This window comes from Rhinolophus hipposideros (assembly GCF_964194185.1).
Source record: "Rhinolophus hipposideros genome assembly, chromosome: 18".
NCBI classification, from domain to species: domain Eukaryota; kingdom Metazoa; phylum Chordata; class Mammalia; order Chiroptera; family Rhinolophidae; genus Rhinolophus; species Rhinolophus hipposideros.
Window position 1 is genome coordinate 18,693,277 of NC_138064.1, and position 72,089 is coordinate 18,765,365.

Below are 72,089 nucleotides of genomic sequence, written 5' to 3' on the forward strand. Positions count from 1 at the left end.
TGAGTGTGTTGATTGTGTGTGTGTGTGTGGGTGGACGTGTGCGCGCGTTGAGTTGAAGGGAGCAATATGTCCTCAGCCTATGTATTTGGTTAATATAAAAGACTTGAGGTAGGAAGTTTCTTTTTGCAAAAAGTAGGTCATCAAAAGGAACTCCTTCACCTTCCAATCACCATGTAAAAACTCATCTCTATCTGTTTCAACCTCTTTTTCTCCTACTTTCAGAGACCAGTGAGCCCAGATGTGCTCTGGTTCTCCTTCTTTCCCTGCTCAGAAACCTCACAAACTGTTACTCTCCTAGTCTCATTGTCTCTTGTGCCCACACTGTGCTTTCAATCTCTCCTTTACTAAAGGATTGTTCCCATCAGCACTCAAACATGTTTTCATCTCGGTCAAATTATGAAAACCCACCGTACTCTAAAGCTCTCTCCAGGTACAGCTGGTATTTTTTTTCCTCCCAACATTTTCTAGATAGAGATTTTACTTCTTCACATACCCATTACTTATTCAGCCCCTAACCATGCCACCAAACCACAGTATTGTAAGTACGCTTTTTCCCCCGTTCTGCTCAGTCTACTTTGCAGGCAGTTTTCTCCATGAATGTAGAAAATTCCAAAAATGACTGAGCAAGGTATCTGACATTATTAGAATGTTTAAACTCTGATTTCCTTCTGCAAAATCTAGGCTAACAAATGACCACTGAAAGTGAGAGTGACATATGTAAATGTCACCAAGCAATAAGAAGTTCACAGATACACAATTCCTCCTTGGCAGAGGCCATTCATTTTATAATTCTTTTAAGGATAAGGTGAGATCTTTCTGAAAGTTTCTAATAGACTTTACTGGAATGCAAATTTTATTGTGGGTTAAAAATCAATAAACATTACTACTGATATAAAATAAAGATTGATGCTGAAATAAAAATAATTTATTTCTAGCACATGCTCATTGTATAATGACCAGAATAGACAGATTAAAAAAAATGTCAAGTGATCTGTCTTTCAACCATTCATCAGTAAATATGGTTAACTATGTTTAACATTGAAAACTATGGTTATAAGCTTTCATTATGGGCATACATTGTAAATTTTTAATGCCATCATGTTGCAAATGTTTTACAGCTTGCTTGTTGAGTGGATACCTAATATATCTGAAATACTTTTCCATGTTAATAAACACCCACTTTTATTTTTTACAACTTTTATTTTAAAATGTTTCAAATATGTTTAAACATAGAATCATACAGTCAGTTGAAAAGTACCCATCATCCTGGTTAAATAATTGTTGACATTTTGCTATACTTGCTTCAAATTGGTGTTTTAAGAATGCGATGTTACATATATGGTTTAAGTCACTTTTGACTTTCTCTGATCTTTTTAACCTCCCTTCCTTCTCTTCCTTCTCCATATTTTTATTCTTTATTACCTATGTCCATAACAATGTACACTGTTTTGTGTATATTTGAATGTGCACAATTGATTTTAGGTATATATATATATATAAAATCTTTCTATAAATCTTGCTTTTCCTTGTAGCTTTGTCATTGTTCACTTGTATTTATTTCATAACATTTTTGTGTAAGTCCCTTGCCCATTTTATCTAATGGTGTGTCCGTCTGTTTTCTCACTCATATATTAAGACAATACTTATAATCCAACTCTTCGGCCTTTTAACTATTTACCATGAATAGTTTAGAATTTTATGAAATAAAATTTATCAATTTATTTCTTTATAGTTTCTGCCCTTCATATCGTATTTCAAAAGCTGTTTCTCCACACCTTAAAAACTCCAATTTTTACACAAAGTGTTCATCTCTTACCATAGTATCCATATATAATGATCTTCAATTCAATACACCTGAGGCCAGGGTAACTACACTATTTTCTCAGCTTTATACTTGGTTGGTTAGTACAGATATAAGCCAAATAGAGCTAACTACTGAGGAAGGTAGGCATTGCCTCACAATATTTTCACTTACTAATTATTTGTATAGACTCTGAAAATGTGAACCTGCTATTTAACCTTCTATCAGAGGAGCAACTGTTGAGAGCCAAGGAAACTTCAACTACCAGGAGGCCTTGAACACATTTCTTCTTGACCCCTTTACTCTCATTTTGTATAGTGTTGGGTTGAGAAATTTAAATAATCATCATTTCAATACACAATATTTTGACATAGATAGCTTTCATGTTAGGGAAGCAATTTCATGGCTTTTTTCCCCCCTGTCTTCCTGTGAGAGGGATTTGACATAAAGAAACGTTTCACTTCTCTCTCAGCCCAATTACTGCATCATAATTGTCTACAAATCAGTCTGTGCTTTTACATAAACCTGTCTATTGCTGAGGATTTTCAGGCTGTATAAAAATAAAATAAAATTTTCAGAGGGGATAAGTGCCCTTTTGAACATCAATGGCTTTGCTACTTATTTGGGGAAAAAAATCAGAAAGTGATAAGATTAGGATTAAAGTTAGTTGATCTTAAAAATTTTATCTGAACATACATTTCTTAAAAGAAAACCACTGGAAAACTTTATATGAAGTATTATGCAAAGTGTTTTTTCTTTTTGTTTCTGATATTTCTCTCTATGGTTAAGTACTGCATGAGAAAGAAAATAGAATGTTACCTAAAGCATACACACAAATATCTATACTATGCATTTTGTGGAGGTATATTTTATAACAATATGTAAATAAAAGTTATATTTTCAAACAGCGATAGTGATTGTCCCCTATGCAAAGTTGAAGGCGTAAACAAAGCAAACAAATGGCTTTGGAATATTTGATATTATATATTACGTACGCACATAAATATATTGAAATATGCAATGGTACTCACACTTGCCAATGTATATTTTAAATTTATATTTTGTTAGATATGTCTTATACGTACTATCAGTAATAATTAGGTGTGGTCACAATGCTACAGTTAAGAAACCGGGGCTTGAGGAACAAAAGTCAGAATGTTATCAATACTAAAGGAAGTGAGGGGTCATCTGATCTACTTCTCAGCCTCTGGATGTACAAATCCTTGACTCTTTCAAGAGAGTTAATTTTCTTGTTCTTATAGATGTCTAGAAATAGAAAATGTTATGGGCTCCTTTGGTAGACTAACACACTTCCTCTAACTGTTCCCATATGCTGAAGGGGATTCTGGAAGAGAAACCTTGGAGACATGACAGTTTTCTTCAAATACAGTTCTCTCCCTTTTTAAAGGAATTTGAAATAGCTCTCCTTACTCTCCAAAGGCAACTATCCATAATTAAAAATTAATTAAGAATTGTATAAGTTTAAAACTAGAAGGCTAGTGAATAGTATTTCCCTTATTGCTATATGGAAGCACCACTTTTAGCCAGTAAACATGAATAACCCCTATCCTTTATCAGAATTAGTCTGTTTCTATGATTTTTGAATATGAAATGTCCTCAGGGAAGCATTTCTCACACACACAAAAAATGGGACTTCTTTAGTCAGAAGTGTTGTCGTGTGAATTAGATCTCTTGGGCATTGCTCCAGCAACCAGGCTAGGAGCAATGGAGGAAAGTTATGAGAAGACACATTTTGATATGTGGTGAAAAACTTATTAACAATTAAAGCTGTCCAAAACTTAAATGGGCTATCCAAAAAACTACTGGATTCTCAGTCTCCGGTCCAAGCAAAAATAAAATGATCATGCACTAAAGGTGTTGGGAAAGTACTCATTAGTTAAAAGGTTGGGTGGGACAGCACTCATGGTAGCTGCCACTCTAAGGTTTTACGACAAAAATGCTCAGTTACTTTAATCCTTTCTGATGAGAGCTATCTATCCTATATTTTTTCAATAATCTTGGTTTTCATTTATAAATTTTTCCAGATTATTTGCATCTATGAATTTTTAACCATATACATGCCTCTGATAAGCAACATTTCTCTATCTATATCTGTGCATACAATATATATTTTAAATTCAATTAAGACTTAAAATATTTGACAAAAGAGTCAAGAATACTCAATGTAGAAAAGACAGTCTCTTCAATAAATGGTGCTAGCAAGATATGGAAACAACCAAAATGCCCATCGGTAGATGACTGGATTAAGAAGCTGTGGTACATTTATACAATGGAGTATTACGCAGCCATAAAGAAGAAAGAAATCTTATCATTTGCAGCAACATGGATGGATCTAGAGAACATTATGTTAAGTGAAATAAGTCAGAAAGAGAAAGACAAGTACCATATGATCTCACTTATATATGGAATCTAAAGAAAAGACTATGTGAATGAACTAATCAGAGTCAGTTTTGGGGACGCAGAGAAAAAACCGAGAGTGGTTAGATGGGTGTGTGGGAGGGGGTTGGGGATAAGGGGAAAGGTGAAGGGATTTGGAAGCAGCTGGTAACCACAAGATGGCCTCAGGGTTTTTCTTTTGAAAATTAATTTGGGGAAGGTATTCTATAATGTTGTAAAGATTTTGTTGGGTATCCGATGGACATGCGTCCTATTTGGGAGACCACCTCAGGGATACTGTGGATACCTGATCATGGCATTGTACATCAGAAGCTAAACATTAATGAATGCCAACTATAATTTTATATATATAATGTGATGGTTCAGTGTGAGGTCGGAGGGATAGTGGATGGGGGGAGGGGAGTTCACAGTATGAGGGATATAAATGATGAACGTCTAAGTATTACCTTGTTTTGTACACCTGAAACTAATAAATAAATTAATTAATAAAAAAAAAAATAAAATAAATGGTGCTAGAATAAGTGAATATTCACATGTAAAAGAATAAAACTAGATGCCTGTCTTATACCACTCACAAAAATTAACTCAAAATGGATTAAAAACTCAAAATGGAAACCATAAAACTCCTAGAAGAAAACATAGAAAACAAAAGCTTCTTGGCAATGATTTTTTTGGATATAGCACATGTAACTAAATAAAAAACAAACAAGTAGGACCGCATCAAACTAAAAAGCTTCTGCAAAGCAAAAGAAACAATCAATAAAATGAAAAGACAATCTATGGAATGGGAAAAAATATTTGCAAACTATATATGTCTGATAAGGGGTTAATATCCAAAACCTAAAAAGAAGCCATACAACCCAGTAGTAAAGAAAGCAAATAATATAATTAAAAATTGGAAAAGAACCTGAAAAGATATTTTTCCAAAGAAGATATATGAATAAACAAGTACATGAAAAGGTGATGAACATCACTAACCATTAGGGAAATGCAAATCAAAACCACAATGAGCTATCACCTCACACTTGTTAGAATGGCCATCATCAAAAAGACAAGATAAAAAATGCTGGTGAGGATGTGGAGAAAAGGGAACCCTTGTGCACTTTTGATGGGATTGTGAATTGGTACAGCTACTATGGAAAACAGTGTGAAAGCTCCTCACAAAATTAAAAACAGAACTATGTGATCTAGCAACCCCACTTCCAGTTATTTATCCAATGAACAAGGAAAGCAAAAACAGTCCACCAAAGATATCTGCACTCCAGTGTTCACTGCAGCACTATTTACAATAGCCAAAACATGGGAACAACTTATGTGTCCACCGATAGATAAATGAATAAAGAAAATGTGGTGTGTGCATGTGTGCGTACGCACACACTCATGTGCTTTCATGTATACACAATGGAATGTTATTCAGGCATTAAAAAAAACAACAGGGGGCCAGCTCGGTGGCTCTGGTGGTTGGAGCTCCCTGCTCCTAACGCCGAAGGCTGCCTGTTCGATTCCCACATGGACCAGTGGGCTCTCAAACACAAGGTTACCAGTTCGATTCCTTGACTCCCGCAAGGGACAGTGGCTGTGTCCCCTGCAACTAACAATGGCAACTGGACCTGGAGTTGAGCTGTGCCCTCCACAACTAAGATTTAAAGGACAACAACTTGACTTGGAAAAAGTCCTGGAAGTATACACTGTTCCCAATAAGGTCCTGTTCCCCTTCCCCAATAAAATCTTAAAAAACAAACAAACAAAAATCCTGCCATTTAGATGGATGAAACTTGAGGGCATAATGCTAAGTGAAATAAGTCAGAGAAAGACAAATACTGTATGATCTCACTTTTCTTATATGTGGAATCTAAAAAACGAACAAACCCAAACTCATAGAAAAAGAGAAAAGATTTGTGGTTACCAGAGACAGGGTGAGGTGGGAGGGTCTGGGGTGGGGAAATTGGATAAAATTAGTCAAAGGTACAAACTTCTAGCTACAAGATAAACAAGCACTAGGGATGCAATGTACAGCATGGTGGCTATAGTTAACACTGCTGTCTGATCAATTTGAAAGTTAAGAGAGTAAATCCTAAGATCTCTCATCATAAGGAAAGAACCTTTATTCTTTTCTTTTTCTTTTTGTATCTATATGAGATGATGGAGGTTAAACAAACTTATTGTGATAATCATTTCACAACATATGTAAGTCAAATCATTATGCCATATACCTGAAACTTATACAGTGCTGCATGTCAATCATGTTTCAATAAGATTGAAAAATAAAATAACTGCAGGCCAGTAGTAAAATACATACCATTAACGAATATAATTTGGGTCTGTCCATGAAATACCAAAAATTTGCCTTAAAAGTGAAAAGTCTTAGCCAAACAATTGGTGATTTTCTCTGCATAGGGCTAAATAATGCATTATTGTTTTTCATTATTTTCCAATTTCCCAGGAACCCACCTTATAAATCTTGACATCGCTTTTCTCTTTTCTTCCTATTCCCCATGTTTGTAAAACCTATTGCTGACAGTTCTGCAGTATCTTTTCAGTATGTCTCCTCTTTTCTATTTGCACTGCTGCTTCCCTAATTCCTCCCCTAATTGTGCTCATCCAGACCATGGCAATTGTTCCGTGTGTGTTTTGCCCACAATTTATGCTTTCATTCAACAAATGTGTGATGACTGCGCACTATGTCCCACTTGGGGCTGCGGCACTGAACTGCAGCATGACCCTGTCCTGAGCCCATCCTCGTAGAGAGAAGCTGAACAGACCTCTTCTCTCTCAATCCCTCCTGCACAGCTGAATCTTCTTTCTAAAAACCGTGATGGTAATGATGTCACCATTTAAAAACCTTTGGTGAGTTTGCACTCTGAAGTTTAAGATGCCACACAGACTTGATCTACAATCCCTTTCTAGGCCAATATTCCCTAACCACCTCCATTTTTCCATGTGGTTAAGAAAATTCGGACACATTTCCAGTTCACAAACATCCCTAGGGCTTCCTTTTTTTTTTCAAAAGCTGTTCCACTGTGCAATGCCTGATGGTCCCCAGGGTCGCACCCCAATATACACACCTTGTCTAGTCCCTTCCCCTGGAGTGAGAGCAGAACTGGTCAATATTATAGGCTGTTACTCCTAGGGTTAGGTCAGTAATCTATTGAGTTAATCAAAAGGGTGATTGTGTGGGTGGGGCTGACATACTCAGGTAAGAGCTTAAGAGAATTGGGACCTTCTTAACATCAGAAAGACTAATCCTGCACGTCTTGAGGAAGCAAGCATATGTTGTGGAGGAAGCCACGTGGCAGAGAACAGCAAGTGTCCTCTAGGAGCTGAGAATGACCCCAGTTGACAGCCAGTAAGAGTGGGGACTTAGTCCTACAACTGCAAGGAACAGAATTCTGCCAACAACCTGCATGAGCTTAAATGAGGAACCCAAGTCTCAGATGTGCTCGCAGCCCTGGCTGGCACCTGGATTTCAGCCTAGTGAAATCCTGAGCCAAGGACCAAGCTAACCCAGTTGCTGACCCACAGAAACTGTGAGCTAAGAAAGTGGTGATGCTGTAAGCAGCTAAGTTGATGATAATTTATTAGGCAGCTATAGAAGTCTAATAAAAGCCACTCTCGAATTTCACCCAGAAATATCCTGCACATTCACCGAGATCCAGTTTAAATGTCTACCTCTTTCGTGTTTACCCCATTTCCCCAACCAAAAGTGATCTTTCTCTGAATTTTGATAGGACACGGTTCCCCTCTGATGGCACTCCTTACTTTTATTACAGCCACTTGTGTAGATCTCATTTCTCCTCCTGAACGGGAAGTTCCTGGCGAGCAGAGACGGCCTTACATGTGTACCGATGCATATGTTTTGTAGAATCATTGAACCAAGCATTCACTTCTGCCTTCCAGTAAATCTCTCTTAGGGATCGAAGAGTTATAGCCTCAGTCTTTAGCTTCACACTCATTTTCCCGTGGTTGGGAGCAGCTTCACGTGACTTAGCACAAATACAAAATTTTGAGACCTGACCCTTCCTAACACTGCCGTCCCAAAGGCTACTTCTTTTGTCAAAGAGTAAACAACATACAAGCTCAACATATTTAAAATCTGGGGAGTTGAGGTCATCACAAACGGATTTATGAGTTTGGAAATTTGCAGATAAGCAAGGCAGCGTTCAGAGCCATCCAGGACACTGGGATGCCTGCTGGACAGATGTGAGGTTTGTTGGCAGCCGTTGCCATCCACATGTGTCACTTCCTTTTTCCCAGCGTGACATATTCCCTCACCTGTGTGTGCTCAGGTAGGCTTAAAGAAATTATGAGAAAGCCAAGCTCGGAAAAGAGCTTCCCCGGCAGTGGAAGCATTACGGCCAGAGTTGGTTAATTGAAATCATGCATCGAACTAAGTTGCCACTCTGATGCGATCTGACAAAAATGATCATAGGATAAAATTGCCTCTTGCTGATCCCCAGCTATCTTCCATTTCAACTTGCAGCAAGATTGAAGCAAACTGCTCCAATTTACTGCTCCCGACCTGCTGATAATGGACACTTTGCTGTGCACTCTCCCTTCATTACCGCACAGGTCAGGGCTGTTAACTGGGACTCGTGCCACTTTTGACAGATAGTCACTACCCAGATGAATGGCGGTAGCCACATGACCACTTAGGACCAGGCTTTCCCTCTTCGGCACCTTCAAAATGCCTTTTTAAAAAAAAAATATAAAAAATAAAAGACCACACTTCACTGTTTAACTCTTTATTAACTAGGAGAATCAACAGAAACCAGCCAATTGTAACCTCACGATTCCAGCACTGTAAAGCTGCAACTGTATAAAATAGCATTTTAAAAAGAAAGTTTCCAGTGAAGCTAGCTGCCTTGATACATTCTGTTCTATTGGGAAATGAAAACTGGGCTAGAAATTGGGTTCTTTGGGGAAGGGAGAGAGTGATTAGCCCAAAGTCTCAGCTGTGCTAAATCTTAGGACGAAGTGGCTACTTACTGAGTTAAAATGGGCTTAAGAATGATAAAAATGATTAGAGAAAATAGGTTATTTTTAACATCACATAGATAAACAGAACCTGGGAGGCTGGTCCTCCATCATTTCCGTTATTCAGAAACAACCCTTCACGAAGAACTTAACACCAACATTTCTAAGTCATCCTATTTATATTTAGAAAGCTGAACAAAGAGGGAAATGCATGTATCATTCTGTGCTACTTTCTTTAATAGACACTCCATAGTTTAGATAGTGTTTTAATGAATAAGTTTTAAGAGCTTGCTAAAAGAGATACAGTACATATGTTTTATGTTCCATAAGGCTTCTAACTTAATTCTGTATATACACAAAATACAGTTTGTATAGAATGCTTTAGTTTTTATCTAATTCCTGATGTTCATTTTTGCATTTGACAAACAGTCAAATGAGCTCTCACAACTCACATTAGATTTACATTGCATTGTCTAATTCACTTTGCCTCATGAAATTAGATGAACTATTAAATACCATAATCTGTTATCCACCATTAAAATTAATTGATTTTCATGTCACTTTAGAACTAATGAATTATCCAGGGAATGTCTCATAAACTACAAAGCATGGTGGAAAATCTCTTTTATTCCCCATCATTTCTAGTAAGGTTGAACAGTCCTATCTATGGCTTTGCTAGTTTTTCTCTCAGCAGAAATCTCAAAAACATACCTGTTTTCAACAATTACACTTCATGGACAGGAGCCACATGTATGAAAAAGGTTTTGGAGACGTGGCAAATGCTTAACATTACTCTAGAAGAGGTTAGGTTGTCATATGGCAGGATATTTCCAGACAGAGTATGGTATTGGCATCAGGATAATACAGTTTAATGAATATGCTATTTTAAAAAAAAAAACAAAAAAACTACCAAACAGTAAAGGTCATAAATGTAAATAAATATAAGGGTAGCATTTTATTGTATTGCCTGAAAAAAAAATCTTATTTGATATTTTGGTTCAAAGAGTGCATAGCTATATTATAATAATAATAACTCCTGGTTATGGAAAAATTGATCACAAGCCAGTTACTGTGCCAAGCAATTTCAACACGCATTGTTTCATTTAATCCTCAAATGCTCCTGTCTTGTAGGCTTTATTTTCATCCTCATCTCACAGGTGAGGAAACCGAGGCTTAGAGAGACTAAGAAACTTGTCCAAGTTCAGATAATTAATAACAAAGGAGTTGGGATGTGGACCAAAGCTATCTTACTCCAAAGCCAAGCTCCTAATTGTTATACCCTGCTGCCTCTGACTTCTGTACCATCACCATATAATTTGGCATGGATGGTAGGAGGGGCTATTGTTCACAATTTTTATCCATTTAATATTTATTGAAAAATAATCCTTTCACTTGTAGGTTCAATCAAGGGAAAAAAATTTTCTTGCTTTTTAAAAATTTCTCCATGCAAATTTTAACAAATAAAAAAGCTCCACGTTAATGGTATTTTTTATCCCATTGCAACATTGAAAGTGGACAGGAGGCGGGTGGCTGGATGGCTCAGTGGTTAGAGCTCAGTGCTCATAACACCAAGGCAGCTGGTTTGATTCCCACATGACTCAGTGAGCTGCACCCTCCACAACTAGATTGAAGGCTTGACCTGGAGCTGTTGGGTCCTGGAAAAACACACTGTTCCCCAATATTCCCCAATTTAAAAAAAAAGTGGATAGGAGGCACTCGTATATCGACATGTACTGAAGAAACCTGGAGAGGTGAGTTAAAAGGAGCCAAAGCAACTCTGGCTGAGTGAGGGGACTACGTGTTCCCGTTTGCCTGGGACTGTCCTAGTTTTTGCTAGTGGTCCTGATATAATTATTAACAGCACCCCCATTTTATTCTCAATATTGTCCCAGTTTGGATAACAAATTAGAGGGTTACCTTATGTGTAAGGGAGAAGTTATTCTGCTTATTAGTAAACTCAACCATAAACCACCTCTACCAATCTCATGAAACTGAGCAGGCTGCTACTTGAGTGAGCTTTAAGTATTTAAATATGCATGCGGGAACATCAAGAGGAGTAGATGGACCTGCCACACCTGACTCCTTGCTCACCCTTTTCAATTGTTTCTTCTTTCCAGTTGGTCACCGTGATGGTCTTTTTGATCTGTCAACTTGGCTAGGCTACAGTCCCCAGTTACTCAATCAAATACTAACCTACCATGTTCCCCCGAAAATAAGACCAGGTCCTATATGAAGTTTTGCTCCAAAAGATGCATGAGGGCTTCTTTTCAAGGGATGTCATCCTGAAAAATCATGCTAAGGCTTATTTTCCAGTTAGGTCTTATTTTCTGGGAAACACGGTAGGTGTTGCTGCCAAGGTTTTTGTAGATGTGATTAAAGTCCATAATCAGTTGACTTTAAGGGAGATGATCCTAGAAAAATCTAGGTGGGCATGATTCAACCAGCTGAAATGCCTTAAGAGCAGAACTGAGGCTTCTCTGAAGAAATTCCACCTGTGGAAATTCCGTCTGTGCCCAAGAGTTCCAGCACGACTCTAACTTACAGATTTCAGACTTGCCTCGCCAGCCCCCATAATCATGTAAGCCTGGCAATAAATCTCTGAATATATTTCTCCTATTGGTTCTGCTTCTCTTACCCAACCTGACTGATATAGTCACTAATACCTGTTGAATCTTGCTTCAAATCCTTCCCATGCTCCTCCAGACTCTTTTAACTTTATGCCTCGAAAAAGCCAGTGGCTCTCTGCCTCCTCTCTCTCCTTCTTAGTCTGCCACCAAAACCAGATAAAAGCTTCTAGAGCATTACTCTCATAATTTAGCATCATCTTTATTAAAGACTAATATGCCCCAAATGCTCTGCTAGACACTGAAGATACAAAGATGAACAAAGTACAGTCTGTTTTCTAGGGTATCACCATGTCACTCCTAGCACAAAACTTGCAAAGTCCCTTCCAATTCCTGAAGGACAAGAAAAACTACTCAGCCAGGCAAAGCAGACGCTGCTTATTTTAATCTTCTTCACAAGACTGAGATCCCATAAGTACCTAAGGAATGAGCCTAACTGCTCTCTTCATAGCCTGAAACATGGCAAATTTATGGCTGTATTTCCTGCATTTTTTCATTTTATATGAAGAAATTTATAGGTAGGGAGCAAAAACTGGCTACTGAAAGCACAATGAGATATAGAGAATTAGTTACTTACAAAATTGCTGGGAGGGCTGGAGACAGGGGGCCTCAACTGGTCCCTCAGGAACAACTGTCAGAATCACACCTTCCATGGTCCAGCATGGAAGCTGCCCGCTCCGCCATAATCAGGAAGGTGGAGAACCCCCAGGATGTGTTGACTGAAATTTTTATCTCAAGAGTCAGGAAGCTGTTGCTCTCTGCTACTGCCCCATCTGCGACTCAGCTCCCATGAAGCTAACGGCTGGTCATGGAGAGTCTGCTACTGAAAAACCAACTTCATGAGGACACTTTCCGATAGAAAAGTGGTGAAGCAGCAGGAAGATAGCTTCCGCTTTACGTCAGCCTTCCAAATCTGGCGTGAGTGCATCTCATTGAAATTCAGAACTCCTGCAGCCAGGGATTCTGGAAAACAAGGCATGTAGGTTAGCGTCCCAGCTGCTTGTAATACAGGAGGGCTCAGTAGAAGGAGGTGAAAACGGGTGCTCAGTACCATCCCACATTTCCCATCAGAGCTGTTTTTTATCCAACTTGAAACATTTTTATACTTGTCTTTCACAGATAAGGATGATTTACTTAATGAAAAGTCTTAATGTCTTCAGAACTTAGCATAATTTCTAGCAAATCAAGGTGTTTCACCTATATAGAATGAATGAATGAAACACTATTATTTTATTTATTATAATAGTCACAATTATAAATAATCTCATTGTCCTAAGTAAAACTTTACCAACATACTGCCCACTACAATACTTGCAAGTGGAAGGCACTCAATAAATATTTCTTGAGCAGATAGATGGATGGCTACAGTGTTATCAGGTAATAGGACGCAATATGCATCACTCCAATGAGGGATCAACATTGTTTCTCTAGGACACAGAGTCAGACTAGAAGGTGATATTTAATTTTCCATATTGTAGAAGCCTATGACACAAATATTACCTCTATATTAATATGTTTTGTCTCCTAGGAATTATTTTTATTGGGTGCCTCCTCCTAAAATTGCAGTCTAGTAAGTACAAATTAATTCTGCACAAATGTGATATAATTTTCTAAACAAATAATGCACTTCATTATAAAAGACTAATGGTAAAGAAGATTTATATAATATCATGCTCCTGATCATTTATATTTGCAGTGAGGAGAAAGGCAGATAAAACCAAAGTGAGAGAAGCTGGGATAAAACTTTGTGTAATCGTGGTGCTATGGCTTGAATGTTTGTGTCCCCTGAAAATTAATGTTGAAATCCTAATGTGCAATGTGATGGTCCTAGGAGGTGGGGAATTTGGGAGATGCTTAGGTCACCAGGGTGGAGCCCTCATGAACAGGTTTAGTGTTCTTAGAAAAGAGACCCCACAGAGCTCCCGAATCCCTTCTGTCGTGGAAGGACATACCGAGAAGACTGGAAGAGGTCCCTCACCAATCCATGCTGGCACCCTGATCTTGGACTTCCAGTGAACAGAACTGTGAGAAATAAATATCTGTTGTTTATAAGCCACCTAGTCTGTGGTGTTTTGTTATAGCAGAATGAACAGACTAAGACACATGGCATATATAAAAAGCTTCCCGAAAGAATGGAAAGATGGCCTTCACATAGATAAAGTTCTACAAGAGAAGACTGTTGTTAGAATGCATCTCATCCCTTTGAAATGTGTCCCCACTCATGTGGAGTGCTTGTCAGGTACACTGTGCCTTTCAAGCAACTTTCAATAAACTGAAAGAAGAATGCTGCAGCATTGGATAATTTAACATCTGCACTGTAGGCGTGGTAATAAGTCATGTGATGTGCTGCCCACAGGAGAGCCAGTGTGCTTCATACACACTGCCTATACTTAAAAAAAAAAAAAAATGCCTCGGGTATCTATCTATGGGCTGGTGAGTTGTTCCTGGATAGGCTAGTTTATTGTGTTGTGCTTCATGTTAAATTAGGGCTATCACTATGCTTTTAAGAAGTCTTCCAATTATTTTTTTTTAGAAACCCTCATTAATTAAAATGAATTTTGTAATTTAAAATTATACACTTCTTTTCTTTTAAACCGAAACCGCTATAATATACATTTTCCAAAAGAGGTCTGGGTTGAGAAATTTTCCTTGCAATAAGTCACTGTTAATATTTTCATAACACTAGGCCAGCCTCACTTTGACTGTTGTATCTCAAGGTTTCTCAGCCTTGGCACTAAAAGCGTTCTGGACCAGATACTTCCTTGTTGTGGGGAGCTGTGCTGTGCTTGGAGGGAGCTCAGTAGCATTCCTGACCTGTGGCCCCTAGTTGCCAGTAGCAAATCTCTTCTCCCACCCCACCCCTAATTTGGGATAATCAGAATCATCTCTAGATTTTGCCAAAAGAAGGCAAAACTGCCCCCTAGTTGAGAATCACAGCTCTAATTCCTCAAGGTCAAATTTTGGGGTGATCAAACAGCTGTTGCTGGAAATCAGAACAACCAAGGCTGTATCTTCAAAGGATTAGAGAAAACCATTATTTCTTTTTGTGTGATGTAAGACACAGCATGGTCATTTTAATCAGTTTAAAATGACTCCAAATACATTTTTTTTCGGTTATTTTAGAAAGATAAATCTGAGGTAACTGGCACCCATCTCCATCCCGATTTTCTGCACTAGATTACTATAAAAGGTTACTAAATAACTATGGAGATGTTATGATTATGAGATATTTGGAATTTACGTTTCAATACTTCACCGAAGTTTTATTAAACTTTCTTCACTTTGGCTCAGAACTTTCTTCACTTTAACTCAGTGTAGTGAGGGTCAGTTGGTCTCAGGTTTACATAGGAAGAAACCACCACGAAACTTGCAGGAGACTTGACCTTATTAGATAATGGAAGAGAGATGTATTAAAGTTGTCTTGTCATTGTCATTGCTTCTGTAGCTCCTGAAATATATAAAGACTTTGGGGAGGGGTCTGTCATACCACTTTTACAAGGGTCCAGTGGGCCAGATCGTTTGACTGACTCTTAAAAGAATGGGTTGTTCGAGTGAGGTTTTTCCTATTGGCAAATTCTACATTGTTCACGGTTTCATGACAGTGTTCTTGGTGGTTTCAGCCAACATCTTCCGGCTTGCCATCCCATACCTTTTGCCCAATTCCAATCTCTTTGTAATTTAGGTTTCCTGTCACAGAGAAGACCTCACAAGGTGAATCTCTCTAATCTTCATTTTAAACCATGTGCCTCTCCATGATTTCGAGAATGTCCTTAAGTTTTTAACAATCCAGTCTTCACTGTATGCCACATGAGTACAACGAAATTGTATTTTTTTGAATCCCCCCACCCCAAGCTAACTTGGGGCTCAGTAGCACAAACCTTCCATAATTGCTACCAGAGAGCACAGTCACTGAGGAAGCGAGGACAGGATCAGCCGGAGGTTACTTTGTTTCCTCTGCTTGTGCTAGAAAAGCCTGCGAGCATCCACTGGCCGCCAGGAATACACCTGAATGGCCCAAGCACTTCCTCTGCAGCACTGACACAAGCAAGGTCTTTCCTGTACATGCCCTGAGCTGCGCTGAGGCAGCCCGTGCCTCTCTGGATTCCGCAGGGCTACCAGGCAGCAGTTACTCTTCCAGTAGGTCCCTGATCACTGCAATAGTGTCCACATTCTTCTGGGTGGGGAGTGGCCTATTCCATAACGCTCAGCACAACTGACCATTGCATCCTACTCTGCTCAACATATACCCAAGGAAGAGCCTGAAGGAGTCAGGTACCAGACAGGCCCTAAAGTAGGCTGACGTCAACACGGAAGCACTTCTGCCTCACTCCATCATCAGCAAAGCCATTGTGGTTCCCTTACGGGCCCCATATTGTGAACTGGCTATGTGGAAGAAAGCAAGGGGTCGAGTTTGTCTTTAACTCATCTGGTTACCTAAAGAAACCATGAAGCTAAGCATGGATCCATACAGAAATGAAGCTTAATCAAAGATGAGCAGGGGGGGCCAGATGGCTCAGTGGGTTAGAGCACGAGCTCTGAACAACAGGGTTGCCAATTCGATCCCCACATGGGTCACTGTGAGCTGCGCCGTCCTCAACTAGACTGAAACAACTACTTGACTTAGAGCTGATGGGTCCTGGAAAAACACACTTAAAATAAATGTTTTTTAAAAAATTAACAAAATGAGACCCACACATGCCACCTATTGTTTTGAGCTATCAGAGCCTCTGCTAAAACTGATTCAGAAACTGAGTCCCATGTTAACATACTGCTACATTTATACAATAAAGATCAAGTTGGTATAAAAAGGTCTTTGCACACGTTAGCACTCAAAGCCAAAAAAATCTGTCATGCCTGATTGTCTTTGGTGACAAAACAGTTTTATGTTCAGGTTGGGAATACAATGCATCAGAAACAAGGGCATCATAATCCTTTACAGACGCCCACGCCAAAGGGCTACCAAGTGAGCCTCACAGCAGAGAGGAGTCCTAAGAAATGACTCCCGTGAGGCGGAAAAGTTAAGTGGATTTTTTGTGAGTTTGGGAATCCCCTGTGTTGCTTTTTGGTCGGGTTTGACCTAGAAGCAATACTGGGAAATGAAACACCCCAAACTCCTTTCACCTATATCCTCCACTGATGGGCATTTAACAGGAACCAGGTAGCCATGGAAACACATGGCTTTCTTATACTTGATATTCAGGAGACTCCTCTCCCTGATTCCTTCACAGGAACAAGTTCTTAAGTTAACCTGGTGAGGAATTCCTTCAACAAGTATTTATTGGCACCCACTAAGTTCTACGTGTTAGAAATACATCAGTGAATAAAACAAACCGAATCTACCCTCATGGAGCTTACATTCTCATTAGAGGGTTAATGAGATCCAATGTCTTGAGATCTTACTCTGGGCCAGGTATCGTTTTAAGCACTTTATTTGTATTATCTCAGTCTTTACCACAACCCTGTCATGTAAATATTATTATTAGTCCCATTTTGCAGGTGCTGAAACTGAGGCTCAGCGAATGGATAACTTGCCCAGAGTCAGCCATCTCAACCACTCTTATCTTTCAGATAAGAGGATGGACTTAATAGCAAGAGGAATTATGATGGCAAGACCAGGTTGTTCAATATGAGTTTTAAGACTTGGGTACGAATGTTATAATGCTTAAATGCAGTCCTGTAATGTCGCAGTAAAGATGGACATCTTCTCATGTTGTGCCGGTGTCCATGAGGCTGAGATACAGAACAAGCTCCCGTGTTCTTTCTGGATCCAGGCCAGGTTGTACTCACTCTGCTTATGTAAGTTAGTTCCTGTGAAACTCTTTACCAGGGAATCTAATCTGCTCATCCACTGTTCAGGAAGTCAAGCTTGTGTTCCTGAAGCCCAGTCTCACTGGAGACTCCCTCCACCAGAGAACCTGTTCATCAGGAAGCAGCAGCATGGCAGCACATTAAGTTTTTTGTCATGCAGGTCACAGTGGAAAGAGTCCAGGAGAGAACATTCCTTGCTAAACAATGAAGAGTTGCAGTGACAGGATGATGTGCAAAAATGAAGCCACCCAAACATAGACACACACGCTTACCCATTTCATACCCAGTAACAACAAAAACAACAAAAATGGCCACACACAACCAGATGCATAAGTTTGCAGTGAGAACAAAGGCAGCTATAAATATTCCAAGGAGCCAATAAAAAGAAGATAAAGAAGAAAAAAACGGGAGTGGTTAGCTCTCTAGTGCAATGGGCTCCATGAAACCCTTTATTGTTAAAAGTTACTTTACTAAGAGCTATATGAAGAAAGCTGAATGAATGTGAAAAATTGCATGTGATAACCTGAGCCAAAAGATGATTATCAACCTCTGAGTCCTGTATTTCAGAAGATTGCCATTGTAGTTAAAGAAAAGCTTGTTTTGTACTTTTCTCCCCCTTCTGGGTAAACAGAAAGTCAATATAGGCTTCTCTGTGCTAGTCCATTTATTTGAACAATTATTTTAAAGATATAATCCAACCTTACTGTCTTTCTGAAAGTATAACTCCTGTGAACTTTCCAGTAGAGTTCTGCACACACAACTTGCTAAACCAAGAATTATCTCCAGCACGTATTCCTTCACGCCCCATCTGCACTTCACTCCCATTCTTTAGCCATCTGTTTGTTTTTTTGTTGGCTCTCAACAGGAAAGTGGGTGACATTTAAGGGAGTTGACCCATCTGCACTTCCACCATTCAAAGGCTAGCCAACTAGAATTGTTAAAAATGGAAAACTGGAATTTTTTGAGAGGGACGTTATTCTCTTAGGCTATTAGTGCAGTTTTCCTGTATTCTCAATTTGAAGGACCCTGCGTTGTCCTTTTCTGGGCGGATGGAGGCAGTACAGTCTTCCAAAATGTTAGTGTCAGGGGAAATTTAGAAGCTGATATTGTAGCACAGATAAAGTCCCAGTTACATATGTAGGACATGTAACAACATGGTATAAATTCTTTGGACTATCCAAATAAAATCAGGACTAAACTCATTTGATCAGATATCAGGAATATGACTTGAGTGCCTTTTAAGACCTCTACTAAATGTTTCAAAAATATTTAGATACAGCACGTGGCACCTTTCTTTTCACAGATGATATAATCAGCAAATTAAATTTCAATAAGTGGTGGCTTGACTTCCCTTTGAAGTGGAAACTCTGGTTTTTCCTCCCCACTTAGAACACTCTAGGACTCCCTGCCATTTCCAGAACTCACATGAGCCTGGGCAAGTAAGAGACCCTGAAGCTTAAGGTCAATTAGCTCCATGGGAAGTCCACCTTTGATTTGTTGTCTTGTGTTGCATGAACTAGAATAGAAAAATGCAGAATTTATATACACCTTCCCCATGGTTGAAAGTATATGGGAAGGAGAGGTACTAATAAAGTTTACCCATGCTGTTGATTTCGTTCTTGAAGCAAACACATAAGATATGTGAATGAGTTTGATACAAAGTGAAGCAGATGATAAGTAAACTCTTGTTTACTATAAGTGCCTAGCCAACTAGGAGAGGGGAAAATGGGAGGAGAGCAGCGAGTAATTCTGACAAGATTAGTGAGATCTATTGGGGAACACAGCTCCATTTTGCTTCTTCTTGGATCTAATCCATGCGTCCTGTGGAAGTGCCTAGATAAATATCGGGAGTGTCCTGGATATATTTTGAAGGTAAAACCAATAGCATTTACTCCTGGTTTGACTATGTGAAATGAGAGAAAGAGAGGAGTTAAAGATACTCCTATATTTTTGACCTGAGCAGATAGAAAGATGGAGTTGGTATTTACTGAGAGGGGAAAGCTGGGGGAGAATGACTGGGTTGTGAGAAAGGAGTTCAGTTCTGGACGTGTTTGATTTCCAGGAGGCAGTTGGACACACCACAACTAGCTCTCTGGTGGGGAGAGAGGTCCAATATGTAATGTTTGCCCATTTCTTTGGTGCAGTTACTTGGCCATGGCTAATTTCTAGTTACTACCATGACGTCACTTGTCGCTGAATACAGAGTCGGGAAGAAATGCGATCTTGTAAGGTGAGCTGCCTCACTGGGAATAGAACCATAAATTTGGGAGTTATCAGCATGTATGAAAGCCATAAGACTCAACGATGGCACTTAGGAAATAAGTATAGATAATGAGAAGATATTCAAAACATGAGCTGTAGTTACTCCAATGTTAAGCGTTTATAAGGGGATGAGGAATCAAAAAAGAGGAAACCAAGAAGGAAACTGGAAACGGTTTCAAAAAGGGAGTGGTCATCTGTCAAATGTTACACATGGGCCAGAGGAAGCCTTAAAATAGGCCGCTGGGTTTGGCTCTATAACCCTGATCACAGCAGCTTCAGGGAACAAAAGCCTAAAGAGCCTTACCCTCACCTTCTCAAAGTAGAAGGAGGCAGGGGTGGCTTTGGCAGCTGAACCCTGTATTACAATCTTTAAAATGCACTTTGGGCCCTTGATTTATAATAGATTTCAAAATCGTGTGATGTTAGGACTGGAAAAAAAAAAATCTGGTAGATCTTTTGGCTCAAAAAGCTCTAGGAAGAAAGAGAAGAGGCAACTAGTCTATGTTCCATAATTCAATGAAAAGGTATTTTAAAACCTATACAAACCTCCAGTCATTGTAATTGCCTATTGTTTCATGTGAGTCTATGAATAAAAATCAGGGCCTTTCATCCAGATACATTGACCAACACCTCATTTCTTTAACACTTCAGAGATTGTAAAAAGTTTGGGTGCACTTTTTTTTTTTTCTCAGAGTCCAAGCAGGTGTTTTTAATTCCTGCTTTACTTTCATTGTTTCCTCTGTTTCCTCTGTTAGTTCTTATTCTTCCACACTGTTGAAGGCAACCATGATGCAGAATGTCTGGGATACATAGTATTCACAGGTAAATATTATCAGTGTTTATTTATAGGCAAATCTATTATTTAAGCAATCTTGCTTCAGGGGTAGAACTAATTTTCCTTGGCACAGCTCTTTGCTGTCCCTCACTTTTCATTCATTCATTCACTCACTCAAAACGTGGTAAAGAGGAGTAGTTGTGGGGAGGAGATGGAGATTAAAAGTTTTCCAGAGGGAGATCAGTAGGTACAAAGATAAGGAGGCAACAGAGAACGTGTCATGTTCTAGAAACTAAGTCATTAGGCTGGGCATGCAGGTGTGGAATAGGTGAGCTGTGAGGCTAAAAAGGTAGGCTGTGCCTAAATTCTAAGCACTTTATAAGTGATACTGAAAGGTTAGATTTATTATTTTTTAATAGAAATTTACTTTAAAAAAATGCAACCCAGGACCCTTACCAGTGGAAAATTTGGGAACCATTAATTCATCCTATTAGTTCATTGTTATCCACATTTAGCTGCATCTTCAAATTCTTTCATGTAGTTTGATTTAAATTTTTCTTTTAAAAATTTTCCCTCCCACCCTTTGGTCCAGAAAAAAAGAAATCATCAGTTCCTCAAGAGTTCCTGCCAAAGTTAAATCAGGCAACAGAGACTGGAGTAATTCTGAGATCTCCAGGAGTCTAGTTTTAGGATTTTGCTGAATTTTTCAAGTTATTGCCCACAGAAGCAACCTTTTCTGGTTGACTTTCTGCAGGATTATGAAATAAAATTACAGTCCTGGATCTTCAGACTATAGGCTCCATCCAGTTAGAAACAGATTAAAAAAAAATTTTAAAGCTCTTTTGTTGCTAAGAATCATCGGATAGGGGCATCAGGATGGAATGAATACATGGACAAATATAGGTGAAAAGGAAAAGTCTTTGAGTTTAGCAGGTATTTACATTTTATTTTATTTTTAAAAATAAAGCTAGTGGGATGTAGCAGGTTTATTTATTTATTTATTTTTATTAAATCAGGAAGAACTTCATGTCTGGGAACTCTTGTAGAGAATCTTGAGTGTCCCCAAGGCTGAGCCCTATGCCAAGCGGGGAGAACTGCAGGGAGGTGGAGCCCCTCCCTCTGCCACCACAGTGAGCTGGTGAAGACAGATGGTGCCCACGGTCTCCCTGGGTGTCCTCATTCTTCATCCCCCAGAGCGAATATGTAGACCTCTGCCCTCAGAAACCATGAGCAATGAAAGTGGGCATGGAAGAAAAAAAAACAGTATAGTAGAAGCAAAATCTCCTCCTTCCTCTATCTTCTCTCTATGCCAGACTCTGGAATGTGGGTACACATCTGTCTTTTGGGAGAGAATTTAGGATTGAATCCCATTAAATAAGGATAAGTGGTCCTTTCTTGAGAGAATGGGAGGCCCAGGGCAGTGGCTTTCTGGTTTACACAGCTCACAAAGCATGTGGGGAGCCTGTCCTAACGGCAGATTCCTGACAATGTCCCCAGAGCATTCCAAGTCAGTGGGTCATTTTTCCAACAGAGGGACACATCTGAAAGTGAATTCTGAACCACACTGCCTCATGGAGGAGAATAGCTCTAAAAGTCACTTTCTACTTAATTGGATGAGTACCAAGCCCCTGGTGTCGTAAGCAGGCTCCACCCTTGCTTGTGTGTGTGTGTGTGTGTGTGTGTGTGTGTGTGTGTGTGTGTGTGTGTGTGTGTATAGAGGTGGCAGGGAAAAGGGCAGAGAATATGAATCTAAACTCAGTCTCAAAGTGAGAAGGGGAACAAAAACGTTGCCAGCTGGGACCACCCTGGCTTGGGGGACCAGGCATCTCACAACAACTGAGATGAGATTTCAGAGGTAAGCAGCCCCCCCTGAGGTTTATGCTGATTGATATGCTTCATTGCATTCCAAGATTAGAGAAATAAGAGAAATACAGGTTGATAATTAGCAAATATCCAAGAAAGCTTGAAAACATATGACAGGTTTATAGATTTATTAAAAGCAATCATGACATACCAATTTTTCAGTGTTTAACATTTAACCAGCAGAATATAAAGAAAAAAAATCCAAGATTTATTTGCACCTTCCACGTGCTTGATTTAAATGAGAATACTTCATAACCAAGCAGTTTCTGTGTCTCCTTGCCATGGGAACGTGTTCCCTGAAATAGCTATAGAATACCAGAACACATTTCATGTCTTCCCACTAATATTTCCAAGCTTAGAGCCAACACAAAAAGACACAGTAATGCACTGAAACAAGGGATTCAAATGAGCAACAAATCCAGGTAAAACATGAAAATAGAAGAGATTTCTTTTCTAACCTTTCTTAGTTTTTCTTTGAACTTTCATCTTCAATCCTCATTAGATACCTAGAACCCTTCTGCTTTCACCCTTTATGAGAGAAAAAAAAAGTACTCATTTATACTCAGGTGTAAGAGGCTGATAATACCTGATTTGTTATATTTCCCACAGGAGCTCACTTTTGGACAGAGTTCAAATGGAAAAAGAAGATAAGCATAAAATGAAAAGTCACTGACCTGGGAGGAGGGGGCGAAATATTTTCAAGGGCCCTAAAATCACCCCCTCTCTTTCTTTCATCAAGCAGTTTAATTATTTCAGCTCTCTGCTCATTGACTTTCTCAACTCATTCACAAAACACCACCTCACCAATAAGAGACACTCGGTACTCTTTCCAGCAGACAGGTTTTCTTTCCTATGTCTACAGGAAAATTGAGAGTTGTACAAAATGAAACAAAGAGACCAGTAAGAAAAGAATTATGGCCAAGAACCGAAACTTGAATGGAGATGCTAAATAATACTGAAAGGGAAAACTTTATATGTACCTGGAGCCCTAATTGGGCAGAGGGACTGAAGGATTTATCGTGTTAGACTACACAGGGTCGCTGTGGAGCCACAGGAGAAGAGTTTGTTCAAGAGACCTTATTGGGTTTGGTTGCTGTAAGCTTTTCAGCTTCTAATTATGGTATTTAGAAGACAATGGAGACAGCTTAAAATAATAAGAATGCTGCTGAAACTGGTAAGATTGCTGCGGTGTTAGAGACATGTTGGCTCTGTGTGTAGTACACATTTAGCCTGTTGGCAAACACAGAGCATTTTACAGGTAAAATGTAAAGGGGATGCATTGAGGAGCCATGACATGAATGATGAGGGTTTTGTTTCATTTTTGTTTTTTTGTTTTTTTCTGTTTTGCTTTCAAAACGAGTTGCTTAAGTTATAATACTAGTTTAATATACATTAGAGTTCATCCATTGGAAACCACTTGCAATTTGCTTCTGTTAGGCCTCAGGTCATTATGATGCAAAGTTCAAGTTCCCCTGGAACATAATGTGATTCAGGCCTGCATTCTTGTTGCCATGTCCAATTCAGCTGAAAATGAGAATTATAGTGGGAGCATTTCCTGGTCTTTGACCCTTCATGGGAGCTTTTTAAAAGCAGGGTTGATGCAGAAAACTAACCTCAGTCTCAGGCATTCAGTTCCTACTAGTATTAGCCGCATTAAAACTCTCAAGTAAATTGAAAACTGTTTAAAAATACCTCATTCTAAGTTTTAAAACAGTGGGCACTTACCTTCCAATTTCCTTCCTTAGTATACAAAAAGATTTGCCTACGAAACTGATGATATTTAAGTGTTCAAAAGGGTCTTGTCTCTTCTCTGTCTGCCACAAATATAATCAGGCAACACAAAGGATAGTTGTTTGAAAATCTGCAGCTGTAACTGACCGGGGAAAGATAACAACAATAGTAGGAAAATAACACGTGAGTGTGTCTTATATGCCAAACTCTGTTGTAAGGACTTCCAAATAAACGAATTCATTTAATCTTGACAATAACTCCATTGTTAGGATCCTCATTTTGCAGACGAGGAAACCGAGAGGTTAAGTAACTTGCCCAAAGTCACACCGGCCAGTGGCGGAGGAGGGGAGATGTGAACTCAGGAATCCTGGGTTCCACACGGTTAACCCCTGCCTTTCATGATGGCAGATGGTCTAAGAGGACCATACCTGGACTCCTGGGGGGTTGGTATGACACAGAAAAGACAAATTTCACAGTATATAGGTTTTTGAAAAGTGCCCCAAAATGTAAACAATAAATTCAGGAAATAAATGAGAAGTCTAAGCCTTTTCTTTCTTATAAAGGTCATTTAGAGTTAATCTGAGAATAACTGAGATTTGACAAGATACCTCACATGTGTGCACGGTACACCTGGTCAGAGTAGGACTTTTCCTAGACCATAACATTACCTTGGGGTCCAAGAGAAGCCAAAGGACTAGCAGTGAGGGCCTTACCTGGTGGGTCATTTTTAGTGATAAAGTGGAAGAACAATAAGAGGACACATGGCCACTGACAAGTTCCTCAGCTCTTTCCACACTTTTCTAACCTGAGTGTACTTTCTGGAGACACATTTTTTGCAGGAGGTGGTACATTAGTTGAAACCATCTGGAGACAGATGGATCTGAACAGACTTAACTTTGCGTTCCAAAATATTATCAAAAGGAAAAAATAAACACAAAAAAGAAAAATTAAGGATCAAAAATGAAACAAAAACACTGTACCTAGGAACCTTTGGTTCCCCAAACACCTGTCCTGAGGTTAGCAAAGAAGCTAATTGCTACGAGCTATGCTTGCCAATCAGTCCCAGAGGATTTGCAGAGAGAGGTGGAAATCCCCTGAGGCCTTAGAAGCGGCAGAACATCAAGGCAATGAATAGACCCCGAGGCTTTTCACAGAGTGTAATGAACTTTTTCTGCTCTAGCCACTGCTGAGTTAAACCAAATAACAGAGAAATGGTGGAGGGTGTTGTAAGCTTAGTGAAGAGACCCAAGAATATTTTAACAATTGCATGGAGTTATTGACTGTCCCAAGTGTCCCCTTCTTATAGATATTAGCTTCAGAAATTCAAACAAGAATATTGGAGCACTGGCTCTGAGGAAATTCTTTAAAACCAAGTGTGTAAAGCATGAGAAGAACGAGGTGTCTAGAGCAGGTCAGTGATTCATCACCAGATACATCCCATCACCACTTCCTGCTGCGTTGCTCTGTGGAGAAACAAAACTGGGGGCTAGGAGGTCTCAGTGCCAAAGTGTTAATGCCCCCTTCCCCCCACAGGGGCTTCTTCCCTCACTGGTGTTATAAAGACAGCATAGCAGGAGGGAAGTGGTGGGATTGGGAAGAGCAAGTTTTGGGGAGGGGAAAAGGTCAACAACTAAGGAGATAGAACTGAATGATGGAAGGTGGAGCAATACAAGTAATAGTCCCAGGAGAAACATTGTTAGGGAGAATTATGTGTGAACACCTTTATAACTCTCACTCATGCACTTGTAAGAGGCTTGGACCAGGAATGGAGAATTTAGATTTGGCCTCCAGTCCAGCACTTCCTTAAATGTCACTTCACTTTTCTGAGCCTCGGTCTGTTGCAAACACCACAGTGATGCCATGTAGCAGCATTTGAAAACGACATACTCGTCTTTTACAAATATAAGTGTCTGAGGTCCGGTACTGGGAGACTGATTTTTGGATGAAAATTCCAAGCAGGAAGTTCACTAGAGTCTCTCAAGAACTTTGGGGATGTGAAGAACACAGGACTGCTCAAAGGGGGAGTGGAACTGAATGCTGGGGGGGGGGGGAAGGAAGGTCCCACCTGAGCTCTGGTGCTGGGATGGCCCTTCAGGCGCCCACGGTGAAGCAGGAGGCTGAGCCTGGGAGGGGTGGAGAGGAATTCACATTCAAAGTTGGCTCCCCCTCTTTTGCTGCCATAATTTCTCCTCCCTCCCCTGACTTGATCACCCCAGACACCTGTTTCCCCCACACACACACTTATCCTGCAGTGGAGGAATAGGAGAGAAGGAAATAGAACCATATCTCTTGTCATTATTATAAAAAGAGTCCCCTCCAAGTCAAGTGTATAGCAGTTTTTACACTCCCCAAATCAACCAGACTTTGGATGCAGGCTGCCCTGACAGAAAGGGAGCTTAATCCTGACAGAGGCCTTTCTCTAAAGCTGAGGACAAAAACTATTCCAGGGACTCAGCGCAGCAGAGCCCACATGCAATAGGCAGGAGAATGGGTGTCTGGGGCATGAGAGGGGTGGGTGCTCTGGGATATACACTACAGTCACCGCCACAGTAAGGCATTGGCATCGCCACCACTAAGGACATTTAATTCTGAGGAAAATGGAAGCTTTACAATCACATAGTGCCTGCGAAGAGGAACAGACTTTTAAATCCCACATCTTCCATGGGACCTTAATGTATCCTCGAGGCCTTGGTTTTCTTGGCCGTACAAGTTTCTGTGAGTCATTATACCTGTTCTGAGGGCATTCAAACACTAATTCTCTTTTTCCTACGACACCCAAGAAACTGTGCAAGCTAACAGCAGTGGTCATATTATATATGCTTTTCTGGAAGTCCTACAAGTAGCTCACTTTCCACACAATATCTTAGATAAATACTTATATATAAAAAAAAGAAACCCCATCTAGGGACAAACAAGAGGGTGTTTTGGTTTTTTTTCCAAGTTAACTCCAGATTGCTAATGTTTGTCCTTAGAAAGCTAAAGAGATTGGAATTAGAAAAGTCAGGGTAATAATTTCAGAATTTGGAAATTCTGTAGCTGTTCTTGGCAGTCATTTTGCTGAAGAAAAAATATTTTTAAATAAACCAAACTTCCAATAATCTTTAAGAACCAGGGCTTTTTATTTCTAACATTTAAAACACACACACACACACACACACACACACACACACATACACACACACACCCCACATCATGACAAAACTTATTTTCATTCCTTCAAATCTGTCATCGAATTCTCCAAATTTGAGTCTGTGGATCCCTGAATACCTTTGTCTTGGACTTAAAAGTGCTGTCCAAGAAACTCCTATTGTTTTAGGAAGGGAATTTCTGAAATCACTGGCCAAAGCAAATCAACAATATTGTGCTTATTGTCTTCAAATTGGACTTGGACCACTAGCCGGAGAATGCCTCTTTTAAGTTCCCAAACAGAAACTCACTTCATGGGAACCTGATTCAGAGAGTGCGATGGGGACATTAAGGCAGAGGGATGAAGCAGAGAACAGAGGATGGGGGATTAGGAAGCAGGGATCTATGGGAGTATCCAGTGTGGGAAGGGAAATGGAACCAGGCAGTTCAGAAGGGGCGTGTTCTGAGGTGACCATGAAGCAGAGCCCAGAGAAACGAGGTATCCCCTTTGACCCAGCACGTCTGCTCTCCTGCAGCTTATCCTAGAATAAGAGAAAGATACTCCTAGCATAGGCCATTATAGATGCTGCCCACTCCATTCTTCTGGAAATTCTATGTGTAAATTGTTGCTAGGCCACCAATACTCCCCCTCTGAAGCCAGCACTGCCACTGCTGGACTGTGCAAAAAATAAAATGAGAAATCGGAGACGAGAAATGAAAAAAATAAAAATCTCGAGATCCAGCCAAACATCTCAATCTCTTGGTGGCGTCACTGTGCTCTTAGGGATCCTACTGCAATGCAGCACAGCCTACCAAGACCCAGGACCAAGTCCCACGTGACTATTCTGATGCCCTGACATCCATGCACATTTGAAAACTGCCCAATGCCGGCTTGATAGCATCTTCATTTCTGATGGGGCTGGGTAATCTGTGAGAAATGAACTTCAATTGCTTTTTCTGCGTGTGCTAAAATGTTACCTTTACGTCACGGGAGGGGCCCTGGTAAAGCACATGTCAAGGACCGGTAGGTCAGTGAGACTGAAATAGCGGCTGTGAAATGAACACTTGATACTGTATATAAATTGGATGATTTTAGAACTATCTGGGTGGAATTTATGTGTCTTCTGGATGAGATGATGGTTCTAGGCCGAGGGGAGTACCTCTGACACATAGTACAGTAATCAGTACAAGGTAGGAGGAGAGGTGGGCGGGAAGAGGTGGGTGAGTGGCTTGACCTTGACCTTGTTTCTTTTCACCCCTCTTGTCTGACTCATCCCTTAGTGAGAACGCTGAGACTGAGAGAGCCGTTGTTGCTGCCTTGCTGTGTGCGAGCTCAGCAGATGGCTCAGCATTTATGTCTGTGATGGTCAAGTGCCCCTTGACATCCAGGTTCCTGGTCGATTGGGAGATTCTAAGAGTAAGCTTGTGAATTCACAGCTATTACTTGCAAAAGCAGATCATTACTGATGATAATTAAGAAAAAATTCCTAATATTCACATATTCAACTTTGATCCTTTCATTTACATCCTGGGGGGAGAGAGAGAGAGAGAGAGAGAGAGAGAGAGAACACGAGAGAACCAGACATAGAGAAACATGCATAGTGGGAGAGAGAGAAACTGAGTTGGAGACACACACTCAGAGGGAAGAGAGATGGAGGAGAAAAGAAGGGAGGTAGAAGGAAGAGAGAGGAAATAGCAGAGACAGGGGGGCTTAACTAACTTGTACTTCATGCTGTTATTCAAAGGGTAACTTCCATGTTAAAACACTCATAACTTTCCTGTTTATCTTTTTTTATTCTTTTCTAATCGGAGTTAGCTTGCCTTTTGGTGAGGATAATATAACTCTTTTCTTGGTTTCTAAGTTATATTCAACACTTATGACAACAATTACACTTGGAATTCCATTAAGATTGGAAAAATATTTTAAGGTAGCATTGGGGAACAACAGAAAGAGAAAATAAGAAAAGATGGAGGAGAGGAAATCTCACCAACGCCCCAGCACCCAGGAAGCCATGACCCCAACGGTAGTGTTCACAGCTTTGAGATGGCCTAGAGGTGACTAATCTCACTTCTCCCAGAATGTTTAGATATTCGTAATCTCAGCATTTAAATGTGCCCACTGAAAACTGCTACATTTGTAACATCCTACAGGAGCATGAGTAGAAATGGGGGGAGATGCTAATTAGGGAGGGGGATAATGACCCATACTAAACTCAGACTATGGAGCTTCAAAGCTGTTTCCACAGCAAAGGTGGGAAAGGACTTTTATTGAGCGTCTTCTCTTTTCCGTGTCAGTCCTATGTGCTTCGCATACATTACATCACTTCCATCCCCACATTACCTATGTGGGGCTGTATCTCCGTTAGCTAATTGAAGAAGGTGAAGACCCACTGATGAGCATCCTGCTCTCTGCCATCCTTTGCCCTACCATGCAGCATGAGTTCCGTGCTCATTTATCAAGTAATTTAACAAGCAGAATATATGAACAAAGCATATACAATCTCTGGTTCAGCCTCCGATAGTTAATTCCATGCATCAGAGAAGAAATGTTTGAAGCATGTTAATAAGTAGCTGATTTCCAAGTACAGGTGAAAGAGAAAAAGACAAGTTCAAAAGGGGTCTGTTCTATTTTGGTCGGTGGACAGTCTGAGGCATATTTCAGCAGATTAATCAGAAATGGACTCCAAAAGCTAAATTCCAAAATGGTGTCAGACTCGTGGGGAACACTTGCACTGCTCCAAATTGGCACATGCAGACTGGCATTTGCTGGCATAAAGCTGGTACTTGATTTGCGTGAATTAAAAATAGTTCTTTGTACTGTCCTACCAGACACAGGCAAAAGTTGGGGAATCAGACTCAAATGCTTTCAGTGCAAAATTGAGCTTTTCTACTCTACACAAATAACACACATTCTAATCTTCTGATGACACAGTTAGATACATTCCTTAGGTATTTTTCCCCCCAAAGGAAGAATACATATCAGTTGGGTTGAATGGGTAGGTCACTATGATCCATTTGGCTAAAATCTGCATTAGAGAGGAAATCAGTTCATTTGTCAATTATCCCTATTTTATTGCATCACACTTCCTTAGATGTGGCATTGTCGCGCAGGGTGTCAGGCGGGGTCTCTGCTCCTGCTCCCCACATAAGAACTCAGGACATGGTGAGGCCAAAAAGGAACACCCACGGAGCCATAAGTCACCAGCGGCATCCACCTCTCTGCAATCCACTCTTGCTAGTTCAGCCACCATCTTCTTGCCAGCCCCCATTTTCTGCTAGCGTAGCCACAACAGTTATATCAGTGGCCAATGGCTCACTGGTTACAGCTGATGGCCATCCAATCACAGTTGATGGCCATTTACTACCTGAGCCAGCACCTTTCTATGTGAGGCCTGAGAGCCTAGAAACTGCACTCCTGGCTCTGTCCCCACAGGCATCAAATACATAAACAGCAATAGCAACTCTGGGGTTACAATTCACTTTAGGTGTCTATTCCAATTCTATAATCCAGAAAAACAAGATGCTTTTACAAGAGGCGATGGCAGTCAGCAAATTTTGAACAGCCGAAAGAGCAAAATTATGAAGAAATTTATACCTGAAGTGCTATGTCTCTTGATGTAAAACAGGTAAGAACCCGGCCCAAAGGTAGTTCTTCCAATTGTCATATCGGCAGAACAGATGTATATGTAAGACAAGGAGATGTGAGTTATAAACGTCAAATTGGGGCTTACACTTGAAAGTGTTCCTGTCTAGAGGACCAAGTTGTACTTTGGCCTCGGAGAATGATGTCAAATCATCTTGTGTCTACTTAATATCCTGTTTGCCAACTGAAAGGGGACAAAACAGACTTGCACATTCTCAGGGGGCTCTGATTCCAGGTCAGAAACCTGTACTCAGAGATGTCACCCTGCTCCTGTGTGCCTTCCCAACACAGTGGCTCCACACTTGCCAACCACAAATAAATAAATAAATAAATAAATAAATAAATAAATAAATAAATAAATAAATAAATAAATAAGCAAGCATTGGTTGTAAAACCAAACTCAGGTCATGAATTCCCACAAATGCCGAAATGCAGGCGAGAGGGAAATGCTCCGCGCAGCATTTTGCTCTCCCCCAGGACAGGCCCGCCTCTGTTGATTTTCTCTGATGAGCTATGCAAAGCTGACCGCGGTCAGCCGGGCTTTCCCCGCTGTCGATAATGAACACAGAACACGGACGCATCGCAGCGCTGTACATACCTTTCTCGGAGCAATTTTAACTTTTCCCATGTCCATTAGGCCTTACAGCCTAATCTTGCTCTGCCAATTGCTCCCATGGTGAGATCATTAAGTAAATTATTTTAAGATCAAACACCCTGCAGTGACAATAGCGTCCCGTGTAAGGTAAATGCTTCAAAGGCCCCCCTTTCCAATTACAGCTCTCCGGAGTTATTCATCACCTCTCGGTAGGGCTTGCCCCGCCATTACTTGGCTTTTTGCCGCAGGCGAAGGTAGCACTGCTAATTGGCCTCTGTAACAAAACTGACCTGTGGGCAGGATAAAACTTGTTTGGGACTTAGAAACAAAAATTATTCAAGGTTAAAAACACATGAATGCTCCAGATACGTCACCAAAAAAAAAAAAAAAGTGAATGAATGTCTTCCCCAGCGGTTCCTAATGTGAAAGAATGTGCTCCTGGCGCGCCTGGGTCAGACAAAAGCTCCTTCAGGTAGCAGAGCCGGGCGCGGGTCTCAGAGCTCCTGTTCTCGGCCGGCTTTCCACCCCCCTCTCCTCTCGCCTCTCGTCGTCCTCTGCTTTTAAAACTCCAAGACAAGGAGCTCTCCATCCTTTGCTTTGGTTCTTGGGCACCCCTCCCGGGGAGGGTCTTTGATCTCCCGGGATAATGGCAGATGGAACAATTTAATGCTTCGTACAGGTGCAGAGGGTTTACTTGACAGGTTGGAGCTTTTATTTCTAGCACATTAGCCAGGCGCATACAAATGGGTTTTTGACAGACTCAAGCAGGTAAAATAGCACCGAGGCTCCGCCAAAGCGCGGTCACACCGGCGGGTATGGCACAATTGGAAAATGCTGCATAAATTAAAGACAGGTAAAACCTCGAAGTTTCCTGCGGAGTGAGTGTTTTTTTGTTTTTTGGATTTGTGTGTGTGTGTGTGTGTGTGTGTGTGTTTTAAACAACTTGCGACGGGGGTGTGTAGGGGGCTGGTTCTCCAATGAGTAAACAACAAAAAACGCCTTGATGTCCTGCAGCTCAAAAGAAACGGGCTCTGGCAGGGTGATTTCAAATCAGCACTCCTGGCCTGAGGCCGGTAACACTTCACTGATATTCACCGACCTCTAAAGAGAAATGGAAACTAAAGAAAGGCCATTACAATACTTCCCCTTTTGCTTCCTCTGAGGTTTACTTTCCCCTGGCCACTTGCCTGGTCCCCGTTCTTCCTCTTCAGGTGAAAGATTGTGATAAACAAATTATGCCTACAGGACTAGATAACTTTTGCATTGAGAAAACTTGGGTAAATATAACATTCTAGGAATAGTCAATATCCCTAGATAATGACTGTTTAAGAAAGTTTCTGGGGATACTCTGAGCATTTCTTTTCTATAAAAATAAATTGTTTTGGTGATTAGCAAGCCTTTGTTCAGCTGGTCCTGTTTTTCCAGAAAAATATGTCATGTAGGATTTCTTTCTTTCTTTCTTTTTTTTTTTTTTACTCTTCCAATGTAAGTGTATAAATAACTTTTTTACTACAAAAATATTCCAGGACATGCCTTCTTTGAAATGGCATGTTGAGGAAATTTAAAAGTTGCATCAAATGATGTTATTTAGTGATAGTTTTTCCCTTATTTTCTTATTTAACATGTGTTTGTGATACTATTCTCTGTTATCAAATTAGACTGTAAACCAATAATTTAGAATTAAAGTTTTTCTTTTATCATTTTATTTTTGTTTAACAGTTTCAAGGGCTTTGCAATGCTAACTCTTCTCATTTTCAATCATCTTAATAGACATTGCAATCAAGAATTTCTCGGAAAGAGGGGTAATCCTTTCTTCATTCACTGTGCTTCCAGCCCAAGTAAGATTAAACCTTTCTTTTCTTCACCTTTCTCCTCACTAATAAAACAGAATTGCCTGTGTTTACAGACAGCATTTACAAAAACGGGACAGATCTTGTCCAATCTGTAACAAAGGTGCTGTCTTGGAAAGTCACAGTCTTTACTCCGCCTTCCCTGAACAGATTTTGTACCTAGAATTTGCCAGTCCCTCCTCCATTGAAATTACAATCTTGACCCAGTATTGCCTAGACTCATAAGATCTCAGAGAACGCTTAAGCCACTCTCTATGTTTTGTAGAGGAACTATAAATAAGGATAAAGCTGAGAGCTAGAGATACAAAGCAAGTTATTTTCTATGGGATGGTTTACATTTGGTTGAACATTCAATAAATTCCTCCAACATTGCTGCGTGCCACTATGTAGAAGGCACTAGGGGGCATGCAAGGATGAATAAAACATGCAGAATGAGGCCCAAGAAGTCCTCTCTCAAGTAGAGGTGAGGGGTGGATAAGTGCCCACATATGTAGGGATTATGGGTAAATGAATAATTAGCATATGGTATACTAAGCACTGAAAGTTCATGGAATGGACTCTTCCTTTAGGAGCATAAAGGGATGAGTAACTGGCTCTAATAGTGGAGTCAGTGACAACTTCATAAAGGAAGTAATTTTGAACAAGCAAAGACTCAAAAGAGTTCAAACTGGAAAACAGTATAAAAATGGATGGATTTATTATAGGATATGTTGTTAGAGGAAGTCACAAGAATGAGCCTGGTGACAAATGTCTCCCTTGTATATTGCAGTCATAGCATGTTGTAGGTGAGGTCAAGTTCAGCATACCCATTCCCCCAAATGTCCAGGTAACACTATACTAATAAAAGATGAAGTCTGATTATAAGGTAAAGGTCATTCGTTGAGCAAGTATACTAAAGCTTTTTCATCTATATAAATGTCATATCTTCGAACATTTTTGGGATTACTTTTAGAGCTACCTATCATATTTTAAGAAACTCTTCAACAATGACCCATTTATATTTTGACAATGATTTTGACTTTAGAAAATAGTGAAAACTAATTTGGAACTAAGCCTGATGAATAAGAGAAGTAATGTGACTTTGTTAGGTGGCATTGTTTTTGGAGAAAAGCTGAGCCATAACTATGAAACAATAAGTCAGACAGACATTCTTATGGAATTAATGAACTGTTGCCAAAAAGCAATGACAAAAGAGAAGATCCAGAAATATTTGGGACAATAATGATTTTCAAAAAATAAATATTTCCAAGGGTAACTAATTTGAAAGTAAACACATTTGTATATAAAAGTCCATTATATTTCTTTAAAACATACTTGTCTTACTTTATAGTCACACTTTGGTATGTCCATGGGCATAGATTATGTGTCTCTAAGTGGACTGCACCATAAGTTATGGCCGAGACTGTGAGTAGTCCCTGTATTCTTTCTTCTCTTCTTTTGTGCACTAAAATACTAATTGCAGAGTGTTATGATCTTGTGACTAAGTTCTGGCCAGAGGAATATGAGTGGAAATGATGAGTGGCAATCTCTAGCTTGGGGGGGATATGCTGTCTCCTTCCTTTGTCCCCTTCCCACTAACAGGCATGCCCTTACCATAATAATGAGTCACTTTGTACTATATAGATGGGACTAATAGTGCAAGAATAATACACAAAATAGAGGGACCTGGGTCTGAAACTATGGAACTGCCATACCAGTCCTAAAATACTAGTTCCAAACAGTTTCATAAGGGAGAAATAAACTTCTATATTGTTTATGTCCCTACGTTCTGGGTCTCTGTTATAGCAACTCGAATCTATGTCTTAACTAATAAACAGTGGTTGATTAAACAAGAGCATGTGAAATGCTCAGAACAACTATTACCAATACCAGAAATGCAATGAAAAGAATCTATTCTAATAAGGGTGGGTTGGTGGCATCTTTGTAAACTATTGGAACCATCTATGTTTCTTATCATACAGGGAAGTCTGCGAGATTGCCATTAGCCGTTTACTTAAGCTGAACTTTCTTTGTTCTTGTATTTCAAAATATATCTGCAATGCCACAATGTTTTTCACTAAAAGAAGTTGTCATGTGTCTGGGATTGTGATTTTAGAAATTATGAAGGTGTGCCATGAGAGAGAGACCATAGGCAGAGTATCAGCTAGATCTAAACCCAGACTATCAGGATAAGGTAAGACTTTTTGTGAGGAAGGAAAGGGAGGGAGATAGTTCAGTAGACTAAGCTAGACACTTGATGAGAGTTAACTGATCATCGCAGTAGATGTTCTAGCTCTACTTTCCATATGACAAAGCTAAAGCTCAGAGAACTGGACAGCTTGTCCAAGCCAAAGATTTGAGACAATTTGTTCAAGATCACATGCCTTGCAAGATGTCAGGCTGGAATTCACACCTGTTCTGCTCTAGACTGAATGTTTGTGTTCCCCCAAAATTCACATGTTGAAATCCTAGCCCCAATGTAATGGTATTTGGAGATGAGAACTTTGGAAGTGATTAGGACATGAGGGCAGAACCATCATGAGTGGAATTCATACCCTTATAAAGAGAGCCCAGAGAGCTCTCTTGCCCCTTCTGCCATATGAGGATGTAGCAAGAAGGTGGCCATGTCTGAACAAGGAGGTGGATCCTTATCAGAACTCAACCATGCTGGCACCATGATCTTGGACCTCCAGCCTCCAGAACTATAAGGCATAATTTTCTGTTATTTATAAGCCACCCAGTCTATGGTATTTTTGTTATAGTAGCATGGACAGACTAAGACACACTCTATGATGGGACTCTGTCACTAAAACACCATCTTCTCTTGCTAAATGATTTAATCAAGGAAATTATCTAATCCCGTGCTCAGGATACTTGGTCAACCCAAACCAATGTGTCCCTTATTCATTCACAGTGCCATCACTTGATTGTAGTTTCCTCTTTGAATGGGCCCTTTGTTTCTTGTCTCCCCCACCACTAGGGTATAAACTTTGTATCCAGTTTCCTGCTGCTGTAGCCTCAGTGCCCAGAATATTGCCTGGCGCACTGTAGCCACCCAATTACTATTTGTTAAATAAATGAATGATCAGATGAACCAAGAAAACTGCAGTTACCACAAGGGATGGTTCAGAACTGCTGTGGTATTCCCCATCTCTCCTTGTCCCTCTGTATGTTACCTGTCATAGGGAGGCCCATGACACGGGGACACAGGGAGGCTGTGTGCAGGTCCATATCTCAGAGTGTGCTGTACATCGTTTTCTACTAGTTTGACTTTTCACACCATTTACTTCCCACCAATGCTCTTGCAAACTACCCCAAAGCAGCATCATTTTGCACCAATGTAACAAATTGTCCTAAACAAGAATCCCCAGGTAATCCCTAAGCTTAAGTGATGTGCCTTGTTGACTTAAAATGACAGCTTGCTTGGTTCCAGGGGGTTGATACAGGTATATTCCTAAATTCTGCCCATGATGGTGACTGATGAAGCACGTCCATCCCCACCCTCCCCAAGAAGAGAGGAGTCTAAAAATGGAGGGCAGTTTCAAATGAAGAAGGACCCTCATTTGGGTTAAGGGCTCTGAGCAGTTTACTCACCCCCAAAAGGGGAGCTTACATATCTAACATAGCAAGAGTCTATGAGGTCAGAAAATTAAGTTCGCAAACTCACTCTAGAAAAAGTGCTACATACCTCATTGCTGAATATCATTACAGTCATCTTCAAAGTACTCCCCTTGGAAACCTTTGCACTGACCCCAGTGCCTGGTCCACCCTTGCAATTTTGGAACTCTTTTTCTGGAATGGCCATCAGAACTGTCGTCGTATTACTCTTGATGTCCTGAATGTCATCCAAATGTCTTCATTTCAATATTTCCTTTATCTTTGGGTAAAGAAAGAAGTCATTGGGGGCCGGATCAGGTGAGTAGGGAGGGTGTTCCATTACAGTTATTTGTTTACTGGCTGAGAACTCCCTCACAGACAGGGCTGTGTGAGCTGGTGCATTGTCGTGATGCAGGAGCTCCTTCGGGACCATTTTTGCACATACCTTTCTCATGCCAAGATTTTCAGTTAAGATTTTCCTAACTATTTCTCTATTGATATTTACTTGGTCTGCTATGCTTCTCATAGTCAGCCCACGATTTTGACGCACGATTCGAAGAATTTTTGCAATGTTTTTTCCAGTTCTGCTTGCTCCTGGCCTCTCTGACCTCTCTTCATAAGTGATGTATTCCCTCCCCTCGGAAAAACATTTAATCCATTTGTACACTGCCATTTTCTTCATGGCATTATCCCCATAAACTTAGACTAACATGTCCCTGATTTCACTTCCACTCTTGCCATATTTAACAAGAAATTTAATGTTTGTTTGTTGCTCTAATTCAAGTTCAGACATTCTCGCGGCTGCACCCAAAAACATGCAACAACAATAATGAACACTACTTAGCAAGATACCATCACACATCGACACAGACACAGCTGTGAGACACTGATATACCAAGGTCATGAAACCTTATTGAGCTGTTTGTACAGTGTTGCTAATGTAAGCGCATGGCGGCAAGTTCGCGATCTTAATTGTCAGACCTCGTATGTTGTCCTCAATATAATTTAACATATATACTTCAGCCTTGATTACTCAGAATTTAGCTTAATATATGACATCTTTGGGCTGAATGCACCAGTTTCACTTCTGAGAAGAATAAGAATTTCAGTCTCACCTTGAAAGTGGTCCGCATGGAGGAATCCTAGGATAGTTTTACCAAAGACTCAGTCAGAATGGGGACCACCACTTGGGAGTCCACTGTGGGAAAAACAAATAAGGAGATGCTTTGGTAAAATTACCATGTTTGGTAAAATATAGAGCTATGCTGACCTGATCGACTCTCTTTTAAATCCAAATGGTTGGACTATAATTTGGGCAGAAAACTACCTCCTAAGAATTGTACTTTGTCTATCACACTAGTTGTGATTCTCCTATAAATCATAATCAGTTATCTCCCCCAAATATTCGAGTGAGAACTGTGTGTCTGTTAAAATACTTCCCTAAGTTTGAATGCAGAGACTGTTTAAGAATATGTTAAAGTTTCTATTCATTAGGCTTGCATGCTGAGGAATAAAATATGCCTCCTCTGGCCATATTTCTGTTAAAGCTACTACAGCTTTATGGGAGTGCTAAAATGGTGCAGCAAACATGGAAATTAGTGTCACCATCTTAGAAGATTTTTATATATCGCTCTTATTTTTGGAAAACATATGATGGTTATTTGGCACTTTCGGATAAGTAGGTTTGTTTTTCAAAATTTGAATTCCTGTCAAATCCACAGCCAATCCTTCAGTCTGCTTTTCCATAGCTCCTTTCATAGACAAACAATGTTAAGCACTTCAGAAATATCAGATTAACATTAATACCTGATGGATTAGAAACCAGACAAAAGTGGGCTTAGGAAAACACTGCAGTAAAGTTTGAAGGTAGGCGTACATGATATCAGTTTCCTGCAGGGCTCAGCTCTCAGAAATTTGAGGGGCAAGAGGCCCACTTAAAAATATTTGCCATTTTGATGAGCCTTGGGGCACTGAAAGCATCTGAGGAGAAATCAAATAGCTTGCCCAGGACAGCCTAAGAAGCTCTTAACTGAGAGGGCTTCAGGTCCAGCATTCCAAATGGACAATTTCCTCTTTTCTTTTTTTTGTCCTTCTCAACCCCACTTCCTTTCTTTCTCCCTTCCCCTTCACATTCAATCTGATTATGGATAGGGGTGTTACTCTATAAGGCAATGGAAAAATCCCGTAGCTAGCATTCCAAAAATGCTAAAATCGTTATACACTGACAGGACAATGACTTTGGCTTATAGGTGTGAAGAAAAAAGGGCCCATCATATCAGCTATTCAACACACAGATGGATACAAGGTGAAAAGGCAGCCAATACTCACATTTGTCTCAGGTGTCATTTGGTGTGTGAGTTTATGACTTCCAACAGTTCTGAGGCATATGTAGATAATAAAATTGTAATCATGAAGATGGCTGAATAGTATTTACTTGTGTATAAAAATTCCTCTAAGGAGTGTTCATTTTGCTTTCTTTGAAAGTGTCTCTGCCCAGGCTTCTCTGAGGCTCAAGGGACTCAATTCTTAGCATCTATGGATGGTCTCTTTGTGATAGAATCTAAATTGGCTTAAAGCACATCTCATTTTTTCAGGTACCTTTTATATATTGAGCATTATTATTATTATTATTATTATTATTAATTTTTTCTTCTCCTCCTCCTCCTCCTCCTTCTTCTTGAAAGGCTCTCAGGAACTCTTACTGGAGTTTAGATAATTAAAAATCTCTTACATCATTCCTATACTCTATTATAAAAGGCCACTCAAATCAATGCCATATTATTTTCATTTCCAATAGGTAAGAGTCCACGGGCTTTTAGAGATGTAAAGTGTAATTAGTTGTGATTCTGAGGTAGAAATTAATGATGTAGTTGTTTATTGTCTTAAACACTGACATGTGAGCTACCACTGTATCTTAGATAAGTCTCTAATCCATGACTATACTGTAACTATGAAAATGTTCATGAGAAAGGTTGTGTGACATGTCATCCCTTTTTTCCCCTTTGCTGTGAAGGAATGAAAAAGACTATTAATTTCTTGACAATATTATGTCATTCATGCTTACGAAGTATGGTTTTATGGTTTTCTTACTTTGTTTTTCTCCATTATTGTAGTGACCTCCCTCCCTAGCGATTTAGGATGAGAAGATAACTTGCTTTAATGGCAAAATCAAGAGGAGGAGAAGTTGGAATGCTGAATTGCAACTTGATTTCAGTGCAGAAGGAAGCAAATCCTTTCATTGCTCTGCTCATCAATTCCCTCCTAGAGGCTGTAAGTCCGGTTGTACTCACACTCATCCCCTGCTCAGTTATTCTACCAGCTGTTCTTGGAGCACAGCTGAGAGTGAGATATCCGCTTGCTCACTCTGAATCCAAAATAGAGTTTGCAAAATCCCTGCATTGAAGTGTGGTTGTCTTATTAATAAATGATTCCTCACTCAACTGTATTTCTGTTTGTCAAACAGAAAATAATTATCAATTAAATGAACAGAACTGAGGAGAAAGGAAGACTCGTGGAAGTAGTAACAACCACAGTAATAGCAACAAGTAAGAGAAGAGAGATAAACTGTTAAGAGAAACTGTTAAGAGAAGAGAGATAAACAAGTAAGAGAAGAGAGATAAAGGAGGTAAAAGGAAAAAAAATGAGCTACCTGTTTCAAACTCAATAAAGGAAAACAATCTTAAATACCCTCCTAACCTTTGACAGTTCAATGTTTTATAGAATATATAGTGATCTGGACATCACAAGAAGCTCCCTCCACTGTTTTTCATAAAGACTTTCTTCAATAAGGGTTTAATGCAAAAGGATTTGTTGTCCTTAGTTACTTGAAAAATTAAATAATGTCAGCCATTATGTTTAACAGGCACCTGTGAGACATAAAAATGCCCATGTTAAATATGTATCAGACTCTGAAATCTAAGCATAAATGAAGAGAGCAGTTGGGTGGAATCAGCTACACTCTGATCCTCCTCAGATCCTGCCCTCTTCATTTATTCAGTTCATTCATTTGTTCAAGCACACGATTCAGTACACACTTATTGAAATCCAGCTATGGGCAACCTCATGTGCTATCTATTGTGCAGGGTGGAAAGATTCAGAAGAAACTTCCTCTACATTATAGCTGAATAGAGATGAGGCACATATACACAATGCTTACAGTACAAAGCCCCATGTGAGATGGCAGTGAGAGGAGTTCAAGCCCAAGGCTATAGATTTTCTGAGCAAGAAGACATCCTCTGAAGCTGAAGCAATCAGAGAAGGCTGCCTGACAGAGGCAGCATTTTAATTGGGTTCTCAAAGGATAATGTGGATTTCTGGAAACTGAGACCAAATGGAGGGCTCTTAAAACATTTAAATCAATAGTTATTGAATGCCAAAACCACAAACACACTACAGTGATACACAAATTAAAAACACATGACCCCTGATCTTGCAGGTTGATAATAGATGTAGAAATGGAAACAACTAACTAAATAGGAAGGCAGAACAACATAAAGGCAACAAGCAAATGCCATTCAAGGAAGAAGGAGCAGAATGAGTAAGTCTGCAGGTGAGAAAGACAAAGCTATTGGAGCCCCGAGTACCTAGCTGCTAAATCTACTGGCCTGATGGCAACCAGATTGCCCAGAGACCCTAGTCATGGGGTCAGGTAGACTCTGTCACCTGACAGAGTGAAGAACAGAGGAAAGCAGGGCCTGAAGCGAGTGACAATGTATAGGACGGGAAAGGAAGAAGGGACAAGAAGAGGCAGGAGATCGTTCTACAGTCCCCTGGAGAGTCTCCGTGATGGAACTCTGAGGCAGTACAATAGCCTAGTTACATGTCTGTCTTCTTGGCATGTAACATGAACAGGTTGGTCATGACTTTGAAGACAAGGTCCTTATTGGGCCTGTTTGCCCTTTATCCCTAGGATGAACTTCTGTGCCTAGCACATGGTGTAAGCTGACCAACCATTTTCTGAAAGAATGAAAGAATAAATGAATGAGGTGGAGCTAGCCCTGCTCCTTAGCATATAATATAATTAGGCTCCCATGGAATTTAGAGGACCCAGGAAGATCCCTGACTTCCCCAAAATATCTCCTGGCAAGCTGTGCAGTACATTTTCTTGTACTCCCCCAGACTGCTTAAAAGTGGATTTGGGTTCACAAGTTCTATCTTTTTAAAAATGGAGTTATAATTGATACATAACATTATATTAAATGATCTATTAAGATGCAAATTCTTCTGGAAAGCATTCTGATTTTGTAACCTATTTTCTTAGTTAGATGACATCTCTCCTACCCTGTTGGGGAGATCAGGGGCCACTGATGAAACTAAGTTTTAATGGGTCACAGATGGGAAATGAAAAGCGATTTTGGATCTCAGAGGCCCCAACAGGACAAACCCTCAGGGAGGGACTCAAGAGCAGAGGCGCTTCTGGCGCTGAAAGCGCTGGGCCTCAGACTAGGACTTCCTCTTTGAGTTATGAGATCTCAAAGAACTCATGTATTTAAAAGTTGTGAGCTGAAAGTCAGATTGTAAAATACTATCCCTCACTGACATGCTTTGTTTGGCTAATACAATATCGAAAACATGTTTCATTAGTTGCCAAGATTTAAAAATTGTAAGAGTCCTATAAAAAGCAGGATTTCTAGATTCTCCTGAACAACTGGAAGATCTTAGGTCACTGGGGCCTCATTGCCCCAGGTGGAGGTGAGTGGGTGGCTCCTCTTCTCAGAGGGGCACACCCTGTGCAGCTCACCACAGGCTCCGCTGTCACTACTGCCTTACACGCTACCTGATTTAGTCAGTTAATGTAACTTCCTGGTTGCTACCAGCCAATGAGTTTGTGGATCACTATCCCAATCTGTTTTGCCAGTTAACCCTCTTAGTACTATTAGTACTATTAGTACTATTAGTACCTCTTAGTACTATTGGCATTACATCTTAGTACTATTGGCATTACTGCTGCCTCCTCATGGCATCCAGGAATGGATTCAGATACTGTGGGGCTGAAGCTTATACACTAGGGTGCCATTTTTAAGTCAGGATTTTGTGACACAAAGAATTTGTGTTCTTAATATGATACACTGCCTAACACTGTATTTAGTTTATATATTCAAAACTACAACTTTCATTGATACCAGGGAAATCCATTTATTTTCTCTTTGTTTTCATGTTTAATATGTTCATATTTCATATTTAATATTTCATGAACCTTCCTATAGACTTCAGAGAAGCTGGGCATAGGGTCTGTTGGGAGTCCGTGTTCAGGTGAATGAATCCTACAGCTCTGGTACAGGGAATTCCCCAAGAGTTATATAGGATGGCAATCTGGCCCCTGTATTTTTAGATTCTTCTATAGCTGGTAAAAATTCCTGCCTTGATTTATTTTTCGACTTAAGTTGAGATCCTGGCTCATAATGTTTTATAGCTTTCTGGAAAGGACCACACACAAAATAAAAGACAACTAGTATGAATTACCCAAAGAGCACTTGCTACTCCTGCCCAGGGTGGTATGAGAATTCATGACGTCATGATGTGAGCACCCAGACTACACACGTCAGTCGCCAGAACAAGCAAGCCAGGATGTCCCAGACTTGATATAGGAAAAGTATATGTCCATCCAAACCCCAGGGGCCAAAGCAGATTGCAAATGCTTGGAGGAGTGAAGCTGCAATAAAGTCTACCCCCAAAATCAGTGACTTCAACACTAATATTTGTTTTAGTGTCTTTTGCACATGAACCTGGTGGAGATGTGCTGAGGAAGATGGAATAAACATGCTTCTTTCTTTGAAGTTAATTATGGGGACCGCTGGTAACTCAAGGGTAGGCCGTGTTGATAATTTGAACCTCACAAAATGGAGTCCACAACTTCCCTCTCTTCATTTTCCAGGACTTTTCATTTTTCTCTTTCCAAGAGCCTTTGATCCCCTTCTGTTATCAAATTATAGTCTCCCCATATGTTGTTTTTAAATCAGCTTTCCTTGAATCTGGAGCTTTTCTCTTGTGAGCATATTATTTTCCTCATTCCACTTCTTGCCACATTTCTATATTTTTGCCTTTACCCTCCCAACTGGCTTTTATTCTCTTCTTAATCGGCTGCTCCCACTCATATTTTCTGCTCAGATGAAGGTCACTAATGATGTCAGTTAAGCCTTTGCCTTTGCTTCAGAGCTCTTCCTTCTTGCATGATTTTTTGTACTTCAGGACTCCTTGTTATGAAAACTGGCTCCTTTTTGGGTTTGCAGGACCCCACACCATTCTGGTTTCTCTCATACTCTGAGCATTCTGTATTTGTTACTTTTCTTGGTCTTCACTGCTTCTCCTGCGCCCTTAACAATAGATGTCATACTCCAAAATTCAATTTTGGGCTTTCTGCTACTCTTGTGGTTTCATTCTCTCCAGGAATTTATTTATCATTTTAATGCAGTAGACTAGTACATCAATAGTTCTGCATGATTCTTTTTATTTAAGTGCAGTCCTGTATTTTCATCTGTCCCCAAAGCATTTTAATAACAGTATCTTGCAATCTGCCCAAACTCAAGACTTTCAGAACCAAACAAGCTCTTTTTTCCAACATAAGTATTTTGTCAAAAACTCTCCTTTTTTACTTGATGAAGTTCAAAACTCCCAAGTCACTTTCATGATTCTATTCACTATTTAGTTTTCAAATCCTGTCAATGCTTTCTTTGAAATGTCTTCTTGTCTCTTCGTCCCTTGCATTCTCACTACCTTCGTCCCAGCCAAGACCCTTATCAGCTCATTCTTGGATTACAGAAGCAGCCACCTATCTGGCCTCTTTGACCTCAAGCTTTCTCCTCTCCAATCTCACCTTCATGCCACTGCCAGACTAATCTTCTTTAAATGCCACTTTCATCTCTTCACTGTCTGTTCAGAAGACTTCAATAGCCCTCTAATCACACAAGTATTATATGAACTGAAGGCGACCTTGGAGTTCATCTCATCCAACCCCTCACAGATGAGGAAACTGACGCTTCATTAGAATAAGTGGTTTACTCAAGGTCACTGTTAATAAACAACAGAAGTAGGATTTAAAGCCAGGCTTTCACCCAAGAGCCAGTGCTGTTTCTACTGTAACAGTGGTTGCCAAACTTCTATTCATGTACCTCCTTCAGGACTTCCTTCACAGCTGCATGCTGCTTAGATCATTTCTTATATCATACGTTGTTCATTGTTCTGCTCTTTTTAAAAATATATTCATATTATTAAAGTAAACGTTATATCACAGTTGTAAAAGGAAAACCATTATCACTTAATGGAATTAGAAGATAACATTAAAACTAATACAACAGAAACACAACAATGTTATTAATTTGTAGGTGGATAATTTTGCCAGGCAAAGGTTCTGTTCCAGAGGTCTGTTTTGTCTTTCTCTACAAAGGGAAATTAACAAGTGATAGAGAGGTGACAAAGCCTTACTAGGATAATTAAAAGAATTGAAAAGGAAATAACTTTCTCATAAAATGATTCAGTGTTCCTTAATGCCTTGTCTATGTGTGCCTAAAATTATCTTCTGTACCAAGTTATAAGCTTCTCATGCTTAGAGAGATGCCATAATTCATAATGATTCTTTTTTGTTATAATATAACACAAACTATTTTATATTCTGGTGTTCATATATCTGATCTCACTTAGCCAAAGTGTATTCCCATGAGTTGCTAGCATATGTCTCTCTGCCAATAGTGTAAGTCCCCTTTCTGCATGTTCATTCTCACGTTTATTGTCTTGTTAGAAGATCCTACTGCTCTCTTTCCATCTGGTCTAACATCATCCAGTTTTCAAAGCCTAGTGTACATTCCAATTACAAACTCCATAATCACCTATGAATAACCCACTCCTCTTCGACTTTAGTTTTCCTACATTCTATAGCATATTCTTCAATCTAATTTTTGGAGTCAATTATTAACTCTCGTGTACAATTCAGTGACTATTGACTATTTCATGTGTTAATTTCATTTCTCTAACAACGATGTATGTTGCTTGAGGGTAGATATCTGTTCTTACGTAATTTCTATGTCCGGTAGATCTGGTTTTGTACCAGGCACACACAAAGTGCAATTCTAGTCACTGAGGACCACTGAGTTTCTTAGGATGCTCATCATGCAGTGAATACTCAGTATGGCCTCTCCAACACCTTGCATATTTAAACAGTATCAAGGGCTTTGGGTCTCTTGAATGGGAGAGAGCCCACCTGTTATATTTTCTGCAGTACACCAAAACGTGCATTGAAATAATCATTGTTTGCCTCGGTAAGGCTTAGTAAAGGGGAAATTGTTTGTACTGAGGCAATCAATAGTTAAGAAGCGTTCATAATAATATATGAGTAAAAGAAGGATAACATTAAAATCACTCTCCAATCTTAGTTCAGAGTCAGAGTTTTATAGTTAGAAGAAATCTTCAAGATTACAGACTGTCTCATTTTGCAGGTGAAGAGGAGAGATCCAAAACTAGGAGGCGAGGTGCTCGAAGTTTCTTTCAAAGCAACTGGCAGAGTTTATAGGCAGTCTCCCTCACTCCACAGTGGTAACCGGTCCCACTTTGCCTGGGATAGTCCTGGCTTGTACCCCTTGCCCCAGCCCGTCATCAGTATCGCTTCTCTTCATTCTGAATGATCTCTACGTCTACTGACATAAACGTGCTCACCTACTTACCTCCTCTGTCCAACATTCTTTCTCCTGCATTAAAATAAAGAATACATTTCTTTCTTTTTGCACATTTTTATACACAAACATTCCTCTTAAAGATATTCTACTTTACTTAAAACCCCAAATAATCAGTCAACGTCAGGGAAACAAACACTTTTTAAAAAGTGGTTTGAGACAAAACCTGCAGTTTCTCCACTTATGAAGAGATTTTCTATGTGCACAGGTCTTCTTAGCAATTAAATTTACGGGAGCAACAAATGAATTTTCGACCACCCCATTTGGTTACTTTAATAGAAATAGAGGTCTAGTGTGTTATTATAGTTACTATAGGAGGTGAATGACCTATTACAATTAACAAGAGAACTGTTCACCAGAATTTATGGATTTTGTTCTTTTTAACCTAATGAGCACTGCAGTGCACTATCACTTATATCACTCTAGATTGCCCAATCACCCTGCATAATATTACTTCAATCCATTTTGAAATGGGCCCAAATTGTCATTTTTTTTGTTGGAGTAATGATCAAGTATTGATGTTTCTTGAGTTCATACAAATGGCCACAACCTCCTTGCACACAGCCTGGTCAATAGAGTCTGATGTTCACATTAGGGATTTGGAAATCAATGTAGTTTTCCTGTTATTCTTTTATGATTAAATCAATTGAAGTTATTTACTCATAGCAGAAAATATGGGTGATTGCCAACCCTATGGCTTAGTGAATTGCTTTCTCACCACCGCTGCCCTGTAATGAGAAGGTACATATTCCCTTCAGGGGTTGACTAAAACCTGTTCATGTATAGCAGCAATTTGAGATGCAGAAAGTGTTTATTATTAAAGGCTGAGAGTGTTGAATGCCAAAGGGCATCTTTATCACTTGGCATTGCATTAACATTGACAAAGGAGGGAAACACGCTCAGAAACCCCCTCAGCATTGGTCAAATGGCGCTCAATTATGGATGCAGAGCTAGGCAACAGCCAATGGGTGTCCTCGCCACCTCCTTCCTGGTGTACACTGTTATGCAGAAACCCCAGTTAAAGACAATGGAAATGTCAATTATGCTGAATGGACAGGGCCTATTTGTTGATGGGTTTTCTCCTTTTAGCATGTGGTGGGTGACCCACAGTGTTCTGATGTGAGAATAAATAATGGCTTGTATAACATGGGTTGCATTTAATGTGCTTGAATGCAAAATAGTCTAAGGGTAAAAGCAAATGGAGACAGCAGTGGGGATGGCTGTGGAGGCAGGAAGAGGCTACGCAGGGAAGCGGCATGGAAATGAAATCACAAGCCAAGAAGAATGTCATTTGCTCTTGTATTCTCTATCTGAAGTGAGTAATAAGCAAACAATAGAAGAGTCATTTCATTTTTAGACCAGTTCTGTGCAACCAGCTGCACTGGACCATGGTGATGCCAAGTCCTTTATAGTTACTTGATCTTTTCATTATGTTTGATGAGAATAGTGCAAAAGTAGGAAATATGGGTTGCTTTGGCCAACTTCTCCTAAATGTTCTGGATTTCTCTTAATTTCTTTAATTTCCTTCCTTAATAAAGCCTGCTCATAGGAGAAGAAAAATAATCACTCTGACAAAGCTTTATGAGAAACTTGACTTTAAAGGTTTGTAGTCTGCTCTTGGGGAATAGTAATAAAATAATTCCTGTTCTTATGAGGGAGGTCCTGGTTGACTGGGGTGGAGATTCAGGTACACCTGGCTGGAGAGGTAGACATTTTCCTCCCCCTGTCTACATGCATACACTGAAAGAATAAGAGGCTTCTCTGAAAAGTCCTTAAGCCATGTCTACGTCTGAGGTTTCAGAATACAGGCCTGTTTTATGACACTGAGTAGGGTGGAAGGTGGAGAGGAGAAACATAAGCCAAAGTGCAAAGGAAGATTCTGAGGCACTTAAGACAGAAAACAAAGGAAAAGGGGATCAGGCATGATTACTGGGACCTGACCTCCCTTTGTATTCCTCAGAGGGGAACATGGTTCTAGAAGACAGCATAATGGTTTTCGCTGAAACCAGTTAGCACATGCATATGTGAAGCAGAATTGCATAAGGGCAAAGGACACACATTCTACTGCAAGGCAGCCTGTGTTCCAAGCCTAGCTTTCCTCCTTGCTAACCTCCAGCTACTCTTCACTAGTCTCTGCCTCAGTTTCCTCATCTGTAACATGCAATAGAAGTTAGTAATAGAAGTTATGTCAGTCTTTCTGGAGATAAAATGAGTGAATGCATGTAAAGTGCTTAGAACAGTGCATAGTAAGCTCTCAGTAAATGTTAGTGATCATCAATAGTACTCTGGAGTTACTACTATTGCAGGTTATAGGTAAATGGGAAGAAGCCCGCTCACATTCCCTAACATTTCAGGGTGCTGAGCCACCCCACCATGGGCCCCAGAAAAAAGTATAACACAAAGAGAACCAGCAAGTCCCTTCTTATAGCGCCATTGAGGCAAGGCTGCCTTTGGTACTACCCACCTGGGATTGAAGTACTAACGGCAGTGGCTGTGGTGGCAGAGCACTCTCTGGAATTCACAAGTCGAGGGGCTTCCTGGGTGGGCTTCTGATGGTTGTGCTGATGGCAAAGTTACTGAAGATAGCAGCAGGACTCATTCAAGGCTGGCACAATTTACAGTATATTTTGTTGCAGGGCCCAACCTGAAACAAGGTTTCTAACCCCCAGACCTGGCAAGACTTGCACCTCTGCCTGATGCTAGGTGTTAGGACAACACCCACAAGGCTGGCCATACTTCTGAACACCTGACTAACCTGTCTTTCCTCATTCCTGTCTGCCTGGTACACCTGCACAGGTACCAGACTTTCCACCTATGACCTTCTCCTTGCCCGTTCTGAGGTAGGTCATGCTGGCCCCTCAGTGTGACGCGTGCCAGCCAGTGTCACCAGTGCTTTCCTCTTCCTCAGTTTGCTGAACGTTTTTCCTCACTATCTCACCCAATGAGTGGGCACACTTGGGGCTAAGGACATGTTCAAGCTTAGGGTAGAGGGGTGCTATCATTACAGATGAGGATGCCAGCCGTACCTGCCACCAGCTACTTCATCTTTCTCCAGGAAAAAGTTCATTCCTTTGAATGCTCTCACCAATGTGCTGATGGCTCCAGCAGGGATGGGTGGCTCAGAGTTGGTTAAAAAACTTCCAGAGAGGAGGAGGAAACTTAACGGTGGGTTGGACCAAGATTTTAGAATCTTGATTTTAGATTTTAGAATAACCTAGATGTGGGCTAAAGATCTAGAGAAATCTCTGTGATTCAGTCATAACCAGACCACACCAGAAGCATCCACTGGGAGGCCCGTGGTTGTTTGAGCTCTCTGTTGGGGGTTCCTCTGGGGTTATGGGAATCCTGGATCATGAATTTTTGCACCAGGGATTAACTATTGCTCCAGCAATTAGAGCTAATTGATTTGTTTGTAAAATTCCTCCTCAGGCATAGAGAGTACTTGTCAGAATGTTCAGAAGAGAAAAAAAATATGAAATGAATGTAGTCTTCTAGAGCTTGCTGAGAGTGTCAATGTTTCCTTCTACACCTAGCAAGACACGAGAAAAGGTGAGGGGTTGCTAGAAAACGATCCTTAATTTCTCTACATTGGTGAGAGGATTCATAGGAATGAACTTTTTCCTGGAGAAAGATGAAGTAGCTGGTGGCAGGTACGGCTGGCATCCTCATCTGTAATGATAGCACCCCTCTACCCTAAGCTTGAACATGTCCTTAGCCCCAAGTGTGCCCACTCATTGGGTGAGATAGTGAGGAAAAACGTTCAGCAAACTGAGGAAGAGGAAAGCACTGGTGACACTGGCTGGCACGCGTCACACTGAGGGGCCAGCATGACCTACCTCAGAACGGGCAAGGAGAAGGTCATAGGTGGAAAGTCTGGTACCTGTGCAGGTGTACCAGGCAGACAGGAATGAGGAAAGACAGGTTAGTCAGGTGTTCAGAAGTATGGCCAGCCTTGTGGGTGTTGTCCTAACACCTAGCATCAGGCAGAGGTGCAAGTCTTGCCAGGTCTGGGGGTTAGAAACCTTGTTTCAGGTAGGGCCCTGTAACAAAATATACTGTAAATTGTGCCAGCCTTGAATGAGTCCTGCTGCTATCTTCAGTAACCTGCTTTGGGGAAGGCTTCCAGTTTCCTAAAAGAGAGAGAGGCCACATTCTGTGGCTTAAGAACTACGAGCCATCTGAAAGAGTCTCAAAAGTTCCTACCAGTTCTTCAGCTGTCAGGAAGCCAGCCACTCTGTCCCTCAGAGCACTGTCCAGTGCAATTAGAGGCCACCATGATTAAAGGAAGCACCTGCCAGCCCCAAAAGGCAAAATGCTTAGAGTCAGTGAAACAGGCCTCCCATGATTTTCGCTTTGTTGTGTAGAAGAGAGCAGTTTCCCGGTGGACCATAGTATTGCCAAAAATTAGCCTAGAGCTTTCTGGGAGAGATGGATGCCCAAAATACTTCTCCCTCCCAAATGGCTCAGGTAAATCTGGGAAAAAATTCCTGAAGGAGAAACTGAAAAATCCACAATGGCCATCAAACAGAGGGAGGAGGGAAGAGCACGGGACTAGCTATCCCTTTGACAGGTGACCACCATAACTTATCACCTAAAATAAAACCTGTATTGAATTCTGCCGTCAATGCTCTTTCTCTCTTCCACAATAAGGAATGGGGGGGACGGGGTGCTCTGAATGAGGGCAGAGCCCACCCCTTCTGGCTATGTGGAATCTAGAGACCTGGCAATGAAGTCCAGTGAAAGATGAAGAAGATATAACTAGAGATAAGGCCTGTGCAATCAGCCTGCCTCACCTGCCCAACCTCAGTCTCTGATCTTCTGCCTTAGCAAAGCCAGTTGCCAGCCTCAGGTTACCCAGGAAAGGTAATGAAGGAAATCTCTGGAATTAGCAGAAACTTTGCCTAGAACAATGGCTACCTCAGAGTATGAAACTGGCCAGGGAGGAACTGAGGGCAGAGTCAGCCCAAGAGAACTGCTCTCCAGAAGGGATTGAATTCCTGAGGTGGGGGAACCTTGACTCAGAGGAGCATCGGCTCAGTCCGATTCATAAGCACAGGTGAGACAGAAATCCTCGAGTGGGGACAGTCCCCCTGAAAGACAAGGGACTGAAGACCCACAGTGACCAGGTGGGACGTAACAAACTTGAAATTCAGGTTGTCTGGTAAATGACATCAAACAATAACTACTCATAGGAGAAGCTATGCAGGGGGCAGTGGACGTATGGAAGCAGGCAAACGGGCCTTATGGTCTCTACCAGCTTCGTCCTGTGGGGGCTAGGTGTTTCTGAACCTGTGGGGAGGGGGAGCCCACAACACATCCATCAGAATGATTCGAGAAACCATAAACTCAGCACTGTCTGGGCTTCACCTCCTTTAGCCTCATCTGGCACACCTGGTGCCAGCCTCTTTGTAACCGATGAAGTCAGAAACAGAAAAGCCAGGAGTGCTGGCCCCTGCAGCCAAACGTCAAGTGTATTTTCTATTTTTTTTAGTGTTGACTGTGGAAATATATGAGGCAAATGGAAGGGGCTCACCTCCTCCTCTCCCTCCTCTTTTCCTTCCTTCTCTCTTTCTGTCCCCATAAATGCTTATGGTGCAATGACTAGTTACCTAGTCATACCTAGATTCTAGATGCTTGCAGTCCAGGAGTAGAGATTAAACACATGCATAAATAACCCTATTATATGGTCAAAAGGGATAAGAACAGCACATAATGTGCAAATGGTGCCAAGGGTTTTCAAATACAGGGCCCCACATGCATTCAGGTCAATTTTCAGCTCCCTGGGAATCCATTTAGTATAAAGGCAGGTAAAAATAATCTAATGGCCCCATTATGGTTTGAAAGAGTTGTTGAGTCTCATTTGGTCACTTATAGAATTTAAAAACACATTAAAGCCATCAAAGTGGCAGGTCTCCTTTTTTTTTTGGAGCATGTTGTGGTTTTTCTATCTTTGTTTTTGGGGGTTTTCTTTTTGTTTGGTTTTAGTGGGGGAGGCATTCTTGCATAGTTATTTATTTGTCTGCACATACATATTCTATTATCTGGATCTCTCTCACGGTACGTGGCTCAGGATGCAGGCTTTGGGGATGGACGTGCAGAGTAATTGTTCCAGCCCTCCAGAGCTTCCAGTACCCTTTGGGAAAGCATCCGTGCTGAGGTGAATGCCTTCCTTCTACAGCTGTGGTACCAGCATTCAGGCTGTAAAGAGAGATCATTTACTGCTACCTACATGATGTTATTGCCAGTGTAATAAGTGAAGTTGGGGAAACAGTTTGGGGGGGTGTCTAAGACAAGTTAGGGTAATCTGGAGACGTACCAATTTTATAATCTGGTCATCTCTGTAGCTGGACACCTAGTCCATTATTTGTTGACATTATTCGATAAAGGAAGTGAATGTGCAAGATTTTTTACCCAGGACAGACGGCACTAGTGTTCTGCCAGGAGCTGGCACATCCGGTCCTGTTGCTTTTCTTCTCACACAGGTGAGCCGAGGATTGGCAATTTTCTCTTGGCTGAAAGAGTCAGTTACAGGGATTGGGCTTCTAGGTCCAACATGTACCTGTTAGGAAGGTAGAGTTGAATAAAATGTGCTTAGTCATTCACGCATTACCATAAGCAGCTTACTTAAAAGATGGGTCAGAGCTAAACACCATGATTTCACATAAGTGCAAAGCCCAAACTTCCTACTGATTACTTTAAAAAATACTTTCCATATCCTGCCAACCAATAAAGGAGTCTGCACTTAGCACTAAGTCAACTTGAACAGCTCGGCAGTATGATGTCCAAACCAGCATCCTTAACTTTGGGAGGAAGCTCTCGGGTATTTCACAGAACTGTTACCCTATTCCTGACCCAGAGCAACCAAATTAGGTTTACCAGTCATGATAACAAACACCTGAAACGTTGATACTGAGAAATAAAAATAGTTCAACACTTTTTAATAAGTAGCTTTCCCAAAGCATTTCTTTTTATGTTTCTGAAAGACACTAATAGCTCTTAAAAGTTATAAAGTAATAGCCTTGATCTGTGCTCTTCTTCAACACATTTTTAATTTCCTTAAGTATTTGCATTAGTTTCCTATTGCTGCTGTAACAAATTCCACAAACATAGTGATGCAAAGCAACAGAAATTTATTCTCTTATAATTCTGGAGTTCAGCAGCCTTAAAATCAAGGAGTCAGCAGCGCGGCCTTCCTTCTGGAGGCTCTAGGGAGAATTCATTTGATGACTTTTCTAGTTTCTAGGAGCTCTTCACATTCCTGAGCTCATGACCCCACATCACTTGGACCTCTCCTTTAATCTCCTGTCCTTCTCTGACTCTGGCCTCCCTGCCTCCCTCTTACCAGGTCCACCCAGTAATCTGGGATAAGATCATTATCCCCGTTTCAAGATCATTAACTCAATCACAGCTGCAAAGTCTCTTTAGTCATATAAACTTGAACTAATGTATTCCCAGTTTCCAGGAATTAGGACATGTGGGGATCTTGGTGGCTTTTCTGCACAATTCAGGTTGTGTTATGATATATTTACCCATCTGGGAATCCACTTACAAAAGTGGCATAATCATGCTCTCTCTCTCTCTCCCCACCCCACCACCCCACCGATTTCCATTACCTCTCCTCCAGCCCCAAACCAAACTGAGAAAAAAACATATGTATGGTAGGTCACTGGACATAATTGCCTCAAATGTGTTATGTAATTTTTTAGGTTATTTGTATACAATTACATGACTATATAATTTATAGTATTTAATGTAATCACCACTGCTAATTCTTGAAAATATAGCATCAGGTTTATAAATCAATCACATTATGAAATTTCTTATGCCCTATAGCATACTTTTGTTCCAGGTTATCATATGTATATTTTTAATTTAAAAAACAATTGACCATTTTGAGGTGAAGTAGCATCTTTGTTCCGAACATAAAAGTATTATGTGTAAACTAGTATTTGGGAAGCGTAATATAATGTTATGCTTTTAATGAAAAGTGTGATTAGGTGTTGGATTCAGGCATGCCAAGTTTCAGTCAAAAGTAAATTTTATGGCTGTGTGTTAGGTCCCTTAAAACAGGGGTGTGTAATGGAAATCGTGACAGGCACTTAATTATAATGACGCTACTCAATGTGGATAAAATAAATGCCCCAAGCTAGTTCATAAATCACCCTTATGCAGCCTGGAAACCTGTGAGTAACATGAATAGTCACCAAATGGCCACATCTTTTGAATTCGCTTTAAAAACAAGTGGGAAGGGAGAATGTCTCACAGATTCCACTCAGTGCTGCTCTTTGACTCCTAGTTCCATGATATGGGGCCTTACATTCCAACAAAAAAACAACACGATGGTATCTCTCAGCCACATGGAGTCTTAACTGTATCTTCCTTTGGTCCCAAATGTTAGTCGATACATTTAGAAAAGGCTGATTTGAGTGATCTTTGAGCAGGTGAGGTGTCTAATCTGCAGTAGCCATTTGAATACAATAAAAGCTACTGATAGAAATTTGCAGAGGACCCATTAGAAAGGAATTTGTAGTAATTCTGTTTGCAGCCAATAAAGGTATGAGAAAGTGTCAAAATATCGAAGGTAAGTGATCAAGAAGCGGTCTCCATGCATGTCTGTCAAGACCTCAAGAAATAGGATAGCCTTTTGGCATTAGAGATCTATGTGTCACATTATGGGTGAAAAAGACAACATTTAGTCAAGTTCAGAATTGGAGGGCTGCAAAAATCAATAGAGGTCACATTTATGTAATGGAAATAACTTAACTCCCTCAGTTGATAAGAGAGCATAAGATTGGGTGGCAGATAAATAATCCTGGGTGAGTTCTGCAGAACAAACTCTGGGGAAAAGTCATTATGCTGAGAGAGCCCGAGAGGAAATCGTAGAGCACAGAATGGTAGAACACCATGGCTGGACGGGATTAGAGAGAACATTTAGATAGATACACACTACTCAAACTTCAGTGTACACATGAATCACAGAGAATCTTGTTAACATACAGATTCTGATCAGTAGGTCTGGGGTGGGGCCTGAGTGCCTGTATTTCTAACAAACTCCCAAGTCATGCTGAAGTGTGAAGACCCCACTTTGAAGAGCAAGGATTTAAAGAACTGCCAATATAAAGCTCATGGCTCCTGAAGTATTTTCGAAGGTAAAAATGGAAGCAAGTCAAGTTGGTTTCAAAAAGCTTAAGTAACAATGGGTGTTCGGGTATTTAATTTTTCAGAACAAGATAGCAAGTCAATGAAAATGCTGAATGACTCTGTATCTGGTTGACAAGTCAGTAGGATTCTGCCCTCAGACTGTCCATTTTTACTACATTCTAACTATATGCCCTCAAGTAAGTTTCAGAACTCCTCTCTGCCTCAATCCCATCATCTGTAGAAAATGACTGACAATAAAACCTACCTGGCGGGATTGTGAGAGGATTAAATTAGTTAACATATGTAATGTACTTACAAAGATACTAGGCCCAGCCCACGTTCTCAATCTGCTATTATTATTGTCAGAGGTGCAGATAGTGGTATGTGGCTTTGCTTTTTAAGAAAAACAAGGTAATTTTGTTTAATTCATTCAGGATGGTAAACCAAATCTTTGAATCTGGGGTACAACTTTCATGTTAAGAGATTGGGATCCTTTCAGATGGAGGAATGAGAACCCAGTAGGGATAAGTTTGTTGACCAATGCACAGAGCTACTTACAAAAACACAGCTAAAGTCCAGGTTTCCATCCCCAGTTGAAATCTTGTCTAATATCTTAATTCTGAAAACACTTTCCAATGCTTTCCAATAACGTAATCATAAAAGTAGGTGAAACATGATGCAAACTTTTCAAGCAAGTGATGTTATTTCTATGTCCGTTTTCTCACCTCTCACTCTCTTCCTAAAGTCTTACAATCTGGCCCCACCCATGGTCTAGTATCAGTCTTCATTTTTCTTGGCCCAGTCAACACGAGACCCTCTGGTCTGCATCTTACCCAAGAGCTACTTGTGTGACCTTTAGAAAGCCCCACGACTTTGATCTCTCCCACTTTCCCGATCACTATCTTTCTCTCTGCCATTTTTGCTCTTTCTTCAGTTCCCCTCTCTAATTGTAGAGCTTCCTTACCTATACCTTATTATTTATACTCTATCCTTTCCCTCTGTTACTCTTTCTTGATATTTTCTCAGAGATTTTATTCATCCCTGTGTCTCCTATCAAGATTTAGAGATGCTGAACTCTGGAGTCGGGAAAGAACTTAATAGCTGCCTTTAATAATCTGTAGTATAAGAGTATTTACTGGACAATAAACTGAGCCACAGAGAGGAAATTTCCTGAAGGTCACACAGCAAATTACTGTAGAGCCAGAACTAGGAGTCGCATCTCCCAAGACAGGAGGCATGGAATAGTGTGAGAAGGGAACAGGCTCTGAAAGCAGGTCATAGTGCGAGTTCTGTTTTTGTCACTTATTATTTGTCTGTGAAACTGGGCAAGCTAATTAGCCTTTCTGTGCCTCAGTTTCCATCTCTCTAAGTGAGGACATTATCATCTAATGCATAGGATTGTGCTGTTGTCTAGGAGATTTCTCACAGGGTGCCTGGCCTAGTGGGGGCATTTAACAATAAATACTGTTCCCTTCCCTCTCCTCTTTTGTCTATGGCTCATTTTCTACTCTGAGGAGATGACTCTTGGATATTTCTCAAGTCCTGATCTTTTGTTGAGCATCAATTTCCTGATGGGGATTTTCCTTTATGTAATACACCATCTCCTTAAATTCAATATCCCAAACAGAATTCATCAGCTTCTCTAACAAACAAGCTGCTAATATCGCCATTTTGGATGGAATGTTGTTAGTTTTCAAGTCTGTCGAGCACAGTCTTTGAACCACCTCTAATTCTCCCTTACTCCATTCCCCACCTCCAATCAGCAGTCACCAGGTCCCCTCAGTTCTTCACCACGTCCCTTATATCTGCCCATTTTCTTCATGACCTTTTCCACCACCCTCCTTTTGGGTTTATAATTTCACTCCCAAAGCAATGGCATGTAGTCACATCGGGTTTCTGCCTTCGCCTTCAGGCTTCTCAGACCAACCTGCATACCACAGCCAGGCCAAGCTTCCGGAAGCACAGTTCTGACAACATTCTTCCCCTGCTCAAAAGCCTTCAGTGATTATCAACAAATCCTCAGTGTTCATTGAAGATTTTCTGTGCTCCAGTCTGAACCTTCCTTTCTGGGTTTGTCTTTACCTAATAATCTATGATATAAATGGATGCTTCAACCAAATCCATCTATTATTCATTTGCCTCTAAGTTACACTTCTCTAACTCTGGAGTTTTAAAAAATTGTGATGAAATACACATAATATAAAATTGACCATCTTAACCATTTTTAAGTGTACTATTCAGTGGCATTAAGTACATTCACATTGTTGTGCAACCATTACCATCATCCATCTCTAAAACCCTTTTCACCTTGCAAAACTGAGATCCCATACCCATTAAACAACATCTCCCCATGGCCCCCTCCCCTTCACCCCCCAGCAACCACCATTTTATTTTCTGTCTCTATGAATTTAACTACTCTAGATACCTCATATATGTGAAATCATACAGTAGTTTTCCTTCTGTGACTTGCTACCTTTAAGTGGTATGATGTCTTCCAGGTTCACCAATATTGTAGCATATGCCCGAATTTTCTTCCTTTTTAAAGCTGAATAATATTCCATTGTATATATGTACCACATTTTGTTTGTTTATTCATCTGTCAATGGCTACTTGGGTATTTCCCCATTGTGGCTGTTGTGAATTATGCTGCTATGAACGTGAGTGCACAAATTCTACCTCTGCACTTTTGCACGCTACCTCCTTCCCTGTGGAAATATCCTTTCTTTTCCAATCCACTGATTAGAATTCTATCAAAACTTCAAGGTCTAGGCTGAAAATAACATTGCCTAAAGCTGTCCCTGATAGCAGGTATTTCGGAAAATGTTCACTTGGCCCTTATATAGACTCTCATATTCAGTTTATGTTTTCTTATAGGAGTGTTTTGTAAGCTTTTTAAGGCAAGATATAATGGGAGGTTTTCCCCACTATTTCATTGTTTGGTTAATAGGTTAGTACTGAACTTGGTTTAGGGATTTTCACAGAGTTGGTATGTAATTAATAAATTTTATGGAGATGATCGTGAAGAGAAGGATATAAAGAAAGGTGGAGAATTTGCAGAAATGATTTTCTCATTGGTTGCAAATCAGTATGGTTGTTGAAGGTTCAAACAAAAATACTCTCTTAGACTTCTCTAACATTCATTTTTTTTCAATATGTATCAACACAGCACTAACAATTGCACACACAAAACAATGTACGCAGAGTACGTAGTAAGTAGTTATGTGACGTAGTCAAAGTCACACAGCTAGTAAATGCTTAACCTAAGATCAGAACCTGGGTCTCTGTTCTCTCTTCCTCCTCTACTTCTCCGAAAACAGTGCTGACTTTAAAACCTGAGGAGCATTTTACCCAATTTTGTTTTGGATCTTCTTTTTCCACATATATTATCCTTGGCTTATCCTGTCATGAACAGAGAAAACATAGAATTTTCAAATCTAGCCAGAGAACTTAAAATGGTTTTGACAAGCTCGTAATATGGCTTAGAATAAGCAGAATGAAAATTCAATATGGATGATCACATCTCAGCAAATTGCAGAAATAAGCTCTGGAGAATGGCGGAATATTATGCACAGCAGGAAGATCTTTAGAAGTTAGTTGATCCTGGGCTGAACATGGATTAGCTATATAGGAACGTGATGCAATGGTAAAAAAAAAGAGAAAAGGACATTGATAGGGTATCACCAAAGAAATATAACATGAAATACCTATATAGTAATTCTTTTTCTGTCCAAGAAAAAATAAGCTATTATCACAGAATATTGAGGATTTATGTTTTGTGCATGTATCTTGAGAACAATAACCACTCATACTGAAATATTTATTAAATACCTATTATGTATCAGGCATTGCAGCAGGGCTACAGAGTAAAGTGCAGTCCCATCATAAAATATCTAAAGTATAGCTTTAAAGAGAGACAGATAAAAGGCAATTAAAATTTCAAAGAAATATAGACACAAGATCCTGAAGTACAGAGCAGAAATGTCCAACTCTGATGAGGCTGTAGGATTTGGTCAGGGAAGACTTCCCTCTGAGTTGGGAGTTAATCAGGAAGAGAAGGGGTTAAGGTTGTCCTTTACCATAAATAAAGTCACTTGAGCTATGGCATGAAAGTAAGAGAAAATGTGGCTGGCTCTAGTAAGTAGGTATGACCAACGCCAAGGACGTGAGCCTAGAGGGTGGTGGGAAATGGCTGGAAAGGAAGGCATGCCTTGGGCCATAAATGGAGGGCTTGAATTTTGATCTGTAATTTATCCTCAGGTCCCCAGGACAGTACCTGATCCATTGCAAACATTGTGTGTCTACTGTGTAGACAAATAAATGAGTACTTCACAAAGCCAATGTGAAAAATGATGGAAACCAACATAATTGAACCTGAGGACAGCCGGCCTCTAAATGTAATTTTATGAGGAATGCTTATGACATGCTTTTTATTTTCCTTGATGACAGCACCAAACAGAAAAAGACTTCAGTTCTCTACAAGAAAGGACCTGCTGACTGTGAACAAGTTACTCACTTAGCAAAGAGCTTAACAATGCAAACTCAGAGAAGTCATAGCCTCTACCCTCAAGAGCTCAAAAATATGATCACGACCCTCTCGAGGGGTAGGCTGAGGCACAACCTTGGCTAACAGAACTGCTGAAAGCCTTTGCTCTGAGTGGGGGAGCAAACTCATCCTTCTAGTACACCAAACAACTCTCCTGCAAGTCCAGGGTTAACATAACTTATTTCTCCCTGCTGCATCCTGACTGATGTGATTACAGTTTTATTTTGACCGCTTTCAAGGTAACCTTTTCTGCCCTTTACGTGTATTCACTAGAGTTGGCAGGTAGCGGTGCCCAGATTGCTTTATAGTTACCTGTGGGGGGTGAGGTGGGAGGTGGGATAGAGGACATTTAAAGAAAGAGCAGTTTGCTGTGGTCCCTCCAGAGACCCTCCTGCCGACACCCCTCATTACCTTTATCAACATTCTGCTTTTGCCCTGTAGCTAACCTGCAGCATGGGAAATAGAATGGTAGTAGCACTCCGGATCCACACCTGGAAGTCCCTTGGAGCATCCAACAGTGTTTCCTGCCCACCAAATCTTGCCCAGCTCCAGGAAATCTCCCTATTCATAAAAGGCTTTGCACTGTTAGAGCCAGCACACAAAAACGCGCAATCTGATTTTCATGATAAAAGACCATTTTGCATATGAGAAACATGCTTAAGCCCCTTGCTCAGGCAGATAGATCTCTAGTGCCATTTCTGCTGGCCTGGTGGCAGCCTCCTTGGGCTGAGTGGCAGCAGAAGGAGTCAGGAAATGTCTGTGTGAGGGCAACCGCAGCCAGGATTTGCTAATAAAGACAATACCTTGCCCTGAAGGCAGGTTCCAGCTGCAGCCCTGAAGCACACACGTTGAGAATGTATCACGCAGAACTGTCAGTCAGTATGGGAGCCAGAAAATTGTTGTTTCAAATGTTACAGTACAGGAAAATCGCCTCTCTGCACTTGCTGCCAAAAAAATGACAGCTTAATTTATGCCACACTGAAGCTACATTACAGAGCCATTCAGCTTGGCAGTTAAGTACGCTCCCTGTTCACATCTTCCCCCTGTGCAAGTGCTCTGGGGAGAAATACAAGGGGGCTATAATAAGGACAATTGGCCCTGGGGTGTGCCATGTCAGTAGAACTAAATACAGGTGAAACCATATCAGTAATAAAATGCATCACCCCCACCTCATTTGCAAAACCCACTTCTGTCCCTGCAGTAGCAAATAGTCAGGAGGACTCCATGGCAACGTTGTTACGCAGGGGACAGATTAGGAATGGGCGCACCGGTGTCAACCCCCTGGGTTTTATGTTGAGGGGAGGTGCTGCTGTATTGCCCGTGACTTTGAAAATTATGTCAGTATCCTTGATGCAGACCTTCAAAACCTGGCAGTGTTTACCCTTTCTGAAATTAAAAATGTGACATTACGCTGTAGCCAAGTATCTGTATTTTCATCTGGATGTACATTAGAGTATTAAAGATAGTCTTAATAGTCAAGTTTTGTTTTTTATAAAACCAATCCAAATAATTATCATCGAGGTTGCATTTCACACCCATTTCTGTAATTTTCACATACAGTGAACCATCATGTACTCGAATGGCAAACACTATGACTTCTTTAGGCAGCAATAACAGAAAAGTTAGAGGTTAGCCAGAGGTGTTCTTTTCTTCACATTCTCAGCCATGAAACTTCCCTAATGTCATCCAAATTCTTATAAATAAACAGTCTAATGTATACCGGCATTTCAGATGAAGAATCAAAGTCTTCTGAATATAATTGTGTCAGAATGCACTGCTACTATTTAATGTAAAGAATGCCAGATTTCAGTCACTTTCGTGAAATCCCAGAATGGGATTTCCAGAATGGCCCCATGAAATTGGAACATTAATTGGGCTTCAGAACATTTTGCCAAGAAAAGATTTACAAGTAATTTACAAAACATTTATAGGGCAACCCTTGTACAATATCACAGCCCAAGAACGCGGGTTCTCTGCAATTGGCTTCTCTCTGCTCAGTAAGCCATTCATAATAAAATGAGCGGCCCTCAAAAGAGAGCAAATGCATTTGCAATGGCTGTTGATGTGCTATAAATCATTCTCAATAAAACGACTTGCAGAGATAAATGATACATATCTACTTAATAATCCATTATCCAAAATAAATATTCTACCTTAAAATAAAGCAAATGCGCTTGTGTGGGTTGTTGATGTGTTAGAGCTGCTCAGGCTCACGGGAAAATGGTTTGTAAAGTGGAGTTGTGGTATTGAGCATCTTGTCTTGTGGGCTCAGGAGAGGTTAATAATCACTTCATAATTCACCAAGAGAAATGCCATAAAGTAAAAACATCAACCCAAATGTTCCCACCGATCTGGAACCATACCCATTTTAGCTTCTTCATTGGGTGCCCTTGTTGTCAAAACACCGCCTTTGCACAGGGATGATGCGCTTCTACGGGAGGGCCAAAGAAGGCCAAATAGACAAACCTCTAATTTCTAGGAGTTTATCCTGTAAAATAGGCCATTGCTAGGAATCGACACTAAGCAATAAGAGCACTCACATTTTAAACAAGCAGGAGGATAAGGGGTTATTCTAAAAAGTTGAATTTTCCTACATTTAAAATTCTACTAACCTCAACACAGCTATTTTCCCTCCAAATACCTCTGGCTCTTTCCTCCAGCGTCCTGTAGTCTGTGGCCCTTTGGCTCAGCTATCAGCACTGCACCTCACCAAGCAGTCAGCTCTCTCTTTGCTAGCTGGTCAGCCAACAAACAGACTCAATCCTAGGTGTTCTGCAGGATTTCTACTAGCGTTGAACACTTATAATTCTTAACATTTGCTCTCTTTTTATGTTTGTGTTAATATTTATATTCTGTTGTCTGTTTTTTTTGTTTTTTTGTTTTATTCCTCTGTTCTGAATTTTCTAATTCTAAAGAGTAAAGACTTTTCGTAATTAAACCTAACACTATTATCCCACATAGTTAAAGCCTTAAAAGAATGACTGCGGTCATGATTATGGGTATATGTCATATTCAACTAATTGAATTTACCCTCAAGTATTCCCAGGTATCTGTATAAAACATGGCTCCTGCCTCTCCTCACCATGCTACACCCAACACAGGAGAATTTGCTTGTTTGGTGACTTCTAGCCAACTGGTGTTCTCTGTCTTTTTGCTTGTCTTCCATTCACAATCTCATCTGTAACCATGGCCTTCCTGTCACAGAACTCTTGTCTAAAGTTGAAGGACAAGTGAAGTCTGACTCTGATTAACTGATAGTTCTATAAACCCTCCACACACCCCCATGTCATGCTAGACACAACTAGTTCATACGCCTAGGTTTTTAATACTCCTTGATTGAAATACAGACGGTGCCAAAAAAGCATACACATTTTAAGAAAGGAAAAAACTGTATTAAAATTGTAATACTCAATATATACCAATAACAAAAGATGAATACATGTCATGTGTAGACATAATTTTGTCACCCTCAGTATTTCTTTTGATGTTATATCATAATCAGCCTGACCGAAAACATTACAGGCAATCAGTGCCTCATAGATATACTTCCACTGAGTCACAGACAATTCTTTTACAGTAATTTTTTTCCCTTAGGGTTTTATCAGTCCACGAAAAGGAGACCAAGTTGCAAAAAAGAACTGTATTATTCGACAGGAATTTATTGAATACCTACTATGGGCCATGTCTTATGCTAGGCATTAGAACTGACAAGGAGAACATTCTGAGATGTTCTAAATTAAATTTCAGTGGTGGGAGAGTGAGAAAAAGAGACGGAACTATTACTCTGTCAGTGGGTATGGGCCGAGTAATAAAAGACTGCTCACATTCCTTTCATGTCTGTTGGAATTTCAGATTAATTTCCAGGTGGCTATTTCTGCAGATTATTTTATCCAGGCACCATCAAAGTCTAGGAGCCTCTGCTTCTTGTTCTGGTTTACACGTGGGATTTCCCATCTGCTGCCCACAGCTAATCCACAGAGCGGACATTTCTTTTTGTGGACTCTGCACCTGGCCCCGCTTCACTTTCTCCTTTGTCTATAGCTAAAGTAATTTCTTTCAGAAAGCTTACATCTTTATTCCTCCTACTTGATGTATAAAACCATTTGCAAACTCCGAGACATGCTGTCTGTCCTACCTAGCCATGCCACTCTATACCCAAGATCGCACTTTTTTGTTAGCAATGGCCTAATAAAAAAAAATTAAAAAAAATTTTCAGCCATCGAAGTTAAATATTTTTGCGTGTAACAGAACAGACATTATCTTTTGCCTCAGGATCATTATCTTTTGCCTATAGGATTATCTTTTGCCTCAGGAAATATACTCATATAAATTACTGGCTGTGTCGCTAACTTTATTTTTAATAAAAGTCTCTCAAAAGTGCACCAGCACTTTGATGCACTTCTCTGAAAACAGTATGTAAGTCTTTTCTTTATGAACAATGGAGTACTCATGTCTTCAGGTTTGTGCCTTTAACATGCCTATGGCTCTCCAGAGAAAGAGCCCCAGAAGGCAGCCAACTATGGTTATCGCGTGGCCAAAATTTTAATTCCAGGTTTCTCATTGAATTACCCTAATATGAATGCAGGTTCCTACATCTTTAAGATCAACTGTTCTTAAAACTATGGAAACAACAGGTATAATTCCTATCAATTAGCATGGCAACTCACTCTTTTCACCTGCTGACTTGGGCCACCTGCTTCACTGCCTGAGGCTTCCTCTCCTGCTGTCCTCTGCTTGGCTTCCCAACATTACTCTGAAAAAGCACCTTCCTTCTTCCCTGCCTGAACCATTTTTCCTTTTTAACTTGGGAAGTTAACTTTTCTTTTCAACCTCTGAAGAGGAGAATAGTCCCATGAAGATGTCCTGTCTAAGGCATATGGTGCCCTGTGATGAATCAATAAAATTTATACAAAATAATGAGGAACATAAAGAAAACTGACTCTTGTCAGATCTAAATAAGGATTTAGTCAAACCAGCTGACTTGTTAGAGGTGTATATTCGAAGGTCAGGAGAGGTCCTTAGCTCCAAAAGGAACTTGATTCATAGTTCTATCAGTAGGAAGTTCACTGGGTTCCATTGAGGCTTTAAACTGCATGACAGAAGTGTCAGCTCCACGGTTCTGTCTTGTTTCTGACCCTCTAACCCAGCGCAATACTCCAACACCAGAAAAGCACAATCAGCCATGATAATTTTTAAATCAAGCAAAGCTAAGGAAGGGAAATTTATAGGATTTTAGGGCCTGAGTTGAGTGGTTTCCAGCTGGGATTTGCTAAGTGGGGCCTGATGGAGTTGGGAATAGATTATGGTACAAGAACTTTGGATTGATGGGCAGAGCTAGGAAAAGGTCTTGAAGCAAGTTTGATTAGCAACTTGCCTTAGTTAGATCACAATCTTGTCTTTTAAGACTAAGTGTTTCTGGGAGCAAGTAGCTAAGATTTTTATGCCTGGCCCCAGCATTACTTAATTCAGGGACCAGGAGGTGTGTTGGTCTCAATTCTCATGATCTACAATTGCCTAAATAGTTTCAGAGAGAGAGAAAAACAGCCTAAGAAGTTCTCAATCATGCTTAGGTTGACATTTATACCACTGTCCTCCATACCAACCAGCCAACCAACTAACCAACCAACGAACCAACCAACCAAACACATGAAATGCCTCCTTCCTTTCTTAGCTCTCTTGACTGTGTCCTAGATTCTGGGCCAATACCTCCTCAGGACATCTTTGAAATGCTACCCACTTGAAACCAGATGGACCCATTAATCCTGATCCTCTTCATTGCCATGTCATTATAACATAGAGGACACTTGGTGTTCAGGGTTAATCTTTGTTCTCTAGGCATTCCTTCTTTAGAGGCAGACCGTTGGCTGTTTTTGAGTATTGGAAATCATATGATACTTCTTTGATTAAAACTACATAAGAGATGATTTTCCTCTTCCTGCCATCTCTTTCTGAGCACAGTTCAACTCTGACCTTTTATAGAAAACTTTTCGTAGCCTCTTTCCTATTCTCACCTTAATCCATGCATCTTCATCACTGACCCGCCCTTGTCTGATACTCAAAACTGACAACACAGTTGTGTTGACCTCCACTGCTCTACACTGGGTGTGGTTTTTCATTCATATTCTGGTTACAAGTCCTCCCAATGGCTTTTACCCCTAGGTTTGCGCATATGTTGCGAGCCCCTTCCCCAATTCTGACTTGCCCCTATCCCACTGTGAAGGAGAATAGATTGGATCTTTCCCAACAAGCTTCTTGAATTATTACTTGAAAAAATGTGCTCCATTGTCACAGGAATTAGCTCTAAAATTTAAAATGTCTAAATATATACAAATATAGCAACAACTATAAATTTGGCTGTATTGTCACATTTCAACACCCGTTTTAAAATGGAAAACCTCCAGGAGAGGATGTAGTTAGCAAGATAGTGAGAAAGTTGATCTGCACTTTGGTTTTGGATGTTGTACCCCAACCAAAGATGGCTATGGAGATTAGCTACAGGTACTGAGCACAGAATGAACGAAGGAATGAATGAATGAATGAATGAATGAATGAATGAATAGACTTAACAATTATTGCATTGCCTTAGCTCCAGTTCTAGTTTCACTTTTGGTTTGCGGTGACGGTTGGCATACTGTTGTTCACACTGGACTAGATTTGTAGACAGCTAAGGTACATCTTTTTTCCCCAGGAGACATCCTCTTCTGGTCAGTGGTTTGGCTCAGGTGGCCTCCTACATTTCTGCCAACATTTTCAACATCTGTCAATGAGGAGGATGTCATTTTCTACTTGTAAAAATGAGTTTAGATATGTAACTGCTCAAGTCACTTAGGTTTATTTGTTCATATAATGGCTAAGAACAATGAATTACTATTCAAAGGCATAAAAGCAGGTGATGCTTCTTGGTGCTGCTGCACCACGGAGAGCATAAGGTCTCACAATGCGGAAACATTTGAAATGTATTGATTGGCAAATTATCAAGACTCTGAGATGCATATTCCTTCTGCTGGACTCTAAAGCCGTCTGTCTTAGGTCAATCTAAGTTATCAGATGTATTATCTATAGCTATATCTAAGTACGTATATCAGATATATAAAACATAATTAATCTGTGTAAAGCCCTACAATGTAGGTAGTACTACAGTCCCCAATTTATAAATGAGGAAATCTAGGTACCAGGAGGTTGAGTTTGTTGCCCATGGTCATATAGTTATCAAAGATGAGTGCAGGCAATCTGGCTCCAGAAATCTCACCATACAATGCTGCCTCAACAAGGAAAAAGAAATCAGTTTAATGGCTTATATTATAATACATTTCAACATGACCCAGAATTCAGGATAAGGTAAGACTTAGCTGAACACCATCCAGGGAGTTGGAAGTTCCCAGAGGGCTTCACTGTAGGTATGTCTCACCCCTTGCTTCTCCCATTTTGTGTCCCTAGCCCAGGAAAATGCCTGAAATAGTGGAGGGGATTATCACCATCCCTGTGGTATGGAGCTGAGACTGTGAAAAGAAGGACTAGACTGTGATCTCCAGTAGGCCATGACTCTCAGCACGGCTCAGTGGTTAAGTACATGGCTTCCAGAATCGGACTCTCTTGGGCTTAAATTCTGACTGCGATCATGATGGTACCAGTGCCAACACTGGGCAGGGGTGCTGGCAACAGCATTATAAACACTATCAGTCACCGCCACCCTAAATCAGCCTCTGCTCTTCGGTAGAAACAGAACAGCTGCCTACAAATGCAGCTTTGGGATGACTCTCCTGGCTCCCACCGATCCCCAACACCCCTTCCAACGAAATGGCCTCGCCAAGCTCTTCCCATGTCAGTATTCTGCAACCCCATTCACCACTCATGGTGGGAATGTTGCCTGGCCCATCTCACCCTCAGTTTCTACATCTGAAAAGTGGGGATTTCAGCAAGGATGAGATAAAATCATTACATAAACCACTTAGTACAGTAGTTAACTCATAGTGAGCATATTGTAAACATTATTGCAACCTGGTTTCCTCTCAAGTGAATCATCGAGGTATTATAAACACTTGTCAGTATTTCAAAAAGTCACTGGAAATTACAGATTTCATCTCTTAGGAAGGGTTGTATCGACGGAAGCGTTAAGTTTCTTTGCTTTTGATGGCAATGCAATTAGTGACATTTGTTACATGCCCTTAATTAAAAACTGAAAAAACAACTTAAAATGAAGTTTGATACATAAAAATTATCTAAGCATTCTAATTTACACAGGTTTAAATGTTAAATATTATTAACAATAGTAATAAAATTATAGTTCTAGAGATTTTTAATTTATTTACTTTTCATTATTAGTCTCAAAGAGCATTTATTAGGCACTCATTAAAGTAATTGAGTCTTTAATAAGCCCAGGCACCGTACAGAAAGAAATACCTTCATGTGGCCTATAGGAATATAAACCTTCGTTTGATTATTGTTCAAAATCTGTTGTTCGTTTTCAGGTTTCATCTTTTTAACAAGCTCCATGAAGGATGTCCTAAATGCTATGAATCACAACAGAATATTTTTTCTTCCAGTATTAAAAAAAAAAATGACATTCACAAATATTTTTAAGAAACTTCTTTATAATCAGTGTAGTAATCTTCAGTAAAAAACACCTCTAAGTAACTATGGCCAGTTTCTTGTAGTTACATTTGGAAATTGCTTCCTAACCATGACAAACATCGTGTATGGGTTTTGAAATGCCCCTAGATACACATTATTTCTGAAAATAAATAAATAAATAAAAGCCTGTCTGGCCATTTTTTTTTGCCAAAGCCCATCCTGAGAGCCCAAATTTTAAAAATAGGCAAAGGAAAACAATACCCAAACTCTATAAATGTCCCAGAATTTGTCTTTAAATGGAAGAAAAAAAGTTTCTTTTTAAAGACATGGATCTTTCTAAAAGGACTTTTAAGAAGCTACCTTGGGGAGCTCAATCCAGAAACAGAAGTTGATGTACTAAAACAGAAGACACAATGCATCTCCAAAAATGCTTATAAATACAGCCATTTGGAAGGACGGGATCAGGAGTTTCATTCCTTGTGTATCTACATTAGGTGTGCATGCCTCATCTCAGTTGTGGTAAGTGTCTGTAATTTCCTCCTGAGTAGCAGTCATCACCGCCCTGGTAGCCACCACCCCCTCTGGACCTTGCGAATCTTATCCTGCTCGGCTGTCCTACTGGCCATTCCCATAGCCCTGGTCCCCACCACCTCTGGAGCAGCTGCAACCACTCCCGCGGGCCCCATAAGCACCCGCTCTGGTCCCCTGGGCGATTTGCCAGACTGGTCGACACAGATCTAGCCACCACCCAGACTCTCCATTCATGGCTCTCATGGCGTCTGAGGCATGTTCTGAATTGGTGAAGGTGATGAAGCCAAAACCCCAGATCGCTGAGTCTCCCACTCCTTGACAACAAACAGAAACAGGCCGGAAGCTGACCTGACCTTCAGAGCCTGCTTGTCGGTGTTGAAGTTGAGTCCTCTAACGAAGAGCTTCCCTTCTTCAGAGGACGTGGCAGTGAATGAGTCCTGGAGATTAAGAAGTAAAAATGCCGAAGTGCTGCTACCAGCAAGATGCTAAGCTTCATTATGTTTCTTTTTTCCATCTTCACCGGACTTCAGAATGTCTGGATTGAAAAGCCTATTTCACTTGATTCTTAAGGGTTAAAGTCCTGTCTTCTAAGAGGGTAGACTAATTTATTGAGATATTATTGATTTGTGTTTGTTCTGACTCTATTCTACCCTCTTCCCCCTTCACGCAGGTTTTGAGTTCCTTTTTCGGGAAATGGAAACGAGAGCCATTTTGGGGGAGTGGGGGGAGGTTATTGTCAGCGGGGAGAAAACAGAAGCTACTTGGATCAACGGCATCTCTGTACTTCTGCTCAAGCCTAAACTCATCAGTGACAATCCTGTTTGTCCTGGAGGGCAAAAAGAGAGAGAAAGTTGTCCCTCCAGTTACAGAAAGAGAGAAGGAGAGATGTCCTCCAGATTGGGAAAAGGGGTCAGGTGTATAGGCTGCAGAAATAGTGTAAGCTCCGCACCAATTGGTGTCAGCATCCCAGAAAAGGAGGCAGGTTCTCAAGAAAATGGCTGTGTGTGTACTTCAGGAAAGTCAACCCAGGCATTAAACACGGGCTTCCATCTTCTGCAAAGCTTCCTGTGTCCCACAAAACAGGTACTAGAGAGCCACCAGAATTCAAGGACTGCATTGGTTTCAATATGGGTGGTGGCTTGATGGCCCAGAGGCTTGTCATGTTCCACACACCCTGTAAGCAGCTGGAGTTTTGTACAACCTAAAGAGAAATGGAGATCAAGCCCTAATGCTGCTTTTCTACATAGGGTATTGAGTCGATTTAAGTTTATTTAGATAATATGAAGAAAGAGATTTGTTTTGCAAACCCTCTAGTTTGTAGACTAATAGTCCTCTGGCTATGTATACCTTAACACAGTACTTGGCACAGCCTAGTGAATTTTTTTCAAATAGATGTGAAATTGCAGGTGGAAATCTATGGTAGCAATGCTAATTGAGATTTACACAATAAAGGTAGACACTTGCCCCAACAGAGATTAGATACTATCTGGAAAGCCACTGCTTCGGTGATTAACAGTGATGTTGCCACTAGGCAAGTGTGTGTTACAGAATATGTAGGAAACGGTAAACAAAATAGTGCCAGTTCAGTGTGGCAATCTCTGTGTCACTTGCTAGCTGAAATGATGAGTTATGCCCTTGTTTAATTTGTCAGCATTTCAATTAGAACATCATCGGTGACCCTTCCCCCTGACACAGGCTATTTTGTTCTTGCAGCAAACTTGGCCATTGGCCACATTTCCTGTTATTGATGAGGCGAATTTATGTATTGCAGATATAAATGATTTAATTGCATATATAAATGATTTAATTGCAGATTAGATAAATATGATGTAGACATTCCCAATCACATAATTATTCAAAAGATGATAATAATTTTGTCCCATTTGTCAAATAATGTTACTGCATTTTAATTTACATTTTCAGAAGATTTAATTAACCAAGTTCTAGGAATTTAGACAGAAACAAGCCGTCTTAAATCCTTCCTGGAACAAGGCAGGATATAAATAAATAAACAAACAGACAAGAGCAGATTGTCCCTTTTACTGATATGATTTCTTTCCTCTAAAGATTTCTTTTTTTTCCTCCCAAAGAAGAATGTGGTGTACTTGAGGTGACTCATCAAAATTAATAATTAGAAAAAACATACAGCAACTGTATCCTGATCAAGGACCCACATTTTAAGATCCACTTCTTTTGAAGCTGTTCTTTGACATTAACTCAGCTTAGGGTTACTTTAAGAAAAATTCCAGTCCTGGGAGTCCTTAAACTGGGTGGGGAAAGAATTCCATCTTTATTTGTCCTATAATGAAATTTAGCCTATTCTTCAATTTGTAAGTGTAGGCAACAAATCGCAGTAGTATTTGCAGTACCTATGATGTCACTGATCAAAATCTCCTTAGATCGTGTTGAAAAATATCTGAGCATAGAGGCATGATTTTCTGTATTGCAATTATGTATTTTGAATATTGGTTTGCTTTGTAGTCCTATGTAGTTGACTTTCTGCATTTAAAAACATTCTGAGAAGGGTCCCATAGGTGGCACCAAACTGTCAAAAGGGTCCACGACAGAGAAAAAAATTAAGAACCTTGGCTGTAT